The sequence below is a fragment of the Phragmites australis genome, chromosome 4 (assembly GCF_958298935.1).
Source record: "Phragmites australis chromosome 4, lpPhrAust1.1, whole genome shotgun sequence".
Lineage (NCBI taxonomy): Eukaryota > Viridiplantae > Streptophyta > Magnoliopsida > Poales > Poaceae > Phragmites > Phragmites australis.
Window position 1 is genome coordinate 4,816,158 of NC_084924.1, and position 72,089 is coordinate 4,888,246.

General features: G+C 41.3%; 3 protein-coding genes and 1 long non-coding RNA gene across 8 annotated transcripts; 2 read left to right on the plus strand and 2 right to left on the minus strand.

The window, feature by feature from the left end:
• Window positions 1–20,563: 20,563 nt before the first annotated feature.
• Window positions 20,564–22,145, minus strand: LOC133914105 (transcription factor MYB36-like). The gene is made up of 3 exons (XM_062357261.1): window positions 21,895–22,145; window positions 21,662–21,791; window positions 20,564–21,515 (listed from the first exon to the last, which is right to left on the minus strand). The coding sequence occupies exons 1-3, from the start codon at window positions 22,028–22,030 to the stop codon at window positions 20,825–20,827; spliced, it is 957 nt and encodes a 318-aa protein (XP_062213245.1). The 5' UTR covers window positions 22,031–22,145; the 3' UTR covers window positions 20,564–20,824.
• A 19,483-nt stretch (window positions 22,146–41,628) lies between these two features.
• Window positions 41,629–50,760, plus strand: LOC133915351 (homeobox protein rough sheath 1-like). 5 transcript variants are annotated; one of them, XM_062358484.1, is made up of 7 exons: window positions 41,629–41,874; window positions 41,984–42,084; window positions 42,166–42,297; window positions 42,381–42,506; window positions 42,600–42,708; window positions 49,942–50,186; window positions 50,297–50,760. In XM_062358484.1, the coding sequence occupies exons 1-7, from the start codon at window positions 41,790–41,792 to the stop codon at window positions 50,501–50,503; spliced, it is 1,005 nt and encodes a 334-aa protein (XP_062214468.1). In that variant the 5' UTR covers window positions 41,629–41,789; the 3' UTR covers window positions 50,504–50,760. The 5 variants fall into 5 exon arrangements, with proteins under 5 accessions (XP_062214468.1, XP_062214470.1, XP_062214466.1 ...); XM_062358486.1 differs by having other exon boundaries at window positions 42,171–42,297; XM_062358482.1 differs by having other exon boundaries at window positions 41,984–42,297.
• Window positions 50,761–59,311: 8,551 nt separating this feature from the next.
• On the minus strand, window positions 59,312–61,556 carry LOC133914106 (uncharacterized). Its single transcript, XR_009909167.1, has 3 exons — window positions 60,621–61,556; window positions 60,183–60,464; window positions 59,312–60,069 (listed from the first exon to the last, which is right to left on the minus strand). It is a non-coding gene; the product is annotated as an uncharacterized LOC133914106 (long non-coding RNA).
• A 4,118-nt stretch (window positions 61,557–65,674) lies between these two features.
• On the plus strand, window positions 65,675–67,950 carry LOC133915353 (L-type lectin-domain containing receptor kinase SIT2-like). Its single transcript, XM_062358487.1, has one exon. The coding sequence runs from the start codon at window positions 65,738–65,740 to the stop codon at window positions 67,763–67,765; it is 2,028 nt and encodes a 675-aa protein (XP_062214471.1). The 5' UTR covers window positions 65,675–65,737; the 3' UTR covers window positions 67,766–67,950.
• Window positions 67,951–72,089: the final 4,139 nt, after the last annotated feature.

Consider the following 72,089-nt stretch of genomic DNA (forward strand, 5'->3'; position numbering starts at 1 on the left):
ATGAAGCACCGGCAAGCAAAAACTCTCAAATGTTAAACTTTCGGTTTTCTCCCAAAGTGCAACTCATAAGAAGTCAAATTTAAGATCGAGTGCAAGAAAATCCGATTTGAGATGTAGCATGTTGTGCTAATAGCCTCAGCCCAAAACTTACTAGGAGTCCTATGCTTATCGAGCATCGTCCTAGCCATCTCCACTAAAGTCCTGTTCTTTCTTTCAACCATGTTATTTTGCTAAGGAAAGCGTGGGGCAGAAAATTGATGCTCAATGACATGTTCAAGGCAAAAAGCATCAAAGAGATAGTTTTTGAACTTGGTGCTATTATCACTACGAATTGCTTTCGATGCGCCTAGAAGTTTTTTGAACAAACTCAAAGCTAAGCTCTGAAAGTATGAGAACACTTCATCCTTGCTTACAAGAAACAAGACCTAAGAGTAGTGAGAGTAATTGTCAATAATAAAAGTGCATATCACTTCCCACCCGCCGAACGAACTAGGGAAGGACCAATAATATCCATATGAAGAAGTTTTTCTGATCGTTCAGTCATCATTATATTGGTGGGTGAGAAGCGGCAACCATCTTACCATACCGATAAGGAACACAAATAAGGTTCTTCTCAAACTTGAGCTTGGTCAATCCTTGAATCAAGCCTAGGGTAGTCAAACGAGTAAGCAAATCAAAACTCATATGCCCTAATCTCCTATTCCACATCCAAAGCTCAAAAGAAGGTTGAGCAAGTAAACATCGAGAAGAACTAGAAATCTCAGAAAAATTAGTTCCAAAACTCTCCCAATTAGAGAAATCTTGCAAATCAAAATGCTAGAAGAATCAAGAACTTAAGAAGTATAGCTCTTGAAGCGCACTTCCAAGTCCTCATCTAGCAATTGAGATACAGAAAGCATGTTATATTCCAGATGCTCAACCAAAGCCACATCTTTGAGAGTAAAACTCTTATTTACCTTTACCGTTCCTTTGGTCTTCACTCTTGAAAGTGCATCTAGGCCTCCTAAGTGGGTTTTGGCTTATTGATGACAAAACGATTAAGGAACTAACATGCTTTTCTAAGTTATGAACAGGTTTAAGCATTAGTTGTAAAGATAAATGACGTTTGACGCCCGTTGAAACAAATGGAGAATCAACGAAGAGTACTCAATATGATTTTGAATTCTAGAAGATATGGTGAGCTCCCCCTAAATGTGTGCATTGGTTTAAACCGAGTTATACACAAATGCACATATTTGAGATTTAAATTCACAGGAGCTCCCCCTATATCCTAAAATCCGTGGGATACAATTTTAATATAATACAATGCTTTATGGCAGGACATGGAACACACATAACTTAAGAAAGTACGACAATCATCACACTAACATAAAAGTCTTACAAATTTAAACGAGCACAAGGTTCAACACAAACAATAGTCCAATTGTCCAACAACGATAGGAATTAAACAAAGTCCAAAGCTAAGGGAACTAAAGGGAACTAGGGAATGGATAACTTTCTCTCCCCCTTTGGCATCAAGCACCAAAAAGAGAGAGCCTAATCGCTGCTGCCATCTTCATCATCATCATCTTCTTCTTCATCACTTCCTTCGGAGTTGTCGCCAGGAGCGGCGTCGGAGGAGTCATCTTGCGCTTGTTGTTGAGAGCTCTCTGCAACCGCTTGGGCTTCATCATACCATGCCCAAGGGTTTTCAATCTCAACCGGTGCACTCTCCGCTTCATCCGAGGCAATAGGTGAACAAGGTGGCTGAAGGTTCATGGAGGTGTACATTTCCTTCTAACGCTTCTCTATTTTCTTTAAGCGAGCACCTTGCTCCTTGATTTGAGTAGCATTGTGGGTGCAAATTCTGAAGATTGCCTTGAGAGCGCTTTTGATGAATGATGACCCTCGAGGAGGAGCACGTCTCGAGGCAAACTGTCTTGAGCTAGGAGGAGCACGAGGAGGTGATGGTGATGGAGAGGGAGCTCGGATGTTCAAAGGCCTCATCCGATAGGGTTCATGCTTGACTTCCTTCACAAAGGTCTTCTTGGATACCCTCTCAATGATAAACATTAGATAAGGGGCATATCCACAACTTTTGATTGGCGACTTGGATGTAAAAACAATTTCTTCCCAAAGAAAGTGCGCCACACTGAAGTGAGCATGGTCATTTGACATGGCGGTGAGGAGGTTTCTGGAGATACTCTGCACTGATGTTGCATCCCCACTCTTAGGCTCCAAGGTGAGTCGAAACAGGGAGTTTAAACAACGATAGAAGGGTCTCATCCCTGTAAGCTTTCCGAACTCAACCCGTCCATGATTTAGATACATGAACCCAATTTCTTCCAAACTCAGCTGATTCTCATTGTGAATTTGATCTTTGGATGTATCTCTGGCATCAAGATGGAAGTAGTGAGCGAAACCTCTGAAACTAATTCTGTATTTAACTCCCTCTATCATCCAGTGCATAACGGGATTTTCCGATCCCTCAAACCACGCTGTAGCATAGAACTGTGCGATAACTTCCTCGCACCAATCATACTTGAAAGCCATAATATTTTTTACCTTCTTGCTCTCACAAGCTGCAATCACCTCATTGAACACAGGATCATCTTTCTGAGCCATATAGTTCCAGTCAATCCGTTGCATAGGAGTGATCGGCTTCTTCTTGGCCAAAATCACCGTCTCATAGAAATCTGCCTGAAAATCATTCCAGAACCGATAATCTGCAACATTCTTCTCATAATCATATGGGTTGTTCAACCTTTCACTAACAACCCTGGAGACATGCTTCATGTGTTCACTGTCTGTTTTGGAGTGTCGATGATACTAGCAGTTCTCCGAGGTCTATGAAGTTTCAAGGGTCCAATAACTTCATCAGCCTGCTCTTCTTCTTCATCCTCGGACTCAGACGAGTGTTCTTGAGCAACACCTTTGCCTCTCTCTTCCCTAGAGGGCATTCCTCCTTGTCCTCTTCCTGCTGTCACTTTAGCTAGTCCCTTTCCTCTTCCACTTTCTCGGCCTCTCATAGCTTGAGTTTTGGTCCGGCATACAGTCACAATGTCCCTCTCATATTGTTGAGTGGCTCCTCCTTCTTCAATGTGGATGCCTCTGCCTGAGGCTACTTTGCGGACTCTTTCACCGCTTGCGTGGCCACTTCCACTATCTTCCGAGTGTGCCGGAACTCTTGTTTCTTGAGCGTGAGGGTCACTCTTTTGTTTCTTTTTCCTTTCGAAAGTATGACCCTTCTCAAACCGATCTCCGGCCATTGCAAAAATCCTAAGAGATATAGATTGAATAAAGGATGTGAGGAACAAATGATTGGAAAGAAGCTGCTGAAATACAGACTGATACCGGAGTATTCGGTGTTCACCGGATACTCCGGTTAGCCCCGGGAAATCTCCCAAAACCTAGGGTTTTGGAAGATTCGGCCGACTAGAGTTGAAACAAGTTTGTGGATGTGTTCTAGGAGGTACTAGGAGCTATTCTACCAAGGGAAAACGATCCTAGACATGGGTATTTAGAGATCGGGAAGATTTTTTGAAAAAATACCTTTTGAGCTCAAATCCTCCGGGGATCTTGATGAATAGGAATCTCCGGAGGTTCCGGCCTTGAATCCAAGTGAGAAACTATCCAAATCTTGAAGCTCCTTGGTTGTTTCTCAAAAATCGCTGAAGAGGGTGCTTTTGGGAGAGAGGAGTTGAGAGTAGATGAGAAAAGGGGAACTGTTCGGGCAGGGGAGTTATGTAGAAATCGGGAGATATCGGAGACTCCGGTGCAGACCGAAGACTCCGGTCCTGACACTTGTACCGGAGACTCCGGTGAAGACCGGACTATCCGGTAACTGGAACCAGGACTGGAATCAGCTTGAGCTGTGAACAGTGTCAGGTCCGGATACTCCGGTGAACACCAGACATTCCGGAACCTGGAACTGTGGCAAAATATATTTAGAGCAGAGATTCGGGGAGAAAAATTGTTGGACATGAGGACTAATTTGCTAAATGTGATCAGCCAACAAGCATCATTACATAACTATGATCACAAATTGCAAATCATGATCGAGAGATCCAAGAGCCAAATAATTTTGAGAAAATCACTCAAAAATGCAGTTTTCGCAAACTCTTAACTAAGAAAGCTATAAATCTAAAACAAGCAAATGTATGCAACAGTTCAAGCCACGTTTCGAGAATCTAGGATATTTAATTCACTTCTCAACTCGCAAAACATTTGCTCGTCTAGTGGCTTAGTGAGGATATCGGCTAATTGTCTTTCGGTTCTCACATGGTGAATATCAATATCCCCTTTTGTTGCATGATCTCTCAAGAAATGATGTCTAATATCTATGTGCTTGGTTCTTGAGTGTTGTACGGGATTGTTGGCTATTTTGATGGCACTCTCATTATCACACAAAAGTGGAATTTTGGATGTTTTGTGGCCATAGTCTCTTAGAGTTTGTCTCATCCATAGAAGTTGAGCACAACAAGCTCCCGCGGTAACATATTCGGCTTCGACGGTAGATAGAGCTATGGAATTTTGTTTCTTCGATGACCATGACACTAAGGACCTACCCAATAATTGGCAAGTTCCCGAAGTGCTTTTTCTATCTACTTTGCAATTGGCATAATCGGAGTCCGAATAGCCGATAAGGTCGAAGGATGACCCTTTAGGATACCATAAGCCAAGGTATGGAGTATGAACTAAATATCGAAGAATCCTCTTAACGGCCATTAAATGGCATTCTTTGGGAGCGGCTTGAAATCTTGCACACATGCACACACTAAGCATGATATCGGACCTAGATGCACATAAATAAAGCAAAGATCCTATCATGGAACGATATACCTTTTGATCCACACTTTTGCCTTCTCCATTGAGATCGAGATATCCATTAGTTTGCATGGGCGTCTTGATTGGTTTGGCATTCTCCATGTCAAACTTCTTGAATATGTCTTTGATATACTTGGTTTGGCAAATGAAGGTTCCTTCCTTGAGTTGTTTGATTTGAAATCCGAGAAAGAACTTCAATTCTCCCATCATGGACATCTCAAATCTTCTTGTCATGATCCTACTAAAGTCTTCACAAAATTGTTGATTAGTAGAACCAAATATAATGTCATCGACATATATTTAGCAAACAAATAAATCATTATCAATATTCTTAGTAAAAAGAGTAGAGTCATCTTTGCCTATTTCAAAGCCCTTTTTGACAAGAAAATTCCTAAGGCATTCATACCATGCTCTAGGAGCTTGCTTTAGCCCATAGAGCGCCTTATGGAGTTTGAAAACATGTCCGGGATGTTTGGGATCTTCAAAGCCGGGCGGTTGCTCCACATATACCAATTCGGATATTGGTCCATTGAGAAATGCGCTCTTCACATCCATTTGATATAGCTTGAAATCATGGTGAGTAGTATAGGCTAATAAAATACGAATTGACTCTAGCCTAGCTACGGGAGCATATGTCTCACCAAAATCCAAACTTTCGATTTGAGTGAACCCTTGAGCAACCAAGCGAGCTTTGTTCCTTTTTACTATTCCATTTTCATCTTGTTTATTGCGGAAGACCCATTTTGTCCCAATCACATTTTACTTTGGCCTTTCCACCAAAGACCAAACTTCATTTCTTTTGAAGTTGTTCAATTCTTCTTGCATAGCCATTACCCAATCCGGATCACCAAGCGCTTCTTCTATCTTCAAAGGTTCCAAAGAGGAAATAAAAGAGTAAAATTCACAAAAATTTGCAATTCTTGAACGAGTAATTATCCCCTTTTATATATCACCAAGTATGTTGTCCACGGGGTGATCTCTTTGGACGCTTTGATGAACGCGTGGGTGTGGCACTTGTGATTGATGTTGAACGTCTTCCACTTCATCATCCAAAAAATTATTTGGGTCTTCAAGGTCTTGATGTTGGTCTTGTGGTCTTTTGTCGTCTTGATCTTGGGTTGATGTTAATGCTTCTACTTGCATTGATGAAGATGATTGATCTTGATCATTTTGAGCCTCTTGACTCTTTTGTTGATCTAAGGGCTTGATTTCGCCAATTGCTATCTTCTTGATTGCTTCGTTTGGTATTTCTTCGTCACCTAGCGCATTAGTATCAACTTGCTCCACTTGGGAGCTATTAGATTCATCAAATGTTACGTCTCTCGCAATTTCAACGCACCCGGTGGTTTTGTTGAAAATACGGTAGGCGTAGGCATTTGATCCATAACCAAGCATAAACCCTTCATCTACTTTTGGAGCAAATTTTGAACTTCTAGCTTTCTTGTTTAAAATAAAGCATTTGCTACCAAAGACCTTAAAGTAGGAAACGTTTGGTTTGTTACCGGTTAGAAAGCTCATATGCGGTCTTGTTCAATATCTTGTGTAAATACAACCGGTTGATGGCGTGGCATGCGGTGTTGATTGCTTCCGCCCAAAATTGATCCGATACCTTGTATTCATCAAGCATTATTCTTACGGACTCAATTAGAGTCCTATTCTTTCTCTCGACTACTCCATTTTGTTGAGGAGAGTAGGGAGCTGAGAATTCATGTTTGATTCCCTCTTCATCAAGAAACTCTTCAACTTGTATGTTCTTGAACTCGCTTCCATTGTCGCTTCTTACTCTCTTGATATTCACTTCGAACTCATTTTGGGCTCTTCTTACAAACTTCTTGAAAATGGCTTGTGTTTCGCTTTTATCATGCAAGAAGAATACCCAAGTGAAACGTGAAAAGTCATCAACAATAACTAAACCATATTTGTTACCTCCAATACTTATGTAGGTGATTGGCCCAAATAAGTCTATGTGGAGGAGTTCCAATAGTCTTGTAGTGGTCATCACATTTTTCACGGGATGAGATGCTCCAACTTGTTTTCCCGCTTGACAAGCACTACAAATTCTATTTTTCTCAAAAGACACATTTGTTAGTCCTAGGATGTGTTCGCCTTTTTGAAGTTTAGACAAATTCCTCATGCCAACATGAGCAAGTCGGCGATGCCAAAGCCAACCCATGCTAGACTTAGCCATCAAGCAAGTTTTAGGCTTCACTTCATCCGTTGAAAAATCAACAAGATAGAGTTTACCCTTCAATTTACCCGTGAAGGCTATTGAGGCGTCCTCCCTTCTAGAGACAATCACACCCTCATTCGTAAAAAGATAATTATAACCTATCTCACATAATTGAGATACGGATAATAAATTGTAATTAAGATTTTTGACTAACAAGACATTTGAAATAGAATGATCATTTGAGATAGCGATTTTACCTATGCTCATTACCTCTCCTTTTCCATTATCGCCAAAAATAATGTTTTCATGAGGTCCTCTATTTTCTTCAAAGGAAGAAAACATACTCTTTTCTCCGGTCATGTGATTTGTACATCCACTATCAATGACCCAACTTGATCCTCCGGAGGAGTATAACTACAAAACAAAGTTATGCCTTTATTTTAGGTACCCAAATTTGTTTGGGTCCTTTAGCGTTAGTCACAAGCACTTTTGGTACCCACACATTCCTTTTAACAATTCTATCTCTTGTGCGGGGACCAACATAGAGAGCAACCACTTTACCACGGTGGTCTCTCTTTAGCATATATGAGGCATAGAATGAACATTGGGGAGCATGAGCTTTCGATTGCCTTGTTTGAGCCGTGTGATTAACTTGATTGCCTCCTTTGACAAACTTGAGGCATTCCACTCTATTCAATAGCACACGACTATTTGGCTTGCTCGTGTATTGGTCAAATCCAAGACCTCTCTTTCGCTTGTTGTCTTTGGCTTGGATGGTCTTGTAAAGTGCATCCTTTGATTTATAGGTTTTGATGCACCCGTATTTGACCAAAGCATTTAGCCTCTCATTTTCCTTTTGTAACTCTTGCAAGGATTCAATATTAGTTGTACAAGCATTTATATTAAAGTTAGAACAACGAGAGCATCCATTGCTAGTAGATGCACTAGATAGTAAATTTGCTTCACTAGAGTTGGATGAGCCTCTCTTAAGAATATCAATTTGTGTTTCAAGAGTTTTATAATTTTCATCTAAACAAGATAATTTCTCTTGAAGCAAGAAATTGTTACTCTTAAAGTCGGCAATTGAGGAATTGGCTAAATCATAATCTTTAGACAATTTCTCAACTTTTTCCTTCTCTTTAGCAAAGAGCTCCTCGAGTTCAAGGTTTCTCTCCTTTTCAAGGATGAGCAAGTCTTCTTGTCTCTCGAGGGTCTCTTCATGACTATCTATTGTATCCATTAGCTCCTTTATTTTAGCCATAATATTTTTATTTAAACCTTTGAACAAGTTATCACAATCACTATCATAGTCACTATCACTATCTAAAAGCTTGGATTGAGATTTTACCTTGCGGCTTTTAGCCATAAAGCATTTCAGGGAGTCGTCATCATCATCACTCATTAAGAGTGATTTTCTTAGTGTAGGCTCATGAATAGCAATGGTGGCGACTCCTTCATCATCGGAGTCGGAGTTTGAATCCCACTCTTCTCCAATGTGTGCTTGGCTCGAATACTTTTTCTTGTACATCTTGTTCTTGTCCTTCTTGTATGGCTTGACTTTGTTATCTTCTTTGTCCTGTCCTTTCTTCTTGTTTGGACAATCGGCTATAAAGTGATCAACTTCGCCACATTCATAGCATGCTCTCCTTGATGTTCTCTTCTTAGGCATGTCCCTCTTGTATTTTGAATAGCCTCCCTTTCTCATGATTTTTTTGAACCTTTTCACAAAGAAAGCCATTTCTTCATCTTCGGAGCTTTCATCTTCACTTGTACTTGATTCTTGGACTTGCTTGCTCTTGCTTGCCTTGAATGCAACCTCTTTGTTCCTTGAGGTTGAGCTTTATTTTGCATGAATCTTCACTTCATTTGCTTCTTCTTCCATGAGCTCATGAGCAAGAATCCTTCCAAGCACATCGCTTGGTGTGAGCCTCTTGTAGTCCCTTCTCTCTCAGAGGAGCGTCACCAAAGTGGGATTTCTAGGAGCAAATGCTCTAAGTAATCTCTTCACCACTTTATGATCATCAATGTCCTCGCTTCCGAGCCCTCTTAGCTTGTTCACAAGCACCATCATCCGATCATACATTGCTTGAGGAGTTTCATGATCCTCCATCACAAATCTTCCTAGCTTTCCCTCAAGCAACTCTATTTTGGATTCTCTCACACTTGTAGTCCCTTCATGAGCAACTTGAAGTGTATCCCAAATTTGCTTAGCTTCCTCAAGTCCATCCACTTTATTGAACTCTTCCGGACTCAAGGCACTAAGCAACACACTTGTGGCTTGAGCATTGCGATGCATATTTTGTTCTTCACTTGAGGTGAGCTCTTGGTCTTCCTCCGGTAACTCAAAACCTGTGCAAACAATCTTCTAAATACTTGGATGAAGAGAGATTAAATGTATTTTTATTTTGTGCCTCCAAGCGGCATAATGTGTACCATCGAAGAATGGTGCACGCCCGGAAGGCATGGAAATGTAATTGCTTGAAGAATTCAAACGATCATAATTGAAAGGAATTTCACTTCCCTTTTCTTTACCATTACCATCGTCACTCCTTGATGGATCATCTTTAAAACCCCTCGGACTTCCGGATGTCGACATAATGATTCCCTCCAAGCGGTGAAGCTTTGTAGGAGGTTAGGCTCTGATACCAATTGAAAGTGCCTAGAGGGGGGGTGAATAGGCTTTTCTGTAAATTAAAACTAAAACAGCGGATTAAATCTGCCGGATACTCCGGTATGGTCCGGAGTCTCTGGTCTATACAGGAATTTTAGAACAACTGCGAATAAAAGCTAATAGCTAGAGTCTAAGGTTTACGCTAGATCTACTGGATATCACAGAGCTAGAATAACACTTAACACTAGCAAGATGATCACTAAAGCAATTTATATGACAAATCACAAAGTCCACACAATAAAGCAAATGGCACAAATACGAACACGAGAGATTATCCCGGAGTTCGGCCACCTCACAAAGAAGTGCCTACGTCTCCGTTGAGGAGCTCACAAAGAGCCGGGTCTTTTCAAACTCTATCCTCTTCTAGCGACCACCAAGATCAAGCTAGAAATTCTTACTCAATTCGAAGATGTTTACAAACTTCCCATGGCATTCCACAAGTTTTGGGTGCTCTACGGGCGACGTCTTTCCATCTAGAAGCACAAGGCTTCAAGAAAAAGATTGAAGCGAATGCTCGATGAAGAACTCAATGCTCAATTGGCTTGAACTCTCTCCAAACACAAACTCTCTAAAAATTTGCAAACTTTGCACTAGAGGTGGTTGGAGAGTCTTTGAATGCTCTTAAAGTGCTCAAGAGGTCTAAAGTTTACCAGCAACAGCAAGCCCTAAATGCCATGGTGTGTGGGGGCATTTATAGCTCTCTCTCAAAAACTAGCCGTTACTGTTTTGTCAGAACTTACCAGAGTATCCGGTGTACACCGGAGTATCCGGCCCTAAATCCAAAAACGGCGTCAGAACGGTCACAGAACGTGTCAGAATTAGCCGTTACAGTTCTGTTAAATTATCGGAGTCTCCGGTGAACACCAGAGTCTCCGGTCCTGACAGATCTTCCAAAAACGTTAAGTCCGGAGACCAGCCGGACCCTCCGGCCTCTCCAGGTACCGGAGTATCCGGTGTACACCGGATACTCCGGTCTCTCTTTTCTTTTAATAAAAAAGATTAAACGCTAACCGAGAGTCTCTGCCGGAGTCTCCCTCGGAGACTCCGGTTAATACTAAAATATTTACCGGAGTATCCGGTGAACACAGGAGACTCCGGTGAACACAATAGGATTGTGTCTCTCAACTAGTTGGTTCTAAGGAATATCTTGAGCATTGAGATACTAACCAAGCAATCAAATGCAACCCTCTTAATAGAGCGGCTATCCTAGACTCAATTTCAAAAGTAAAAGAATTTAAATCCTATTGAGTACTCTTCGTTGATTCTTCATTTGTTTCGACGGGCGTCAAACGTCATTTATCTTTACAACTAATGCTTAAACCTGTTCATAACTTAGAAAAGTATGTTAGTTCCTTAATCATTTTGTCATCAATAAGATGATCCTCTCTGTAGGTGCAGTGATAGCGTCTCTCGGGAACTCGACTACCAGTCACTCTAGGCTCTCTCACATGTGCTCTTATTTTAGGCTATGGAGCTCTCTTAGGTGTGGGTTTCTTCTTTGTAGGTTGAGTTGTAGGCTTGTTCTTAAGGATCATGAAGGTGGGACCCTTAGGCTGCACATCCATAGAACCCTCAACACTCTCTAATCTAGACTCAAGCTCTTTTATGCGTTTGTCTTTTACTTCATAATCCTTTGAAAGCAAAGGGCAATTTTTGCAAGCGACTAAGAGAGTAGGTCTAGACTCCTCCTCAAGGAACTTCTTCTCAACAGTCTCAAGCCGATCGACAACTTAAGCATGCACAATTTGAAGCTCGACAAGTTAACTCATGACAACCAAGCAACTCTCACAATCCTCATCCTCAACCTTGGCCCTAGACCTAAGCAACTCAAGCTCAAAAGAAACAAGACTCATACTTAAACCTAAGCTCTTTCAACTCACGTACAACTTTCTTAAGTAACATATCCTGGCTAACGAGAGCATCATTTAAGGTATTGACTTGGATGGAAAGTTGGTCGTAGGAAGGTAATACCTCAGAGGGATCAAGTTTGAGGTCGTTGTCGTTGTTGTCGTCCGCCATGAAGCAAAGGCCCGTGAAGTCCTTGGTCTTTTTCTTGTTCTTCACTTGCGGTTCCTCCTCCGAGCTTGAAGAGGTGTTGATGTCGTTGAGAGCCCCCACGAATACCCTAGAAGTCACCTTGGCCACCTTCTTGGCATCTTATCGCGTTTCTTTTTGAAGAAAGGCTTCTTGTTATTCTTCTTGCGCTTGTTAGAGTCGTAGTCGCAGTCTTCCCTCTTCTTGAGCTTGGGGTAATCCGCCTTGAAGTGAGTGGTATCACCACACTCAAAACAAGTATGGAAGCTCCCTCTCCTCCAGTCTCTTCTGTTCTTGTAGAAGTAGATGAACTTCCTTACAGTGAGAGCAAGGTCCTCATCATCCAGTGCATCCACCTGCTCCTCTGTGATAGAAACTAAGAAAGATAAAGCAAAACCACTCGGTGAGGTGTTGGCACAAGAAAAGCTAGCTCCAGCCTGATTGCCACAATTTGGTCTAGAAACCAATGTCATGTTCTGAGACAGGGGGTTTCCAAGGCCAATTTGAGACGTCTTGGCTATCTCAGTGGACTTGAGTTTGCCGAAGAGTTCATCACAAGTTAACATACCGTAAATTGGTGACTCTTCAATTCTCGAGATCTTCACTTCTCATATGTTACGGTCAAGAGCATAGAGAAGCTTGATCGCCCTCTCATGGTCAGAGTAGGGCAAAACACCAGTGGATATAAGGTTGCTCATAATTCCATCAAAATAAGCAAACATAGCATCCAAAGATTCACCGGGCCCTAGCACAAACATTTGATATTCTTAGTTGTGAGTGTTTTGATGTTTGGCCTTATCTGATTAGTGCCTTCATGGGAGATACTCAGAGTAGTCCAGATCTTCTGGGCAATACGAAGGTATTGAACCCTGTCAAACTCATGTCGACTCAGGTTAGTGAACAAAATATTTCTTATTTTATTGTTGGCCTCTTACTATTCAATTTGAACATGAGTCATGCGAGCATCAGGGATCTAGTAGTTGGAATCAACTACTTCCCATATTGCACTTCCTTAGCTTAGAAGATAAAGCTCCATGCGCACCTTCTCTTCCATCGAACAATAGAATCTTTCCACTTCTCTCCATATCGCCTACGGATCACAAAGTCGATTAAGGTAAAAAATGGTCAAACCAACTCTGATACTAATTGTAGTACCAAGATAGACGACTAGAGAGAGGTGAATAGACGCCTTACAAATTTCTTTCGAAATAGATGACCTATTTATTGTTCACCCAACGCTCCTCAAAAAACACACAACCGGAAGTATACATTTTAGAGAAAACGAGAAAGAAAGTTCCAAGGCAATATGACTCTACAGATAGAATATGAATCATAGGCTCTATTCAAGACCATTCTATATATCTTTGTGTATAAAAGTTTGAAACTTGAATGAAGAAAAAATCAAAAAGATAATCACCGAAAGAAGCAACTCTTCAAGTTGATGGTCTAGAGGCAAGAGGATTGAGGACCCTCTCAAATACATAAGTATATGAACATTTATACCTCTAGCAACAAGAAGAATTACTTCACAAAGGTGGAAAAACTACGGCTAAAAAAGAGAAAAAAAATCACAGCAGAAAAAGAAAAGCTTCCAAACTTGCAAGGCAACCAATAGAGAGACTAGAAATAGGGGAATTCAAGTATATACAAAAACATAAACTTTATTACTCAAAGTGGTCAGTCCTATTTTAAGCGGATTACAATGATCTTTCTCTAAAAAACTCTCACATATTACATAGACTAAGTACTCATCTTCCTCTCCTCTAAAATCCTATCACTAGGCTCTCAAATGGATGACATAAAAGGCTCAAGTGGTTGATTCTAACTCTCCTATACGCATACCTGTCGGTGGGTGAACACCGCAAGCGAGGATCCTGAGGGATCCCCTTTGAGATTCGGCCGGGGGGCTGATTCTGGATCTATCTCGTACGTGAATTTAATATGAAGATGTGAGATGTAGGCGGGACGGATGATCTTCTGCTAGTGGGAGTAAATACTTAAGGGATTTTAGACAGGTTCGGGCCGCACGGAGCGTAATACCCTACTCATGTGTGTATGCTATTAATGCTCTTGGAATGCCTCTCTCTGGATCTCTTGTGTTATAAGATTTTTTGTCTAAGTCTAGAGCTTCGGTCTTCAAATGCCGATCTCTCCGACCTTCAGCTATGAGCTAGAACTTCTAAGACTTGTTCGTCGGGCTTCAGACTTGTCCTTCTCCGAAGTGCACCCCCCTTTTATCCTGTTGGGGGAGGCTTGGCGTGCCCAGAAAGGAGGGCACGAGTTTCCATGAGCCATAAATGGAAAATAACCATCATGGGGCTGCAGTTTGATGTTACAGGGGGTTGAAAATGCGCCTTCGACCAGTCCTGTCTTTCATTACGCCAATTTTAGCAGGTGTAGGGGGGCCCACTGGTAGCCGCCGAACAACCCCGCATGCCTGCCCCGTCAAAGCGGGTCTGACACAGTAGGGCGGCAAGCGATATGCCTCGAGCCCAACGACGATATCTCCAAGCTATTTCCCTTATGGGCCCCGCAGGGTGACGTGCGATGGGACCCATCGCATTATATGTCCCCACGTCTTCCTGCCAGGCGGTGGCAGGGACTGACGTACTCAGTACGACTGGCATGGGGGGGGAGTGGTTGGAAGTGACAGGCCACGCTCCCTCTTAAATGCAGCATCGGGCCTCTCACCAATTGACACCTCATCGTTGAGCCCTTGTGGGGTCCACCAGTAAAAGGCTTCTCAAGTCCTCGGGGAACTCTAGGTGCTCGGGGACTACTGTTCATAGCCCCGAGCGCACTCTCCTGGATATGTCTCTTCTCGGTCCTCAGGGAACTCCGAGTACTCGGGGACCACTGTTCATGGCCCCGAGCACCCCTCCTGGAACTGGCTCTTCTCGGGTTCTCGGGGACCACTGTTCATAGCCCCGAGCGCCCTCTCCCGGATATGTCTCTTCTCGGTCCTCGAGGAACTGCGGGTACTCGGGGACCACTGTTCATGGCCCCGAACACCCCTCCCGGAACTGGGTCTTCTCGGGCCTCGGGGAGATGGCCCCCGAGGGAAGGCGCCAAGTGGCATTCTGCTGTCCTGGCCTCGGGACTCGGGGACCCCTGATTCCTATGTCACCGATAATACCCTTCTATTTATAGGCATAGAAAACTTGACCCCTAAGTTTCCTAGCTTGTTACCAAAATATCTCTATTTTGTAGTATATTCCTATCTACCAACGAGGGTATTTTGGTCAATTTCTTACTCTGTCCATCGGACGACCATGATGTCTTCATGACTTAGCTTTGTCTCGACGTAAGCTTTGCGATGGTGCAACATACTCCTCCAATCCTCCCATTATTTTAAGGCCAAACCGTGAAACTCTCTGCATGCTTCTCGAAGCGTGACTCGTTACTTGGTTACACCTTAAGCAAATGCTCTGATATCGACACGTGTACTATGTTTTGCGATTCTGACCGCTGGCAAGTTTCTCCCGCTCCGACATCCCTTTCGCTTGACTTTGTTAATACGCCATCTCCATCCTTCATTTTATGTTTTGTTTGACCTCCACGTATACAACTAGAATCACTTTTGACTCCGTCCGACCTCCTTGATCATCCGGCACTAAGCATCCGCTTAGCCCCGATCACCCGTCATCGACCGTCAAGTTGTATCCATCATCTGCACACTATAAGACACGCAAATATATTTTTCTAACTCCAACTCTAGTTAGGTAATAATCAAAATACTCAAACCAAGCTCAAACAATCCAAAACTCGACAAATCAAATCGATAACTTTATCAATCACTCATCACATATAAATCAATACACATTTTAACTTAGTTTCTCTTTAACAAATGCAAGATTAAATTATTGAGGATGGAGTCATAGAGAAGAGGATAGTCGGTGAGGTCACTATGATTATTCCTTCATACTTCCTTGGACAACATAATCAGAGCCATCTCGACATCTTTCTCTTGTAATGGAACAATCAACAATTAATTAAAGTAGCTGCCCTATGACAAATCACTAATTAATTACGATCTATATAGATGCAATAGAGTATGCTTAGGGGAGGAGGCCGCTAGATTAAACGCTTTCGTGTTAGCTTCAGAATATATTATAAGCAACATCACAATCTGTCTTAGTGACTGTCCCTGTCATGCAATAGACAATGGGTCCTTCTCAGATTTATTCAGTACTTTAACATCACAGTGTTCGTTGTCTAGCTCTTGTCTCAGGTGCAGGTAATACTTGTCTATGAAATAAACTAACTCAGCTGTGTTGACGGCATGTGCCATAAGTTGTGTGAATGTTTGACGTTTTGCAAGACGCTCTATCTAGCAGAAACCTAGTTCGGCAGGGATATTCTCACCACTTTACAGCCATAGTCATGGTTGTTTTATGGAATTTGCTAGCTCGCGTGTTCTTTTTGTTATGTGTGTAGAGCTTATCTTGTTGTACATTGTTGACTGTGGGGATTCTTGTTATAAATTTCAGGGCCTGTGATTTGTTACAGGACATTTGTGTTCGCACAAAGCATGTCTGCTTGTCACGTCTTTTCCTAATTGATATTATTTTGATATATAATGTTCATAAAATTAATTATCGATTAGTGATTAGTAGATCAACCTAGGAATAACTAGGATCTAGGTAGCTTTGATATTAAAAAAAAGTCACTCAAATTCGTGTTGAAAAAAATTCGAACATGAATGATCTATATATACGTACACCTCTTCCTGATCAGTGAAGTTTGGTTGCAAGTTCATCTTCAACCATATTCCCTTCATTTTGTTTTCTTCCCGATTCCTCTCTCCATTCTCATTTTCTTTATTTTCTTTTATCTCTAACAGCTTCATTTTAAAGGGATTTGTTAAGTAAAAGGAGAGAATTCTGTCATGAAGGAAATGATCTTGAGAATCTCTTCGTGATAGTAACCGTGAAGAGAAACCGTTAAAACGCTGAAAAAAACAAAAATCCCTTCATGAATGGATTTTGGACTCTGATAGAAAACCGTTAGAGATGGTCTAACAAGTTAACAACCGCTGCCTAACAGTCTGTGTCCTACAGTTAATGATAGCCGTCCCAACAAGCAACACGCATTGGCCCCTAATTCAAGCGACCTAGTAAAGAAAAGATATATAGGCAGCAGCTGCTCTCTTTCTCCTGTAAAAAATGTTTTTTTTTGTTTGGCTGAAATGAGAAAGGAAAAGAGGTAATCATATATATAAAAGCAACATCACAATCTGTCTTAAGTAATCACACACACACGTATGTATGTATGTATGTATGTATGTATGTATGTATGTATGTATGTATGTATGTATGTATGGATGTGAGAGAGAGAGAGAAACTGCAGTGATCAATGTACAAGCAATGTTTGTTTTTCAAAGTTCAAGCTCTATATAAAAACTTATTACAAAAAAATATTTCTTATTTGAATGAAGAAGTATTTACTTTCTATTCTAAAAATGTTTTTGTTAGGGATGACCTTTCTAGTTCACTTGGTATCACTGATCACATTTGACAAGTTGTCCATGAGGTAAGTGTAGTCAGTTTAAATACCGTGTATTAAGATTGCATGATTACTGGATCCAGGGAAAATGAATGTCTACTTGCAAGATATCAGGGGTGCGTTTGGCAGCAAGAAACGCTTCAGATTATGGTCAGAATCAGTGGAATCACTGCCCAACAATGATATTTGCAAGTGATTTGAATCTGCAACGAGAGAAACATTTCTCTTTTTTACACCGCGTGGGAGAAACAAACAAAAGGTGATTTATTCTGGTTCTGAATCATTTCCTTCTCATTTACATATATCACCCTCTTTTAAGAATCAGAATCTATCAAACTAGTCAAACGATTGCACAAAGTGATTCTAATTTACCAGAGAAATATTTTCACAGAGAAACTAGAACCAAAATATTTCTAGATGAATCCGTAACCCTACCATAATATAAGTATCGGGGGATAATCCCTGACAATGAATTTGGGGTGTATCGGATGACGGGTGTATTGATCTGCATTTCTTTGTGGTGGGATTGGATTGACATAAGAACCCTGGAATTTATCCAAGTTTAGACCTCCCGTACGATAATAGCTCTATATCCTGTATATTTTCTTATAAATTGGATAAACTTGTTACATAATGTCCCTCTACAAATCGGATCCTCCTTCTTTATATAACGAGAGAAAGTAAGTATATACAAATGGATCATACCAAACTATACAACAGACCTACTCCTGATGGAGCTAACTACTCCTATGTCGTTATATCAAGGGGTATGCACATCCATCCTGCTATAGTTGTCCTGCATGCCCTGTCATATCCGTTGAACGTCGTCACATTCGCTTGCGAGATCGTCCCATAGTAATAAATACTACTGGACGGGTCACTCTAACTCTGCGTCTGCCCACTATCATGCTTGCCGAGAAGAGGTGCCTGAGGAAGAAAAAAACTTGAGTAGATGTCATTTAATATGATTTGACTGATTAGATGAGTATATGCTCTGCGACCAGCAGAGACTGGTCGCAGGGTCTTCTCCCTCGATCAGGAGGGTGGTCGACTGAGCCCCGCCCTGATTGCAAGGTAAAATCGTGGTCTCGAAAATATTAACTATCGACTGACATTTAATGATCGAACACACTCTTACCTATTACACCTACAATAAAGCATGCATGCGGGTTTGTTGAAATAGGACCATGGAAATTCCGAGAAATATCAAACTGATGGCTGTGGAATGACTCACTCACTCACCCCATGAATTCAGCTCAGAGAAATTTCTTGTCAAACTGATTGCTGTAGATTGACTCACCCAACTCTTAGTGACAGATGCGACAACCTTTGTCCCATCAACTCATCATTTTAAGCATGCCTATAACTCACCTATGCAGAGGTTAGGTAACCAAAGCAACATTGACATATACAAGTTCCTTTGTGGCTTGGACTGCGAAACTACCACCTTGACTACTCTCAGGCATGCACTATTATACCTTTTCTTTCTAACTATTAGTGGATTTGCTTGTCCTTGATGCATCTTAATCATCATACAAACTTGGACTGTTTCTTGTTTGAACTTTTAGTAAATAAGTAAAAGCTACACATAGGTCATGTGCGATTAGTTCATGTAATATATCCATGTGAGTACTTTAAAGTTCAAATTACCAGAATTATGCCCATCCGAAGATTCAAATGACAGGAGATATCATTTTTCTCATCAAGTTATCCGGCTCTACCGTAACATATCTTCAGCAATTTAAGATTCACATATATCAAGTAGAAACTACCATGGTATGAAGTTGCATCCCTTTCAGTAAATAAAAGGCATCTCCTTGGGGGCAAAAGCCTCTCTCGCTTTAGGAGCGCCTCCTATGCTTTAGATTATTAGATAAGCTTTGAATTTCTGTGTGCATGTGCTGATTCCTTGTCCAAATGCAGGCTCTCGTCTCAATGGAACATCCAACGGTGCAGACTACATGAGGAGACACTCCTGGGCTTAGAAAATTCACGTCCACCTCCACGGCAGGTTTGTAGGATTGCTAATTTTTCTTTTCTTTAGACTGAAATTTTCAGAATTTATTTTGCAAAACTAATCAGCTTTGCAATTTTAATAGTTAAAGCAATCACAGGAGTTAGATACCCCGAACATCTAAGATACTCTCTCCGATTGTAAATGTAGGTTGTTTTAGACTTGTGCACAAGGATTAAGAAAGTAGATCAAATGATTTTGTTGCCCTTCATTTATTCTGCATTGAAAAAGATAACTCATTTATTTGTGAGAGTGGTAGTATTTATTAAACAAGGGTAAGACGTGAACAAAAGAGAAAAAAATGCATAGAAGTTCGAGAATAACTTATATTTAAAAAAATAGTTGAAAAGCTAAAAAATAATCTATATTTGCAACCAAAGAGAATATTTATTACACCTTCATTTACGTTTAAGGAGCTCCTCTGACGGCACGCTTTTATCACTTAATGTTGCAGCATCCATAAGGAGAACCAATGTACACATATTAAGCTGTTATCTCTAGAACAATGTGTGGTACCAGTGATGGGAAACAATGTACACATATTAAGCTGACATTTTCTTTGGTCGTAGGAAAAGAGCATAATATCTATATTAAGGTACCTAGTACAGTTTAGATAGTACCTGAAGATAGAGGGACAGAGAAAATTGTTCCAGTGACAGCTAATCATTAATGCAGTCACCGTGACTATGATTTTCTCGGGAAGAGTTTAAGCATATACTAAATTGACTAGTGACACATGACAGTACGCCATTTCCAGTTTGAACCCTGGAAGTGCAATATGAGTATGGAATCAAACAAGTGAAATAGAAGCAACCTTTTGTATCATTTCATATATATGGCGGCCAGAGAAATGAAGTGCCCATTTCTTCATTTCACACCCAACTTCTATATAATTTGTCAACATAAAGAAATATTGACACTACATGAGAGTAGCTTTACAGTAATGAAATCTGCATCTTGCATGCCATCAAAATAATCTTATGTCATTCAGATAGAACAATTCATCATTGCCAAAATGCCTAGAAGATGTTAGTATAGAAAATAGAGAAATTCTGAACAAAAAATTCTAAGTGTTTTCTTACCCATATTTACCGTGCACCCCAGAAATGTGTAAATTTATGACGGATGCATTAAGTATTTGGAAAAAAACGTTAGGATAGAAGGATTCGATTTCACGATTTGGATACATGCCTTAATAAATTTCTTAGTATCACATGAAGTGCAAACCGTGTCTTCTATACCAAAATTAGGCAAACATTGCAGACGCTATAATTAAGTAAACCATGTCTATAGAGTTAGGGATCGGACACTATAATGTATTCTAGCCTCGAGTTTAGAGTCAACACTCAGTACAAATATGAGATACACACCAGATAAGTAACAAACAATGCGATCCGTACAAACTAAACTTGTAAATGTTTCTGTAAGGCAGTAGGCCGAGTAGAGGAAGAAACTCATAGAAAGACGCCTGAAAACCAGCAGGCATCTCTCATCTAGTAGTGGTGGGAGACCTTATTGGCTTATTGCTCTTACTTCAAAGAACTCTCATCTTTCACCATTCCAATGAATGCTAGTACAAATTTACACCACAGTAATGCATGTACATGAAAACACAAACCAGTGGTTATTTCATCCCAAGGTTCGCCGGTTCGTCAACAAGACAGTACTGCTGCATCCCTTGGGAGCTGGAAGCCACAGTATTATTAGGGCAAACCAATGGGCTCACCTCATTCCACCTCATGCTCTGATCACCCATGCCAAAGAAGCAATCTAAGCCATCCAGCTTAACCTGATTGAAATGGAAGCTCTGGTCCAGCTCCAGGGCCGGGAGCGCGGTTAAACTCTGCACCCCACCTTCGTTAAGCGAGGTGGTGTCCACCGGGCATGAGGGCGGCATAAAGCTTGGACTTCCCCCGTACATTGGAGGAGGAATGCACTGTGGAACCTGCAGGTTTGGTAAAGGGCTTCCTCCTAGCTTATACAGAAGCTTCCGGATTGACTCATCTACCTCGTCTGCTATAAGACGGCCTTCCATCATCGTACCTGGCTGTCCTGGCATTGGTTGCACTGGCACGGCCATGGCTTGCTGGTGCCAGTTATAAGTAGCTGCCGCCATGACGCTGCTTCCGTTTGCATCCACGTTCGCTTCTCGCTTCATCCCATCGCTTGCGGTCGCCTGGAGCATGAACTGCTGCTGCTGCCTCTGATCCTTGCGGGACTGTTTGCCGAAGAGCTTCTTCTTGAGCCTCGTGTTCCAGTAGTTCTTTATGTCATTATCCGTCCTTCCCGGCAGCTGCGCCGCTATTATCGACCACCTACGACCGCAGCATGCATGGTCTGTTCAGATCATAGATTCTACCACACCCATATATGAACGTGCCTGCCTACCAGTTTGCAGCTAATTCTACAATTGTTTTGATCAAAGAAGGCACTAGACTTGTAATACCTACTGAACTCGTACCTGCTGCCTATGCTGATGTAGAGGGTAAGGATTATCCTGTCCTCCTCCTCCGAGAACCCGCCGTGCTTGATGTTTGGCCGGAGATAGTTCAGCCACCGGAGGCGGCAGCTCTTGCCGCACCTCTTCAGACCTGCACAACCCGCAAGCACACGAACTTGATTAGCTTTTTCTACTACTGCAGCTGCTACTGCTATCACTGCATCGTGCATATGGCGATCGTCATGAGCACCTACCTATCTTCTGCGGCAGGGCTATCCAGTTTCCGCCGGTGCCGTTCTGCTCGATGTAGGACTTGAGCTTGGCGTCCTCCTCCGGCGACCACGGGCCCTTCTTCACGGTAGCCTTGTCGCAGCACGGAGCTCTCCCCATGGCGTTTCCCTTTCTCCCCTTCAAGCTCAGGGGCTCTCTTGTGAGGGTTGAAAGAAGTGTTGATTAGGGCCTAAACTTGGTTAGGCATGATGACGGTCAGGGCGGTATGTTTATGTGCTGAAAAAAGGGGGGAATGAGAGAGAGGAGGTGTATTATTGGCATGGAAAAAGGTAGCTGCGTGGGATAGTAATAAAATACTGTTAAATCGGTGGTGGTGTGATCTGGGTTGTTCTCTTTCTAATTGTTGTTTCTCTTGGATTAGAATCTCCATCATGCAGCCATCAGCAGATGCTGTGAGCCTTTTCCTGAACCGGGTCCTTGTGCACCGTAGACTTTGTGAAGCCTGTTTACCTGATCTGATCCTGCTTACATGGCTTCATGCTGCATTTCTCATAATCTCATTGATATATTGCACTCGCACCTTTTTATTCTATTGTTTGAACTGTGTGCCAGGGATCCAGTGTATTGAAAAATATATATACGCAGACAGTGGCCAGTGATGCAGGGAAAATGCAGCAGTGTGTAAAAAGAACTCGAACTCCTGGGAAGATAAATGTCTCATATATTATAAACTTCTTTTAGCACTACTATAGAAACTCTCATTAAGTATCGGTTCAAAATCATTATTAGTGGTAGATTTTGAATCAATACTGATGAATCGGTACTGATGATTACTGACCATCAGTACTGGGTTTAGAACCGGCATTAAAAATCACTATCAGTGTCGGTTGGTAAAAAACTAACCGACACTGATACGTATTTCCTGCCCTTTTCAAAACCTATGGGTTGCCGTCAATATATGCCCATTTTTAAGTATTAGCTAATATATTCATTGCATCATATATACACAAGCACATATAAATTTTAGTTATAAAACATCAAGTCTCGTCACAGTGTATATACACCCTATACATGTCAAGTTTCATTACAACAAGGATAAAGAGTTTAATTACATGCCAATTTGTTTTACATGCCAAGTTTCATTACAATAAGGATAAGGAGTTTAAGATTTCTTGTTAATCGAAGGGTCTGAACTCTGCCATTTCTTATTGGTTGAAGGTAACGAGAGAGACGATCCAATTTCATTGAACTCACCGGTGTCACTGATGATTTGGTCATTGATAAACACAACAAGTTGTCCTTGAAGTGTGTTGATTTCAATAGGTATGAGATGATCTCTGGATAGCTTGAGGAGCTATAATTTCAAGAATTAAACAAATCAATCCATATGAACACGTATCGGATCTGAAAACTAGTCATCAATATGTATACCACCTACCTCGGGATCGGCCGTCTGGAGCGACGCATCTCTGTTGAATCCGTGCATGAATTCCATTACATAAAAACCACATAAATTATTGCTCAGGCCCTGATTCTTACAAGGAAAGTCATATCGGACTATCCATTCTTTCATATATGCCCGATGTCTAACATTCTTCTTGATGTATCGTTGGTACACTCTGTATTTATTTGATTATTACTGTAAGTAGACTTAGATTCAATCAAATCAAATTTTACAAGAGCAATAACGAAATGGTCGGGATTTACCTTCGTAGCAAGTTAATGACGGGTTGGTAGGTTTCTTTTGGATTATTTTGTGAGTCGAAGACAAAGATCTTACTAATATCTAGCTGAATGACAAGGTGGATCAAGTGATAACTGCATATATGTCACCATAGGTTAGTTGGTCCTAATTTCTAACGATGTATTGCTCAAAAAGAGTAGAACATTCATGGAGGGAAAAACATACCCAAAGTTGTAGGGTAAAAATATGTATTTCTTCAGTTGTAACTCCAGAAGACACCTCAATGCATAGTCCTCAGTTTGTTAAGGATTGGATTCGATCATTATCAGGTTTACACGATGTGGGTCGATGAATCCCACATGTTGGATGCCCTCTGTCCTACATCCTTGTACCTCCATTCTACACAAGGAATAAGTTAAGACATTCAATCGAATGGTATAGAAATATCCACTGTGAATTATACATATACGACACTTACAAAGTCCAACAACTCAAGATAGACACGTCAAGAGCATCTTGTTGGTACACTTAATATATTTCCTCAAATAATATATAAATAGTGTCATCCTCATGGAGGAAATCTCGATCCTTAATTCTAGCCTCGAACATTTGTCTACCCTCCCTCAACTCCTTCATGTATCACGTATGGAATTTTCGAAGTTGATATGTCAGTTTGTCCCACACGTCTGACGCCACCAACGGTTCACCCAGCTTAAATTACCATCTCTCGGCTGCTTTTGATGCCAAGGACTCATCTAGAAATTGCTCTTTTGTCATTTTGGCATCTTCAAGAAATCTTTCTAATTCTGTTCCTGTAGTACCTGTTCGATGGAAGACTGCTACACGTATTTCTTGCTTTTGATGCGCATGTAGTCTGATTTAGGTTTACGCTCAACAGGTTTGTCCATCTTCAAGAAAAACTTCTACATTTCTACACTGATTGGCATTTTCTTCTCATGCTCTGGCTTCTGAAAGATTTTTTTGACACGAGCATCCATTATCGCTCTCCTTTCCTCTTCAGTCATCTCAGAAGGCAACTTCTCAGGTGCTGCCACCTTCTTAGGTGCCCTTTTGCTTCTAGGATGAAGTCGACTTCTAAGATGAACTCAAATTCTCAGACTGTGCACGTGTTGTCAACTTTGGAGAGGGAGGAGTTAGCTCTCTTGGTGGCGGTGGAGCTGACTTTGGAGGGGGAGGAGTTGACTCTCTTGGTGGTGGTGGTGGTGGTGGTGCTGACTTTAGAGGGGGAGGAATTGGCTCTCTTGGTGGTGACTTATGTGAGGGAGGAGTTAGAGATCTTCTTAGTGACGGTGACGGTTGCAGCAACTGTGGAGAAGTTGGAGATTTTCTGTGTGATGGGTCCGACTCCGTATCAAACGACTCGTTTGTCTCATCTTCAAATACTATGTAGCGCTTGTGCCACAGAATGAAGCCTCCTACGTTTGATCTGAGCCTCTTAGAACCCGTCTCTCTAGGGTAATCCATGTCAATCTTACGGTACAGTCTTTGCACGGAGTTCACATGGACCTTAGCATATCCCCATGGTATCGGGAGATCGTTGAAGAGAGCCTCTTCCATGTATTGGTCGACTTGTCCCATAGCCACCATGGTGGTAATGTTCAAGGTGGGCACGACAAGCTTGCACACTTTGCTTTCTGTGATGTTTTCCACGGGGTAACGGGTCAATTCTTCTTCTGCAAACCCCACAAACGCGCAGCTGCTCCGACGACCACCAGGGCTCACAACATTATCTTCGGCTTGTTGCTGCATGTTTCCTTGCTGAAATGCTTCTTTGATTTTGGCGTTTGTCATCTATCGCTCTTGTACTAGTTTTTGTCATACTAAAGCCAGCGGCTCTTCCAATTCTTCTCTCCTTCTCTTACGACTCTTGTAACTTTCAGTGGCTTCTAAGAATCTCTCTTTCCAAGGCACCACACCCTTGCCTCTAGTGCGACCTAGGTGCTCCTTGCTTCCCTGTGCCAAGGTTAGCTGATCTTTCTCTCTTTCTAGCCTGAAAGAGCCTTGGGAAGACTGGGTGTGGGCATCAACAATCCTTTGAGTCACTTCTTATTCTCTGTCGCTTTTGAAGATTAGGTTATCCTCTACCGACAAAGTCACCCCTCTCACGTACAAGTTGTGCTTCGCTCATTCAATCCAGTCGGCCATCTGAGGTATGAAACTATTGTGGGTTACTTGTTCTTCCATCTCTTCCCACTCGTCAATTTTCCTCACGTACCCACACGAGCCAATTATGTGGGGGTACAAATTCTTGTGGGAGTTGGCCTTGTTTGCCTCACTTAGTCGTTGTGCTTCCTCTGACTGTCTGGCTCTATGAAATCGTTCCAAAATGGTTCCACCATCGGATAATCATCCCATTTCGGTGTCCGGCCCTTCTAGTAATAATTTCTCCATAACTTTTCCTTGAAATTCCTGAATGCGATACCCATTGTTGTTATGACATGAATCTTCACTTTGGTCATATTGTATCATTCAGGGTATTCGAACTTTGCCACTAGCTTGCCTCACATAACTTTCTTGATGTTATCAGGAACCACCCACCTGTCATCTCGTATGCCTCTCCAACTTCTATATGTTACTACGACATGGTCCCTCACGAGACACCCGATTGCTGTCTTGAACGGCCCCAGAACAACTTTAGGTCTCGTGGGCTCCCCGACTAAATTAACTTCCGTGATGACAAAACGTCCCTCAGGCATCCTGTTGGGATCTCATCCACTCCTCTCTTCTCCTAACGTCTCACCCTCTAGAGCATTAGCATCAGGATCGACCTGGCCATCCGGAGCATCATCTTTGGCCATGCCCTGCGCAGCATCAGCGACTGTCTCCAACTCAATTTGATCCATGTTAAGGTACGCACTCAGGATACCGCCTCCTGTCTGATCCAGCTCCATGTTTGCAGGCTCATCTTGTACCGAGGCTGGACCCGGATTTGAGGAGGGTCCTTGTATCAGAGGGGGGACGAGGTGTGGCTGTGCACGGAGGTTGGATTTTGTATGTGCCATTTACTACATAAAAAATTTAGGCACAACAAACATTTGATTTAGAGTTATAATTATTGAGACATGAATTAAAATTCACGAGGTAACCTAGCATTTGTAATATATGCATATACATATATACACATATATGCACATACATATACATATCGTGGGCTCCTGGCATAAGGGGTATGTACATGTACTGGACTAGTTTTCTATATGTGTTTGATGTAATAACAATAATCAAACAGTGCAGTTGATATGCACTTTGTCGTGTGTTTTGAACATTTGTGGTTATAATTTTCAAAGTCGGGCTAGCGCTTAGTAGAGCACAAAGTCGACAAAAAAAAAAACTTTGATTCATTATTTCATATGAAGCCAAATGATCTATGCATGACTGATTGTTGGGAATATATAGGCCGGTAATGAATCTGTATATGTAGTAATACCGAGATCATGCAAACAACAAATAGATAACAAATGACAACAAACATTAGCAATTTTGTTCTATGTTTAGACAATTACAAATTTGACTAATCTGAGGTGCCCTCCTTGTTTTCACCTCTCTTTTCTTTAAACCAAGGCAACAACTCCAATTGACTTTGGGTATGGCTTGTTCTTGATCTAGCGGTAGCACCTAGCCGGTCCTAATAAGAAAAACAATAGAGCACCCTAGTTATAACCAAAATGCACAAGATGACATCAAATCATATTATATCATTAGAAATAACAGCACAATGCTGCATACGAGGGAAATTAAGCACCCACAGCTACCTTACCCCCCTCCCTCAATATTTCATTACTAGTATAATCTCAAACCTTCCTAGCACATCAGAACTAGAATAGCAAGCTTGAAAGAGATTCATCTCTTAAAATGACTCAGTATAATTGTCACATAATCCTTATCATTCTACCAAGAAACCATGTGGACGAAATCACATAGATACAATGCGGTTCAATCAAATGACCTAACTACTCAAGACAATTGAGCTACAAAAATTAGTCTTTTAAGAAACTGATTCCATATATATGTGATTAGCCAAATATCAAAAAGGAAAATTTATAAGACATTAACTAGTCTGGACATATGAAACTTCACACAAATGACGAATGGACCACAGTGAGTATTTTTCACTTATCTTCAAATTAATACGTTCGATGTCACAACATTCATGAAGACATTAATATATAGCTCACTGCCTACTACTTATAGCTGGTCGAGAGATACGTGTGCACAACAAGCTATTGTAATTGAACAATTACTCTTCCTAATTACAATCTCTCCGCTATCCTTCCCAAATTCTGGCTTCCAATTCCTGCTACATTATACCTAGGTTATACCAGCTGCATTCTACTTTTGTTCATTGACTCTACTAGAATCCAATAATTATATTGTGGTTCACACATTGCTTAAAGTTCTAGAAAAACTTGTGAACCTATGGTAAAATTCTTGGAGTGTGAATCACAACAGATTCAGTTCAGTTCACACAGATGACAATTTCATGAATTTGTTTGGTAATACAAATGGAATTTAACAATTATGCAAAAATTCACAAAAATGCCATTGTATCTTGTGAACCTATGGTAAAATTTTTAGTACCGAAGCACACATCCATGAGCACAAAAATACAAATAAAAAACCTAATAAAATTGCCACCATGTAACTCTGGAGCACACATCCATTTTACAGTACCTCTAATTTGACCTAAACCCACATACATGAGCATCCTCCATCCATCATCCATGAGCATCAAAATCTCTCAAATTTGCACACAATTTGACCTAAACCTAGCATACCGGCAGTCGAGGACGAGGCGGCAACCAGGGAGGAGGTGGACGCTGGGGAGGAGGCGGCGCGTCGAGGTGAGGTTAGGGAGGATGCGGAGGTCGGGGAGGAGGTGGCCTGTTAGAGAGGAGGCAGCGGTCGAGGAGGAGGCGGCCCGTCAGAGAGGAGGCGGCGCTCGAGGAGGAATTGGCGTTAGGGTGAATGGATCAAAGCTAAGTGTTGGATATAGATATGTGTGTGTGTGTGTGTGTGTATAGTGGAAGTCTCAGTGCTGGTTCTATTTGACAACCGGCGCTGATACTTGTATCAGTGTCGGTTCTATGTACCAACCGGCACTGATAAGTATTTTTCTTTGAAAATATTCATCTATTGTTAAATTCGGTTGAAAACTTAAAAATCATAGAAAAATGCAAATAAATTCTATAAAACCGTTTTAACTAGTTTTATGTTGAAAAATAATTCTACAAATTTTAAATAAATGTTTTAGGCCTTTTAAAATTCAGATTTAAATCTAGAAAAATAGTTTTCATCGTTTTTAGCCGTTTAAAATTCGTTTAGCCGTAGTTTTCACGTCGTGGCTCCAATTTGGGAGGTTCTTGCGTCCAAATCTTTCTAAAATCATGCACTAGCCAGCCTTAGCGTTTGTGTGTTCTAGGTACATGATCAGGTACAATTGCATATTCTTACTCCATACATACCCTCGATATAAACTAAAGCATATTCTTACATCATCCATACATATCCTAAATACAAATTAAAGCTTATCCTAAATTTATACAAATTTCACCAAATACATAAAAGTTTATTTCATTAAATGATTAATACTTTGTTATGGTCGTGGCGTATGTAAGTAGCTTCCTCAATGTAATCAATGAGAGGAAGTTCGACATTCTCTCAAAAAAGAGGTAGGTCATCGAATTTGTCGCAGCCTACTTCGTCGACAATATCCTCAACACCGACAATATTTCTTTTTTCTTGAAGAACCATGTGACGCTCCTCCTTGTTAGCTGGGTCTGAGTCCTTTACATAGAAAACTTGTGCAATATCCTTGGCAAGCATGAATAGTTGTTCTCTATATCTAACAAGTTTGAGATCTACGGTAGTCATACCGTACTTGTCGACCTTGATTCCCCCTCAGAGTTTGACCAATTGCAACCGAAACAGAGGGACCATCAACTCACCATATTCAAGCTCCCAAATATCCTCTATAAATCCATAGTAGGTCATCCTATTTCCAGTGCGGTCATAGGCATCAATACGGGCACTACTATTTTGGTTAGTGCTCTTGTTGTCATGTGCTCTTGTATAAAATGTATAGCCGTTAATCTCGTATGCTTGGAATGTGCGAATCATAGTTGACAGACCATTAGCCAGCAGTTCCAACAGAGCATCGTTAATATCCTTACCCATCATGTGTTGACGTAACCAATTACCGAAATTATCTCTGTACTCTCTTGCGATACAATCCTCTGACTTTGTTGGATTTGTAGAGCGTAGCATGCTCACGTGCATATTGACATACGGGCCCACTACAAGTAATTATTGCAGAAGTACAAAGTGTGCTTGAGTGAATGAAACATAATCTTTGATATGGATTGAAGTATGACATATCGTCCCTTTCTCCTTTAGCCTCCCCTCATAGCGAGATATATACATACCAATCGCGTTCAGTTTCATGTAGTCAATGCAAAACTCAATGACCTCCTCTATACTCCACCCTTGGGAAATGCAACCTTCTGGGTGACATCGGTTACGAACATATTTCTTCAGAACCCCCATGAATCTTTTGAAAGGATACATCTGATGCAGAAATACGGCGCCAAGGCTCTTAATCTCACCACAATGTGAATAATTAGATGGGGCATTATATCAAAAAATATCGCAGGGAAAATAGTCTCAAATTGACATATAGTATGGACCACATCTTTTTGCAGCTTTGTCAATTTGTTCATATCAATGACCATCTGTGAAATTACGTTGAAGAACGAACAAAACTTTATGATTGGGTCTCGGAGCTTATCTAGTAGAATACCTCTAATTGCAACTAGAAGCATCTGCATCATCATGTGATAATCATGAGATTTCATGCCAACTAACTTCTTATCTTCATGTTTATCAAGCTCCTGATGTTGGAGGAGTAACCAGCCAGAATTTTGATATCACGCAAGCAACCACACAGGCGGATCTTCTTTTCTCTGCTCATAGTGTAGCAAGTTGTGGGAAGTTTTTTTTTTTTTTGCCATTGTCTAATTGTATATAGTGTAGGTCCTTCCTGAGGTTTATTTCTTCCAGGTCCAGACGTGCATTAAGTGTATATTTTGTTTTGCCAGATATATCAATTAAGGTACCAATCAAGCTATCAAACACATTCTTCTCCACGAGCATGACGTCGATTGCGTGTCGGACCATAAGATACTTCCAATAAGGCAACAACCAAAATATTGATATTCCTTTTCTGCATATGAGCATGTTGCCCACTCGGCATTTTGTACTACATGGCCCCTTTCCATGTACAACTCTAAGTGTATTTACCATTTTAAATACATGTTCTCTAGTGTGAAACTTCAGAGCTTGACGATGCTCCATTGTGCTGTCAAAAGCTCTTTTATTCTTGCGGTATGGGTGATCCAGACGAATGAACCTATAGTGACCCATGAAGATCATTTTCTGACTGTTCGTCAACCATCGCCCCCCCCCCCTTCGTTTCCTCCAAGAACCGAACGCATCCATTATACCCATTTACAGTCTACCCTGATATGTTACTAAGAGCAGGCCAATCTGAGATCGTTACGAACAGCATCACGCACAGGGTGAAATTCTCACGTCTATACTCATCTCATACATGTACGCCATGTTTCCACAGTACAAGAAGATCCTTAACAAATAGTTTGAGGTACACATCGATATCATTGTCTAGTTGATTCGACCCACTAATTAGCAAAGGCATCATAAGGTTCTTCCGCTTCATGCACATCTAAGGTGAAAGGTTGTGGATACAGAGAGTCACAGGCCAAGTGCCATGAGTACTTCTTGTGTTGCCAAAAGGATTCATCCCATTCGTACTCAATCCGAACTTTATATTCCTAACTTTATCTTTGAATTCTTTGTATTTGGAATCGAATCTCCTCCATTGTATGCCATCAGCAGGATGTCTAAGCATTCTATCTTTCTTGCGCTGTTCGGCGTGCCATCGCATCAGCTTAGCATTCGCTCTGTTAGCAAACAATCACTTCAAACGGGGGATTATAGGGAAATACAAAACCACCTTAACAGGGGGTCTTTTCTTCTTTCTCTTCACCCTCACACCATCGCTCTCGATATCATCTACGTTCCGCTTGTACCGTGGTGCATTGCAAACACGACACGCTTCCAAATTTGCATCCTCGCCGTGAAACAACATGCAGTCATTTCCACATGCATGTATTTTCTCTACTTTCAATCCCAACGAGCAAATAACCTGCTTGGTATGGTACGTGTTTTCGGGCAACATGTTTCCCCTTAGAAGCAATTCTCTCAAGAATTCTAACAATTCATTGAAGCCCCATTGCTAGCCTTCATTTGCATCACTATCATTACCATATGCAACTTATTGTGCTCATCTTTACAGTATGGGTAAACTGGTGTTTTAGAGTCCTCTATCATGCACTGGAACTTTTGATATTGTCTTTTACTAGTGAAGTCACCCTTCCCATCACACAACATTTGCTCTAATCTATCTTCATTTTTGCCAACTAAAGTGTACACTCTATCGTTCTCGATAAAAGTATCTTCAAATACCGACATATCGAAGTCTTTGTTAGCCATCATATCGTTGCTTATATCTTCTTCGACTGTTGGTTCCTTCACGCCCAACATCTTCAAGTTGACCGTTCTTAGTCCAATAGGTATAGCTAGCTTTGAAACCCCTGCAAATCAAGTGTGCACGGATCTGCTCTATGTTTGAAAATTGTTTCTCGTTCTTGCAGTTGATACATAGACAACATATATAGTGATCGGTACGCTTCCTTTTTGGCTTCTTGTACGCTGCAGTAGTCCTCAGAAAAGCCTAAGCACCAACAATGAACTCTAGCCCTCGATCCTTGTACATTTATGACCGGTCTATCTGCAAATTATTATAATTAAACACATTCAACTTATAATCATTAAACATTTCAAAATGTAGAACAAATTCATTGAATTACTTCGCATCTTGATCGGTCCCTATTTGAGGGTTCATCTCCTTTTGGTACTTGGGCTGGGTCGAGGGACCCACCTTCCAAAGGTTGTCATGTCCGATTACGACGCGTAGATGGATGTGCCATTCCTAAAATACAATATTATATCAACTGTATTAAATTCACTACGTTGATTAATGAATAGAGGAAATCCACTGAATTATTATTTAAATTCAAGACTTTAAAAATAAACGCAATCCACATACTAGAAAATTGGAGATAGATTTTAAAGGCTTTTATAAATACCTCCTTGATTTTTTTATTCTTTGCAAGGATGTCACCCGAATGACCGTTCTAGTGGTATTTAAAAAAAATTAGTGGCAATAACGGTTCAAGTAGTAGAAAATTCATAATTATCCCTATACTTTAATGTACGCACCCACATCTATTGAGATGTGACTTTAATCTACTCTTAAATCATCTACAATGACAACATTACAATCTTTCTCTAATTTATATTGATAATGGAGGTCTTACTCATTCGAAAATTTAATACCAAGGAACAACCATCTAAATTCAAATCAAGAGCAATCTAGCAACTAAATCTAACTAAGAATCAAATGTACACCATCTCTATACATCTAACAATAACAAAGTTACAAACTTTTTCTAAATTAGATGTCAATTACATCTCTGAATCTATAACCATAGAACAAACACCAACCATCAATCCTAGAACAATCTACTAAGAAAATCTATCTAAAAATATATATAGATCGTCTTACTAACATTAGAGCACTTGACTCCTTTAAATCTTGAATCCTCCAACAATAAAGACAACAAAAATGACAGTCGACGTTGTTCTGGGTGGACTTGCTGCGGCTCTATTTTGGATGCGCTTAGGGGTGGGCTTTTATACTGTAGCAACTATCAGTGCCATTTGGTATATAAAACCGGCATTAATAGTCACTATCAGTATCTGTCGTGGTTCACACGTGAGAGTTTAAAAACCGGTACTGATACGTCAACAGCAGCGGTTACATCCGAACCGACACTGATGAGGGCGCTAGCTATGTGGTATTATGTTGTAGTGTGGGGAAATGCATTGATGTGAATTCCCATTACCGAACAGGAAAATTTGCATGGTTACAATACCGATTGTACATTGAATATCTTAAATATGTACGTGATGCATAATTTGTAATTAAAAACCTTGTACTCATTTACATTTCTTTAAAAAAATGTAGTAAGCACACTTTTATTTCATTGAACATTTGGTAGGATGCCGATGTATAAATTTGTTATCATTAGCAGAACACCTCCTATTTCTAGCTAAGATATACTATATATGATGCCGATTTAAAGATGTCCCTGTTATCATCTTGAAATGCCAGATCAATGTCACAATTACTCATATGTTGATATCACTAAATGGTTGATTCGATGATGGCCTTCAGGTTGCATCTTCTCAAACTCCTAAATCATGTTGGCATCTGTCCTGTACTCCTGTACACATTGGCTCCTTGCTTAGACCAACTTCAGCAGTGAAGTTATCCATTACTACAGTACTCCGCAAGCACTGTAATGAAAATCGGGCTCCAGATGATACTCTATCCGGTGCTACAGTGCCGCACAGTACTGCTACAGTGTTGCTGAGAGAGAGTGCGTGTCCATGTTTTTTGCGGGTTACTGTAGCAATACGCATCGTTGTAGCAGTATTGTTTACCGTGGCTGACCGTTTGGAGCGAGAAAAAGAGTAGTAAAAGGTAGAAAATAGGGTAGCTGCTGGAGATGAAAAAATAAGAGATGCTGTAATAGTATTTTTGAGAATAAAAATTTAAGTAACTACTGAAGATAGTCTTATAAAGTATTTATTGGAGCCGTTTGATGTCTAATAAGCCTTACATGGGTGATCACTATTTTTTTATTTTGACTCTTTTTATTATAATATTTTAATACTAACTCTTACCAGATTATATTTTTATAAACTAATTCTTTTAGTCACCCGTAGATAGCGTGACAAGATAATATTGTCAAACCAGAGGGTAAGGAAAAACGTGACGTGGCACATTCTAGTCACGCCACCCTAGGTGGTGTAAGACAACTTTGTCACGCCAGACGATGGGTGCGATTAATAAGGTTAGTTGTGGTAGGAGTTAATATTAAAATAATATAATAAAAAATGTTTAAAATAAGAAAATCTCTAAGCATTATGATTTAGTTTTTTTGCATTTTAATTTATGTTCTTTATGATCCATATTGTTACAAAAGGCAGATTGTATTTGGTAGATGGTAAAATGGATTAGTGACATTTAACTGCGGTACTGCATGGTGTTATCTGAAAGTAGTTTCTAACCATGCCCATCGTTGCTGACTTGCTTGCTGTGATGTGAGGTCAGATGCGGAAGAATGATGTATTATGTTGTCATATACTTAATATGTTAGCGTTTCAAGCATAGCGAAAACTTAGCCTGGTATATGGGTATATCTGAATGCAATTCGCTCTTTTTTTAACAGGAAATGCATATTAGTTCTTACTAGCTTGCCATAAAAAAAGTTCTTACTAGCTTATATACTAGTAAATGTCATGCTGGTGAATTGGTAGATTGTTTCCCCTGAAACTATAGTCAGACAAATTGAGAGTTCCCTTATGTCCAGTTTATTGTTAAATTTTTCAACCATTGTTTTTTTAATCGAAGGTTTGTAGTATTGAAACTCGCAGTGTCATCCACGTGTGTGTCGGTGAAAGGAGGTGTATATATGCCGGCAGATTTGTAATTGAAGTAACGAGGACAAGAGAATATGACATTGGATCAAAAGATCTTACAGGTCAGAAGCAATCGCCAAAAAAAAAAGTAGGTATATATTAGCCATCATTCACATTCTCAAGAATCTCTGAGAAAGTAACTTGTCATTTGGCTAAGCACTCCCCACTGTACTGGTTTGCTTGGTCTAAAAAAAATTGTATTGGTCGGTGAAATTGGCTTGTCTGCAACAGGGAAAAAGCCATGATGATAGCACTCTTGAACGGCAGCGTAAAGGCGCACAGTGCTTCAGGCCCCAAGAAAGATGAAAAATTTACTTTTAAACGGGCCGGTTCATCTTTATCGTGCTAGAAGGCCTTTCCAGGTTATGAACACCTCAAGGCCCAACTGCTACTTCATTCCAGGTTAATTTTCTCTCACCGCACCAATGGAGTTCTTCGTGTTTCTAGGGTAGGAATCGCTAGTTACCACTTGCATAGCCTTTTCTCGAGAGCAGGCAGAGTTTGGACATGCATGATGCATACAGCTATCAAGAGAGCAGCCATTAAATCAGGATAACAGCGACAATCAGACAATCAATCAGGTGCTGGTGGTAGGACTTGCACACTGTTTTGCAAAGGTCGTTGCACGGCAAGCAAGTTGGTTCACCAACTGATTGATATCTTTATGTGTTCTTGCCTTCTTAGGACTTGGAAGTACTGCTTGCGTTGGCAAGAAAACCAGGACCTAGCTAGCGGAATTACTGTAGCGGTTGTTGCCAATAATTGAGTTCTTGCCATGCACAGGCGCGTGAATCCTGTCAGGCGGAGCGAGCAAGCAAGCGAACGGATGGAACCATGGAGTTATTCCATCAGAGATTTGACCACACCTACTGCAGTCGAAGGGGAAGTCGGCGGGCCAGCATATGTGGGAGACGAGCAATGACTTTTTTTTTGAGCCGACGAGCCATGACTTGGACGGGTGTAGTGCTGGGATTTGAATTGGGTAGTGCTGGCACGGTCCAGTCTTTTCGTGCTTCGTGTCGCGTCGTATCGGTCTCGTCGTGCTATATTTATTAGGTATGATTGTCCTATCGTAATACGTTATTAAGCATAATCTTACACCATATCATCTAACAATATTTATATATATATTTTTATCATCTCGTACTTGTGTTTCTTATACTTACATAAGCTCAGTATTGTCTGATAATACTTATATATTTATCTCTTATTATTTTACACTTGTATTTCTCATATTTACATATATATATATATATATATATATATATATATATATATATCTTAATATCTCATGTTTTGTACAAGAGAGAGATTAGAGAATAAATACGAGAAAATAGTTATGCAGATTATGTCGTGTCTTTTTTTATCATACTGGTACATGCACGATCCAAACCATCATATCGTGCCAGCACACTCATCGTGCCAAAATCCTAAACGCGATACAACCCTTATGTCCATACCGTTTCGATCCGATCTAAAATATTTCATACCATATCGTGTTTTAAACTATAACAAAAACTCGTGAATAATCCAGGAATAATATGGCTCAAGTCCCGTCTCTTCGGAGACATCCGATAAAAAAAATATATGGCCGTGCTGCTGCACCAGGCTGAGGCTGGCCGACGCGGCTCGATCGCCCCCCGCGATTCGCGGCGCGCTCCGACCAGATGCAGGGGCTCAGTATTGGTCAGTACTCCTACCCTTCCCCTACTACTGCGGTCCTGCCTCGTCCCAGCAGGCATGTTTCTTTACCGTTATGTTGCTTGCGTTCGTCTCCGGCACAGCTTAGTCCTTATGTTGTTTTTACCGTCTCTCTTTTTTTTTTTAAATCTTGGCGCCTGAGTTTTCTCTCTTCAGTCTTCTCCAAAAGCTGCAACTGATGACAACAATCTGGCATTAACCTCCTCACAAGCAATCCGTGAAATGGACTTGTTTTAACATGGCTAAAACTTACTGCAGGCCACAAATGTAATAACTTCACTGTAGATCACAGTGTGGATCGGGTTGATATAAGATTGCTCAGATCTGATTGGCCAGCTAACTAATGCCGATGCGATAAATTTATAGTTCATACGCAAATATATCAACCATAGTGTCAAACCGCATCAAATACCGCAGAAAAAAAGACAGAATACCTACAACCAGACCGATGAGCCCACGTGTCTCGGGTACACGAAAGGACAAAATATATTTGGAAATTAGCTGGTGATTTCGGTATGTGTGCATCTAGAGAGGTCGGCAAACTCTATATTCAATTTAAATGTTAGCTTAGACTCCGTTAGAATAATCACATATGTGGGATCTGTTTCTATCTCTTTCAACTTCACTTTATTTTGTTTTTCGTGTAGCGTTTTGCCGTGTTTTGGATTATGGCGATGTGTGCATTTGTGATATACAGAGATCAAGAATAAATTATTATGCAGTTAAATTATCTTAATGTAATCTTTAAAAAACCGAAAGGACATGATAAGATGATAATGTTTTAAGTCCCCTCCGTACTTAAAACGATCGTGACTTAAACCGATCGACACCACAAGCCTGCACAAGCAAAGACGATCCACAGGCGTTTGTGACAGGGTTGAAAATGAGACCAACTGAACGAGCCGACACGAGGTCAGCTGTGCACGAGCCAAGCCTGGCTCCCCTCGATCAACTTACCGAGTTGAAAATTAGGTTTGGCTCGGGCTCCACGGAGCCTCGAGTAAACTTGTTGGTTCACGAGTCAGGATCTATTTGACATCTTTCTAATCGAAGGTATGTATGTAGGGCTGGATAACGAGTCAGCTTGGCTTGTTATGGTTCGATTCGTTATGGCTCGTTTAGATAACGAGTTGGTTTAGCTCGGCTCGTTAACGAAACGAGAAAAAAAGTCAGCTCGGCTTGACTCGTTATGTTCGCGAGTTAACTCGTTTGGTTGTTGGAGGACTATCTATGACATGAATAGAGGCCCGCGATGACATCGAGTAGCCGAGGTGGATGGAGATCTAGGTGGCCGATAGCATAGACGTCGTGGACGGCTGATGGGGGACTAAGGATTGCTGTGGACGGAGGATGGCGTTACCGATTCACAGCTCACTGAGTCACCGGTTGCGGAAAAATAGAAATGAGATGTTGCATTATGATTCCTAACAGTGGGGGTATATATTTGGTTATGCAAATGGGCTACTAGGTTTGGGTTGCACAATATTATATAGGCTGCCTCCTAACTTGTTTGGTTTGCAAACCAGCTCGCGAGCTGGCGAGCTAAAACTCTAGCTCGGTTCGGCTCATTATCTAAACGAGCCGAACCGAGCCAGACACGAGCTGAATTAGCTCACGAGCTTCGAGCTTTTCGTCCAACGTTAATTTAACGGTGCATAATAAATTGACTACTTATGTAGTCTATCTGATAAAAAAAAAACAGAATGTTCAGATCTATGGCAGATAAAGAAATATGGCACATACTTCACATAAACAGGTTAAACAGGCTCAAACCCGAGACACAAGTAGTACAATGCTATGGTAGTTCAGGTTCAGCCTAAATTTTTTTTATGTGCGTAGCTTGCTACCTAGAAGTGCTGCAATACATCCAACGAAATACAAGGGAACATAATGATGCATATTAGTGCTAACGTATCCACATCATGATGCATATTAGTGCTAACGTATGTGAAGGCCAACACGGAGTGGGGCCGCCCAGCCACCGACATCACCCACCTCATCTCTAGCACCTTCTCCGGTGCTTGCGCCCCGAGCGGTCGCTCCTAGGCCTCCGCCCCATCGTCTCTCGCACCATAGTCAACCTCCAGCGGTAGAGGTGCGGAACTACGGATCTTGGAGAGGCGGCGGGCGACATGCGTCTAGGCGGGGGGATTTGGAGAGGTCTTTGGATGGCGTGTCCAAGGCCTCTGGGCGGGGAGCGGCTGTGCGATCGAGTACTCGTACCCTAAATCTAAAAGGTAGAATTGGACAAGACTGGGCCGGCCACCCAGCTGTTTACGAACTAGTTCGGACTCGGCTTATTTATCTCCAAGCTAGGAAGATGGCTCAGGCTCATTTGGTTGCCGAGCTACAAAGACTCGGATTCGGTTCGTTTGATGATCGAGTCAGAGCTGATTCAGGACCTCGAGCTTCATAGTACTTTCGTAGGTCTTTAATTTCAGTTTCTATGTCAATCTTTTTCGCTGTTTAATTGTTCCTCTTCCTCTCGAGCCCAAGTAGTAGATCAAGAGAGGTGGGGGAGCCTGGCTGCACGACACGAACTGAGCGTTACTTGCAGTAGGCCATCTTTCGACATAGATTTGACAGGACGAGCAGAAAACACGGGCTCCTCTCTGATCGAGGGTTCGAGGCCTGTAGGCAGTGGGGGAGCTAGCTGCTAGCTTGTTGTCTCCCTCACTGTTTTGTAGGTTGTAGTTAGCATATCGTCAGATATTCTTAATCTATATATACATGGTTATGGAGCTTCATCAACCTGGTAAATCATGCAAATTAATATTGCCCGTTATGAACTCAAACAACCTGAAGCCTTGTTTATTCTAATTTAGATTTGCTTATTCGGTTATAGTTGGATAAATTCATGCTTTGTGCAAGTTTTGTGTTTGTTAATTAGTCACCCGATCCCTGCCCTACATTCCACTTTTACCATCCAGTTAATTAAAACATGGATCCCGTGAGACCTCAATTTTATACCCTTTCTTGCACATCCATCAATTCAAATCATGATGCGTCACAAATAGATAATGTGATCGATTTATTCTGCCAATTGTCATGAAATTAAAAGGATCTGAGCAAGCTCTAATGATAAGACGGTCTCATAGGATTTCCTTCTAAAAAACAATCCTAACTTCCAAGTTCCTCATTTATGTATGTTTTAGATAGAAAGCTCATGAAAGAAGTGGAAACTTAGACTTCTAGAGGTGTTTCAAATTTCAAAAAACGAAGCCTCCAGTTTTAAGAAACTATTTGAAAGGTGGCTTTCTTATTTTAAAACAAGGAGATTCGGTCTCAAGCAATTTTATACAACATGTGTTTCAAAATTGAAATCAACATTTGACCTAGTTTTCAAAATGATAGTTCCAAAATCAAGTGTCTGACGAGTTTCAAATGTTAAAAAGCAATTTATGAACAAAGTCTCTCATCTTCTTGTCATTGGCTAACTTTCAAACACACTTACCACGTGTAGTCTATGGTTGAAGAAGGGGGAGAACTTGGCTACTAGTACCATTAATTATTGAATGCCTTCTTTTTGTGTATGACAAATCATATAATGCTCGACTTCCTTATGAGAATTCAGATGAGATTTATGTTTTTGCAAATTTGGCTCCTGGGCATCCAATTTGTGACATTTGTTGGAGGACATCCTAAAAAGTTGGTTTTACTCATGGACACTATGGATGGGGACATTGCACGCATTAGAGAAAACACTTCTTTTCGTCGGGAGCGAGCGAGAATACTTTGAAAATAACTTCTGGTGTCCCTAGGCCTAACCTAACCCTTACCGTATTGACTAGACTCAGTAGCCTAATATGGTCCGACTAGATCACTTTGCGAGCGGTTCATTCCTAATGGGCATTGTTTTCAATTCATAACCACTCACCTCTCTACACTATAAATAATACTTCAATATATGCAGCGTACCCAACAAATTACCACAATGGCAAAGTGCCTATGCTTAAAACCAGTTTTTTTTATGTTCTTGGGCAAATATCACAAAGATCAGATGTCCAAGAGCCACATTTTTCAATAGTACCTTAAGGTTACAGGTTTCATGCTTTTTTCTATTAAGTATTTTAAGTAATGGATAGGAGCACGTAAAAATTAGCAGTCTAAGTGATAGAACCATAACTTAGACTATCAGTCTCCTACCGTTATTACTATTACTAATACTTATTTTCCTTTTTATCCTTTTTTTTGTTAGAACTTGATGGGTTTTATCTTTAGCTTCTTCCAATTTGTTTGGGACTAAAATACTTTTTTTTGGGTTGTTTTTGAGTATTTTAAGCAATACATGAATTCTTCAATGTATCGCCTCCACGGGTACATAACATGTGTACTGTCACTACCATTTATATAACTAGACGTGTAGAGCGAGTCAGGAGCTAGATGTAGAAGCAGCTGCCATCTGCCAAGGGGCATGGACTTGCTTGCAGTAGTAGCATGTTACTTTTCCAAGAATCTTTCCATCTCGGTGAAAAGGAGTAAAGCTAAAACATGGAAAGATTGACGGAGAGAGAAGACATGCCGGGAACACCGCAGCTGTAGCCTGTAACTTCCTTCTACAGTCCCGCTATGTGACGCCTGGCACTGCTTGTGGATGAAACAACTCACCGCTGTGGCTGCTCCTTCAGGCCGACGGCACCCGAAACCTCAAAAAATCCGTCCCACGCAAGAACTGAAGAACATGAAAAAGATACACGCATCTGCATGTGATACGTATGATGCATCTCCGCCTTAGTATGGATCTTTCCCTGGCAGGTAGCTGTGGTGTGTTGTAACAGCAGCAGCTACCAACAGCAACACACAGCTTCATCTTTACTCTGACTTGACATGAGAACAAAGCCCAGCCACCAACCACACGCGCATCATTCACCCCGAGCCTTTCCTCCTCTCTTCTCCCATCTTCCCATCCCCGGTATCTCCATCAAATGAGTTCATCTCCTTCCTCCCGTCCTTGCTAGCTAGGGTTTCTCGAGTCTTGGCCTCATCTCTTGATCCTCTTGTCTTCTCATCGGAACACACAGAAACCGTCATGGAGAGCTTCGTGAATCTTGGCGGAGGAGGCAGCAGTACCTCCAAGGCTTCCTTCTTGCAGCTTCCGTTGCCGGCTGTGGCGTCGGCACAGGTGATTCCTCCGCCGGATGGGCAGCAGCACAGCTCGCGGCTTGCTTTGCAACAGTTACTTGCTGACCCATCGTCGGCGCAGCATAGCCACCGAAAAGACGGAGCAGTGGTACAGGGAGAGTTCTCGCCGGCGGATGCCGAGACCATCAAGGCCAAGATCATGTCGCACCCCCAGTACTCGGCTCTCCTCGCCGCCTACTTGGACTGCCAAAAGGTTAGTACATGCACAGGACTAGTTTAATTAGGTCAGGAATATATATAATTATATATCATATATTCCATTATCTGTTGTCGCAGGTCGGGGCGCCGCCGGATGTGGCGGATAGGCTCTCGGATGTGGCGGCAAATCTGGAGGCGCAGCCCGGGCAAGGCCGGCGTCAGCACGAGCCGCCGCGTGCTGACCCGGAGCTCGACCTGTTCATGGTCCGCCGTATTTTGATCTATCGATTCGCTGCATGCGATACTTTTTTGTCCATGTTGCTCTCAAATATTAGATGCTCCTGCTTGTCATTGCAGGAGGCTTATTGCAACATGCTGGTGAAGTACCAGGAAGAGCTGGCGCGGCCGATCCAGGAAGCGGCGGAGTTCTTCAACAGCGTGGAGAGGCAGCTCGATTCGATCACTGGTATGTATGGTTCTTTTGAGAATGGTTGCTTACCACATCGGGAAATAGTGTCCGGTTTATGCGATGGAACTGAGCTTGCTTTCTTCCCATCTTCGGATTCACGCTGTTGCTACGGCCGTTAATTTTGTAGCTTTGTGTATTCGGGGAGGGGATAAGGTTTGCATGCATTAGCTCACTTGTTTGATAATCGAAGTATAATGATATATATGATAGCCAACTGGGTATAGAGTGTCACATAGACGGCTATATATAATGGATTAGTAGAAAACAAAAATTTAGTCAGGGTCCTGTATATCATGTGATACAAAGTTTAGCATCACGATGCCACAGTTAGCTCGAGGTTTCATGGCTCTCCACCTCTTGTTTATTAGCTTGAGCTCGTATTGTATAAGCAATATTTGAGACCTTTGTTACCATGGAATAATGTTGGAGCACAAGGCTTTGAACTTTTAAGGAGTTCTTCAGTTACATGATTACTAACATGCATAAGGACATATCACAGTTGCAAGGAAAAATTGTGTGCAAGTTACGTTATCTCTATCTCCAGTCTCTGTTTCTTGTTTAACATCCATATCTGATCTTTTCTTTCCTTGTGCTGTGTAGCTCTGTGTGTAGGGCTAATCAGAAAGAGATATTGGGGTAAATATCGTTATTCTTGTTTCAAATAATATTGTTCTTCTTGGTAGATATTAATTAATGTTAACAACAAGCCGAAACATATAGCTCGTTTACTGAGGATATATAGACTATAGTGGTTAAATTTAGATGCAACAGGTAGCTGTTGGAACGCAGGTGTGGCAGTGGATGAGCGGTGGAACTGTTGTCATCGTGTCTCCGCGAGTGTTTAACGGTCGCCAAATAAATAGCTTCACTGTTGAAGATGGATATGCACTGTTACTACACTGTGCGCTTTGTCCCTTGATCTAGTTGAGTGGGGTATCCGGGTAAGGCTCCAGCTATAACACACTTGTCATGGTTGCATGCGTCCTTTACCAGTTCACTTTGCCTATTCCTCTTCTGCCACCCACCATTATGCTGCCGGTCTCACCCCCTCTGCTCTGGATATGGCCAATGTAGTGCTGCTGTTCTTGATATGTCAGTAACGATCTCTCCTACTGAATGATAAATCAGAAAAGATCTAGTGCTGTCAGCAGACACTACTGTAGAGAGGTTCATTTGTGTCTCTTCTTTACTGTCAGTTCTTAAATTCTAGGCACGCAAAAAAAAACTACGTTAATAAGAACCAGCAGTGATCCGTCTCTACTCTTCATGCCCGATTTCGACACCACTCACAGAGCTCCTTGTTGTAGCCACCGTTCACCAGGCTCTACGTCAGTCGTGCTCGCCATCTCCAGAGCCAATACGCGCCTTTACTGTCTTCTCATTCCTCTCTCCACAATCTCCTCTCACCGTCTCCTCATCTCCTCTCACCGTCCTCAGGTAGCCACCTTGTATACATTCTCTGAGCCCACCGTCTCCCGAGCCAACGCGATGTCGCGTGCCTTCCCCATCTCCTCATCTCCTCTCTCTCTCCACGTCTCCACTGCACCCTCGAATGTTGTGTGAAGATGGTTATGACAATAGATAGATTTAAGGGAATGTCAAAAGGCACATTCGCTTCAAGCTAAGTTTGAGTATAAAAGATTATGGTTTTGTCATTCGTTTAGACTTATTATTGTCACTCTATTTTCTTGTATAATTGTTGGTCCACAATGCTAGCTAATAAGATGGAAAATACCTGGAACCAATTGATCTTCTTTTTATCAAGAATAGAACCTAATGACCCTGCCAAAGGATTTATTCTACATAAACTATGTGCAACACTACTGGCAGTGTAGAACATAAATTTAAAACAATAGACCAGATCACCTAGGGAGTGAGAAGCTTAAACCGAAGCTAGCTATTATGCATGTCCCTGGAACGTGAGTCTCATTATCTTTTATTAATTAAAACGTTGAGTATTTGTGATGAAACGTTCAAATAGTATTTTAATTAATCATCAAGATGATCATTTGCTTAATCACGATCATGATGTTTAATGGAATGCCATCCTGATAGTCTCAACACGTGTTTTATGTTCAAGATCAGAACACATGTCTTTCCAATATATATAGCATCACAATAAAACTTAATAAAGAGCAAGTAATTAAATTATATTACAAGTTCTCAAGCATTCAACCATTTACAATAATTTATATCAAAAGAAAGCTAGAAGTATAAAGAATATATCACCTCCTTATTAAAACTAGAACCTATACAGTGGAAGATTAACATGTATGAACCAACAAAAATTAGGTAAAGTCATATGTCCTTAGTCTCCACCTAAAAACCTCACCACACAAGTAGCTTGCACTACTCATTCCTACCACCTACTTCGGTGGACGTGAGGTATCCAAACACAAACTCCTCTCCTACCGGTAGAACTTGAAAGAGCAACGTGAGTACAAAGGTACTCGTAAGATTTAATCCATAATAAGTACATATAAATAACCCGACTACAAGGAGAATGCATTGAGGTATTAGTAAGGAATCGGCCACATGGTTAAGTAAATTTCATAAGTGAAATACAGCTTGATATACATAACCACAGATATCATTCTATCCCATAATCACCACAAGAACATATGTAACTGGAATCATAACAAGTGTATCTATAAATAGAACCATCTCAACCATAACCCAACATACCATACCACTCCATCCCATATTGCGTCATAGGGCCACAAGGAAAGCGTCCGCACATCGTATGATATTTAGCTCATTTGTCCATTATCCGAATATGTGGTTGTAAGAAAAGTGCTAAAGCCAACGACACCGACAGACTGTGTTTAAACGATGCAAGCAGTCTATGACATATGGGCTCCTCTCTCGACCTAGCCGTAGCATCACCCACATATCGCCTCATCCTCACATCTCATATAACCCACATAATTATCATTGTGTTGTAAATAATAAATAAGCTCTAAGCTTGTAAACAACGGTTGGACCATTGCTTAACTTCTACCGAGGATCTATGCATTGCTAAATATTTCGAATAACTCTTAAGTTATACATCAACGATGTTATCAAGGCTACAATGATATAGATCATCAACAACTCAAGGTAGAGATAATGCAATTCATCAACATAGGTTCTACCTATCAAAACTCGACAATGGACCCACTACTCATGCAAACATACATAAAGCGTAATATATCAAGTTATACAATATGAGATCTAAAGTAGTAGTTGAGTATACTTAGATGCTTACCTTGCTGCTCTTGTAGTAGCTTGATACTGCCCATATAGCACTCACAGAACTCAGGCAGCTCAACGGTGCCTTCACTCGTTTGGACCGTCGGTGTAACACTCTCTAAACGAATCAAGAATGCATTGCAAAAATAATCAAATGATAGAAAAATGTGCATATGATGCATGCTTGAAAATTAATAGAGCATTGTGTTTCGAAAATATTTGCAAAAGACCACCAAATGATTAGGGTTCCGAAGTTTGAAACTCCAGACAAGGTAACCTAAGTACATACAACATTGCATGGCTGGCGGTCAGACCGACATAGAGGTGGTGGTCAGACCGTCGGCATGCAGAAGGTTTTAGAGCCTAGTGGTTGATCAGCCCTAGTAGCGGTCTGACCGTGAGACCCTGTCGGCACCACTTTGTGAGGCTACCGGCGAAGGCTCCGGTGAAACCTTCGACCATGAAGGGTACCAAAATGCTCTATAAGACCAGTGAAGTGTTTCTAAAGTAATTTGGATAACATTCACTGAGCTAAACTCAAAATACCCTATGGATAAGCCCTAGGTTAGGGTTAAGCTTGGGTCTAAACGACATGGGAATCGATTAGAGTTCGGAAACAATGGGAAAATGGTAGAGGACGTCTCACCTTACCGTAGGGACACTACAACAGAAACATACTTCACTACCGGCTCCAAAACTACCTTCGCTGCCGGCTTTGGAGCCGGTAGTGGACAACAGGCAGTGATAGTCAGAGGACTATCACTGTCGGTTGCCAAGCTGGCAGTGTTGCCCATTCTAGAAAACAAAAAAAATAAATAAAATGAGCCTGCTTAGGAGCCAGATCAGCTGCTGCTATCGTTGTCGCTCGATACGGTGCTCCTTCCGCCACGGTCACAATCAATCTCACAAACAATCTCATAAACAATCACAAACAATCGTCTCAGCAACCGTCCAAGTGGTCGTGAGGTGCACGTGGAGTAGCACGACGGCGTCGCTTGGGTGGAGGTAGTTCTACACGGCCCACTTGACGGCGAAGGCGGACTCATCAGAGAGGTCAGCGGCGATGGAAATGCAATGGTGCGAGGAGGCTGGGTTGGTCCCCGTGAGCGAGGAGAGGAAGAACGCAGGGAGGAGGGATGGATCGTGTCCACCTGTGCCGCCGTTGAGAGCCGCACCGGTGCCAGGGCCTAGGGAAGAAGGAGGCCATGTGGAACAAGTGGAGAGTAGGAGAGCCACGCAGGGGCCAGGGCTGGTGGAGCAGCGCCATCCTTGCCCGCCACCACCAGCGCTGCGCCCACCACGCCCCCAACCCCAGCCGACGCCTCCTCATGTCCAGATCTAGAGCGAGTCCATGAGGAGGAAGCCGATGCAGAGGAGTGAGATGGTGGGGAGGATAAGGGGGGGAGAGAGAGCTGAATGTGGGTGGATAAGGAGCCAGCCGAACGTGAAAGATAAGAGAGAGAGCCGAACGTGAGTTTCTACGATCAAAAGTCCATTGGAATGAAATTTTGGGTCCGATCGCACCTTCACTACCAATTGGTACTATAAACCGGCAGTGAAGGGCATCACTAACAGCTCAAGTTATTAGCCGGCAATGTTTCCCTTTGTCATTGTTAGTTCGTAAGGCGTATTGGTTGATTTTTCTCGCGAGGCATATGGAGTGATAGTAAAGCACCATCACTGTTGGCTCATTAGAAACCATCAGTGATGAGCCGACATATATGATCGTTTCTGTAGTAGTGGGAAGCTTTCTATTCGAGGGGTTCACTCTGGGGAAGATCCGATTTGGAGATCGGGCTCTGAGGTGGTGTAGGGGCTTGAGGTTGATGAACTCGTGTGGAAACTTCACCGACGACAAGGGTGAAGGGGATGAGCTTGAGGAAGCCTTCGGGGAGCTCGAGAAAGTTCCCTCCGTCAATCTCCGGTCCTCGTGGAGGTCGAGGTGATCTCTCCCTCTCTCTTGGTGTGGGTGAAGGAGTGAGTGAGAGTGAGAGTGTGAAGTGAGTGTGAGAGAGTTGGCCGATTTCTTTAAGTGGAGCCTCTGCGCTATGACGGTCAGAGCATGGGAGGGGTCGGTCAGATCGCGGGAAGCCCATGTGACAAATCTATGTGGCTGCCCTCTAGTGGTCAGACCACTGAAAATCCTAGTTAGACCGCTAGAAGGGTCTTTTGTTTAAATTTCCTAATTTCCCCCTGTTTCTATTCTTCTTCATGTCCAAGGCATTTAGAGTTTTCCTAAAAGGCTCTAAACTGACTTCAAGTACTTTTGAAACATGTTTAAACTTAAATGATTAAACAAATTTGCACAAACATAATGCTATGATGATTATGAATGCTTAATCACGTGATTAGCGTTTTGGGATGTGATAGCGTTTCACTGGCTACTTATGGAATTGTTCACTACGGAACATTGATACGTGAATTGGTGATTAGTAGCCTGTAAATTTGTATCTTGTAATTTCTTCTCTTCTTTAGCAAGTGTATAATATGAACAATATATCCATATTTTTCACATTATTTAAGATTTTGATACCATTTTCTTGTGAAATATTTTTGGTTGGGCATGAGTTTAATTATTTATGTAGATTCTCAAATTTGAAGCAAGCTCATGCGCTTCTAGTACTCCCTCTGTTTTGACATACAGTTATTAGAATTCGAGAAAGTTAAACTTTATAAATTCTAATCAATAATTAGTCAAATTATATACATATTTAGTGTACAAAAGATGTATCAATAAATTCATATTTCACATATCTTTTAATAAGATATTAGTTTTGTAGCAATTGATAATATATTGTAAGAAAAATTAATGATTAAAATATATTTTGGAAAACTTTATCAAATCTTAATACACCCTATAAAAAGAAATGGCGGGAGTATAAGACTAGATTGCCGTATAGAGAAATGTAGAAAGACAAATCATTGAAGAATAATTATTTTTATGTTTTTACTATTTTCTCTATTTTTGTTTTCCATTTCTATTGTAAATGTTACTAGCTTTTCTCTTAAGTTGCTCTAAGATGGCAGTTGCGCTTTAAATGATTTTAACAGTTTTCGCTTTGCGCGCATTCTAAATTACAATTATCATGCACCTAGATTTTTTCTTGTGGAATCATGCACCTAGATGTCACAGCTGTTGAAGATGTTTCAACAGAATGCGTGTATGGATTTATTTTTGTACTGTAGTATAATGTTCTTCTCCATTTGAAATCCTCATTTCCATCCAACTTTGTAACTCCAGAGAGTTAATACCGTATTACTACATGAGGTCGATGTTGGCTGTCTCTATGTGGTAAAAGAGAATGATCCCTCTGTTTGCGGCTTGCAAGGCTACTAAATATGCTATTTGATTTGAAATATTATAAAAGAGATAAACTCCGTGTACATAGCCTTACATTTGGACGTTTCTTTAATGTTATTTTCCCTTTAAATTAAAGGAGTTCCCAGTTCAAAGTTAAAGTAATGATGTTAGAGCGTCTCGAATAATACATATCAGGTAGCTATAAGATTGTCTATATTAGATTTTTATCTATATGGAAGGGAGAGTAATAAAGAGAGATAAAATTTAGATTACTCATCAGTATATAATCTACTCATTTAATCTATTGATCTTGCATTCTATTGCAGTAGATCTATATTGATTTATAGACAGTGTTATATTTAAATAATTAGAGAGGTTATTTATAACATTATCTATTAGTGCTATATACGACTTTTATAGATAGCAGCTATCTAAGTAATATTAGAGATGCTCTTCGACCGATATAACCGCAACAAACCTAGTATTTTTTTCGTGCAGTGGCCCTAGGCTCTAATCTACTGTTACGTGGTATCGTCTCACCTATCTAAGCAGACAGAATTAATTGAGAAACAAGTTTTACATCTCTGCGTAATTCCGTAGTACAATCTTACCAAAACTTTGTCATAACTGGTCTAATCTGTAAGACAAAAGTGTGACCATTTTTAACTAACCTTTCCTTTGCTAATAATCTTTACCAGCAGACAGTAACCGTGAAGGCGCCGGATCGTCTGAGGATGACCAAGACACGAGCTGCCCCGAGGAGGTCGATCCCTGCGACGAGGACAAGGAGCTCAAGCACCAGCTTCTGAGGAAGTACGGCAGTTACTTGGGCGGCCTCCGGCAGGAGTTCTCCAAGAGGAAGAAGAAAGGGAAGCTCCCCAAGGAGGCCAGGCAGAAGCTACTGCACTGGTGGGAGCTGCACTACAAGTGGCCCTACCCTTCTGTATGACCCTATGCATTCCAATCTCATAGTTACATATTTGTATGACTGTCGGTACGCGATGGAAGCTGTGTTGCGAGTTGATTAATATTCGGGACGCTGCGCGTGTACAGGAGACGGAGAAGATCGCGTTGGCAGAGACGACAGGACTGGACCTGAAGCAGATCAACAACTGGTTCATCAACCAGCGGAAGCGGCATTGGAAGCCAACATCGGAGGGCATGCAGCCGTTCGCGATGATCGACGGCGGGTTCCACGTCCCGCCGGGCGCCGCGGCGCTGTCCTTCACGGCGGACGGCATGTACCGCCTGGGGTCGTGAGGGGGAATGTCTAGCTTGCATGCATGTGTCCGGATCGGACGTCCAGCAAATTTGCCGGTGGTGTGTGGTTTCTGTGGACGGAGTGGCAGCGGCACGGTAAAAGCCGTTGCACTGTTGATGGACACCATTGTTCTTCGGTAAATATACAGTTTCGGTTTGGTACATATTGCTCGATCTGGAGTAAATCTGACAAGCAGGCACCATGTTTTATCCTTTATTTTTTGAAGACTAAAGTTGGTACAGTACGTATGTTCTCAGCTCGTATGTTGGTAATTGATTGTAGTACGTTTCAGAAGTGCTGAGACGCGGTCAGAAACTGTTGCCCGGATCAGATCCAGATCGATTTCTTTTCAACAGGTACGCAATTCGAGGTTTACAAACACACCTGTCGTTACCCATCAGTGTGGCTGCCCTGCACGACCCACGCACTGTCCGTGTGCAACCAATGCACAGCAAGCACAGAGTTAAACCGCCCGTATGACGGCCGTACACCTGGTGAGGAAATGCCGCACAGTGCGGCGGAACAGACCGGGTCGCACTCGCACACTCGCATCATCATGACTTCATGAGATCAACAACCCCGTCCGCCGTCCCCAGTCCCCAGGGCTGTTGTGCCGCCACGATTAACGAACTCGATCGGCAGCAAAGTAATGAGCAGCCTGGTCGCCACAGCTGGCAACAATGTAGGAGCTGCAGCATTAACTCCCCCGGCGATGGGTTCACGAGTGAAGGAACGTAGGTGCTGCTGCTCGTCCATTTTTTAGCTCCAGCTCCGCGGTAATGCGGATGACCTGTAGCTATTGTCCTCTCTCACAGTGATGGATGCAGAATTTAACGATTACGTACTCAGTAGATATGGCACGAAGATTATGTACTCGTGATGCTTACTGTTGTGATATAAAAATGTGATTTTTTTTTTCAGTTAATAGATCGAGTGGAGGATGAATATTAGCTTTGACTCATATTTTACTAGGTGGTCTGATGTATTAAAACAGCAAGCTATATATATATATAGTATAGCTGCTATATACTTATTTTTTTTAAAAAAAGTTAGGTATTCAGTTGAATACCTTGCACCAACGTGGATCCGTTCACGCCCTCTCATGATATCTATTCATCCACTTAGTATCTTATATATTTATAGTTTTTTATCTATCAATTTAACATGAATTTTAATATAAATAAAGATCTCCATACTTGAGGACTAGCGAAAATTTTCCCTTCCGTGAAATGTCAGCCATGTCGAGGTTAAAACTGGCCCTCGATTGTCCGGCCCGGCGTTGGTTTGTAACGAGCTTTTTTTATTTTTATATTTTTTTAATTAAAAATTTAAATAAATAGATTTTTCGTAGAAAAAATTACTAAACTAAACGCCTACCACCCTCTTATAAGGCGGTTAGGCACTTACCACCTCGTGAGAGGGCGGTAAGCAGTCCCACGTACTCTTACCGCCCTTTCATTACTCCAAAATTCAATTTACTTCATATCTTCTCTATTCAAAACAATGATATTTTGTTGCTCCAAACCTCCTAAAACTTTTTGTACGTGTTACATAATCCATGTGCAACCCATTTTAATTAAATTCACCCAAAAATTATGTGTAGAATTTAAACTAAAATTATCCAAAAAAGGCTACTTTTATAACTTCTAGCAATTGTTAGGGCCTCAAATAAATTTCTAAAAATCTGGTAAAATTCACTAATATTTTTCTTATGTGATGTGATAATTTATAAAATTATTTTCAGCCCTATATTATATGGTAAAAAAGTGGATTCCTTTGTAATGCACCATTTATTTGTATTTTTATAATTTCATGTGATATTCTTCTTTTAACTTAATTTGAATTCAAACATATATAAACCTAGTGCTAAAAATAATTTTAGAAATTATCACATCACATAAGAAGAATATTAGTGAATTTTACCAGTTTTTTAGAAATTTATTTGAGGCTCTAACAATTGCTAGAAGTTATAAAAATAGCCTTTTTTGGAGAATTTTAGTTTAAATTTTACATAGGATTTTTGGGTGAATTCAACTAAAATGGGTTGCACATGAATTATGAAACACGTACAAAAAGTTTTGGATTTTTGAAGCAACAGAACATCACTGTTTTGAATAGAGAAGGTACAATGCGAAATTGAACTTCGAAGTAGTGATCACCGAGATTTACTGTTCATATATACCGCCCGCGGTAAGAGTCTGGGACTGCTCAGCGCGCGGTAGGTATAATCGCTCTTAAGAGGATGATAGGCGTTTAGTTTTATAATTTTTTTTATGAGAAATCTATTTATTTAAATTTTTAATAAAAAAATATAAAAAAAAACTCGGTTTGTGACCAGGTGTAGTGGAGTACGGTGGTAAGAGAAAGGCCCATATGCTGCTGTCTCGCGGCAGCGGCCCCCCAGAAGTGTATCTGGTTTGGTGGGGAACAGAAGCCCGTAGCACGAAGGGCATCAACGCGCGGCCCGGGTGGCGTCAGGCGGGTAACCCAACCCAGCCTCGTGGCGTGGGTTGCCAGACTCGCGAACGAGCGGCCCCGGATGATTGCGTTGGAGGATGGGATTTGAGTGGGGAACAGCCCACCTGCTGTGCACAACGCAGGTGCCATCCGCACGCGGCCCACGCGAAGGGGTGGTATGGACTATGAAGCCGGCCTGCTAGGAGATCGTTAGCACAACACGGATAGGGAATTTTTTTCAATATTTATAAAAGTACCTGCTCATTTTAAAATGTTGTATATATAAACTATTATCCCCCGTTGGAAGATGATAACATCGCTATGGATTGGAAAATAATAATGAGTTATAATTTTAACGGGCGACACATTTTAAAAAATAAAGATATCACCCTTCTAACAGACGATAACTAAATAATAATAATATTGTATTTTATTACTTTCAAAATTTAAAACACTATTAAAATAGTCATGATTGTTTTGAAAAAAATATGTTACAGAGGATGCTATAATCTATCTCTCAAAAAGAATTTCAACTCAAATCAATAACTTTACGATGAGAAAAAAACAAATTTTATTGTACACAGACAGTAGATCCTTAGTATCCTCTTTAACATACATTTTTTTAAATGTTTTATGACTATTGCGATAGTATTTTGAATTGAGAGTAATAGAACATAATTTTTATTTTATTTTTCAAAGGTGCCACTCGTTATATATATGACACCGTGTTGTCGCCGAACCAACGGACAATGGTAATCTAAATATGTAATAGTTTAAAGTGGGTATATACTTTTGTAAATATTGAAATATAAAAATATAAAAATAAAAAAGATTCCACGGAATGGTGCTGAACTGACGCAATGATCCACGCACGAGGGCCCAGCGAAGAGGATGCTAAGGAATTTTTTATTTTAGTTTTTTTTAAACTAATATTTTAAAAACAGCACATGTAAACCTAAATTTTTAGGAACTAGTCTATTTTATCACGCTAAAGTATATGATGTGACTCATTAACGTGTCACGTCAATGCATATGAAGTGACTAGGATGGTCACGCTAGCGTCTACCCGACACCTTGACATGTGGCTCGATATGGTAGCGCTGAGTCGCTCCAAAGAGGTTAGCGTGACTGCATGTCACACTAACATCTTTGACATGACTCAAGGGCATATAGGGAGTCACGTCGGCCATTCTCTCCCGCACCTTTCTTCCTCCTCCTATTATAGCCCAACCAGAGGTGACACAGGCGGCGAAGCTCAAGACTAACCGACGACCCCCCTCCCCCTCGTCCAGTAATCGGACCCTATTCGAAGGGGATTTTGCGGGAACATGTCTTAGGAAGGTAACCTTCCATTCTCTCTAAGTTTTTTTTTAGTTTTTTTTGGCTTGCATTCTTAGTTCAAGGCAGTTAGCGTTTAGGATTTTGTTGATGATGTGTTCATGAATTTGTATTGTTTGGGTTAGATCGGAGGTCAAATATCATGATATGGATGTATAGTTAAACATGTGTAACGTATAGAATTTGTTGCATGTAATTATTTGAGCGTAGGAAATAGAATCATATATGATTAGGCTTAATGTGTATGAGTAAAGCATGTTCTTCTATATATATATATATATATATATATATATATATATATATATATATATATATATATGAGTAATTTTGAATTGTTGTGATGAAATGATGAGGGGTATGGATTGGAATGGATTATGTGTAGGTTTTGTATGTGTTAGAGCGATGTATATTTTTTATACGTGAAATGTTTGGATGGTTTGTATAGATAGATCGGATTATTCATGTCTTCTGTGGTGGCACGAGTAATGTAAATGAGGAGTTTGATAAGATGAGAGAGTAAGTGTTGAAATTTAAAAACTCGTCTTGCTTCGATGAAATTGTTGCTCATGTTAAGTCAATTATGAATATTGATGCGGATGCATGTGATGTAACTGTACGTGGAAAGTTTGATACCGACTGTGGTGGTAGGGCTCACTATATTATCGTAGAGTTGGCGTCGGAGAATGATTGGAAGCTATACAAGGATTGTGTGAATGATTCTCAAATTTGTTGCGTAGAGGTTGTAGTTGATGTGGGTACGGGGGAAGCTTGATGCCATCGATTCAAGATATGCTGGGTAGTATTAGACACGAAGTAGAGCCTATTTAGCATTTGACTCGAAAAATTGCCGCCAATGTCCGAGAGGTGGCCGGTGTCTCCGAACTCGCCGATGTTATGGTTCTGGAGGTATCCCATGCCTCTGTTTAGGAGATAGCTACCAGTGATTCCAATAACTTTGATTTGGCTGTGGTAAGTAATGATTTAGACGATGGTTTTTTTAGGATGAGGAGGCACATGCAAATGTTGAGAAAATACAAATCTTTTTGTCGGACAGTGAGGCCAAAGGTGAAGGTGATGATGTAGAAGAAGTAGAACATGTGTCTGGTGTTGAGCAACGACACGTGGGTGCTGAGGTGGAAGGCGAATAGGGCGAGGATGAGGAGGAGGCTTAGTGGAATGTAATATACATAGAGTAGGAGATGAGGATACTGAAGGTTATACATGAGGATGTGACTGAGGTGTCGAACTACGTGGATATTTCATTGACCAAGAAAGCTCTATGTGATAATGCTTAATAACTATGGATGAGGAACGGGACAGTGAGAAGTTGATCAAGAATGGGATGATATTTGATAGTCTTGACGAAGTGAAGTTCTAGTTCAAGGAATACGTAGTGCGGTACCACAGGCCGTATGACGTGGTTTATTCTTATGCGAAGGAGAGGTACATTATCAAATTTCTTAGAGATTGTAGATAAGGTGTATCTGTCCATTTTATTTCAAGTGATGGCCGATGATGGAAGATCACTGAGAAACTAAGTTGAGATGTACCTTGATTTATCTTATGTGATAAGTGATTGATGTTTGTATAGCTTTTATTGATTAGCATATGCATGGTTATATACTGCAATATTGATTTTGTCTAACCAAAGTAACAAAGAGTTGGAGATTTTATCGGTGTCTCGGTGCAAGAAATTTGCACTCACCGGATAGTCCAGTGTGAGGGTTTTTGACATCACCGAATAGTCTGGTGTGTGGTAGATGTGGGCACTAGAGCTTTTCATCATAGAGGCAGAAATAAATTCATTCACCGAAAGGTCCAGTGTATGTGAGAGTGAGCACCGGATTAATTTTTTCAGAGAAAGGTGCAAATGTGAAAGTCTGGTGCGGTAGCCTCACCGGATGGTCTGGTGTGTAAATGGGTGATCACCGGAGGCTTCATCGGACAAAGATTTCTAGAGAGGTTGAAAAATTAAGTTCCAGTGAAGATATACTCACCGGATTGTCCGGTGATGGGCGTGTGAACATCGGAGAGTATCACCAGATCTTTTCAGTTCTGAGGCAAATGTTGAGGCAAATTTTTTCAGAGAGAAATGCAAACTTGGTTCCAATGGAGTTGTACTCACCGGATGGTCCGATGTTGCACTAGTGTGAGCGTCGGACCATCCGATGTTCACATTTTTGTTACGTCTAACTTTTTTCAACTTGATTTCGATTTGGACTAATATGTGATGATACTATATGGTTCTAGAGATGCATGTTTGCTGGTCGCATAGTGTGCAGGTGATGGATGCAACTTGGGTGCTGGACGATCAATAGGCTGAGCGGAGTCAAGGATGATCCTAGCGGTACACTTAGAGGTCAAGCAAGGCAAGAGATGAAGGTTGATGAAGGCGACGTGTTGACAAAGTCAAGCGAAGGGGATGCCGGTGCAAGTGATAAGGCGGTCCGAGAGGTCGGAAGCGGGAGAGATTTGCCGGTGGTCAAGATCGTAAGACGGAGGACACACATCAACATCGGAAGACTTGCTTGAGATCAAAGCAAGCAGTTGTAAGTCAAGCCTTAAGAAGCAAGCGTGTCAGTTTCCTAATTTGGCCACAAAACCGCGGGTGGATAGAGTGCATGTGGCATCATCGCGAAGCTTGCGTCGAGACAAAACTAAGTCATGAAGATGCCACGATCGTTCGATGAATGAAGGAGAAAATAGACCAAAATACCCCCGGTGGTATGTAGGAATGTACTACAAGAGAGGGGTATTTTAGGAATAGTTAAGGAAACTTGGGGGTCAAATTTCCTAGGCTATAAATAGAGGGGTTTGGCTGATTGGGAAAGCCACCCCTTTGAGTCATCCATATAAGAGCTTTGTGTTAGACTTTTAGAGGAGGGGAAGAGTGCTTAGCCTTTGCAATAGGTAAGCTTTGAGAGATAAATCTTTGCAGTTCATTTAAAATAGGGCTGACCATTTTGAGTAATGAAGTTTAGGTTTTTGCTTATGATTAAATTTTCTTCCTTCTAGTTTCCTTCTATTGGTTCCCTTGCAAGTTTGCAATTTTTGGTGTTTTGTTGTTGATTTTTATTTTTCTTTTGGAGCTATAATTTCAACACCTTGGGAAGTTGATTTTCTTAATGCTAGAGGTATATAATTCACATACACATGCATATGTGATGGGGTCTTAAATTCCCTTGCCTCTAGATCATCATCTTAGAAAGTTTACTTGCCCGGTGATCTCGTCTCCATTTCATTCATCTTCAAAGTCACGAGATTTTGGGCACAAATATACATGGAATGGTTTTGAATAGAACCTATGGTTCATATTTCATCTATGGAGTCATATTACCTTGAAACTTTCCATCTCGCTTTATCTCTCTGAGTATTTTGCTTCCGATCAAGCTTTGAGATGCGCTGAGTGATTAAAAATTGGAGAAGGCTGTCTATTTTATAAGAAATTGTTGAGGCGCATATTTACCCCACCTCTAGTCGTGGATGTGGCACTAGAACTAGGTGCTTTTTCTTCCCAGCCAACTACTGGCCACGTGATAGCTTCGACCTAGCAGACACTGGTGCACTATGGTACTAGGGCTCCTAGTTGCAGTGCTAGTGTTGCTCACACAGCATCGCGCGCTAGTTCAAGGACTGTCCCTACCTCCTTGGGAGTGGCTACACGTGGGAAAGGTAAGGACTGATGCGAGGAACCCTCCGAGAGTTAGGAAGACAACTCGGAGGGTGACGATCCATCCTACGAGCCCGATGAGATCGGGAGCTCACAGCTCGCAAGCGCTCCTCCATCGACACAGCCTTCATAGAAGCCGTTGCATGCACGTGACTAGAGTGAAATTGCGAGTGCAAATATCCTTTCTACCAAACCAGACCGTGATTGGAGAAAGAAGAAGCCATACACACCACATGGCTGAGTAGTGAACAATGTCATGTGTGCGGTGCTTGAACAATATCATGTGTTAACTATCTTGTGTTGACACTTTAGTTTCATCGTGTTGCTTGTGCTACTAAACAATACCATGTGTGCGATGCTTTTGTGTGGACTATATGTATGCAACATCCCCTCAGTTTCCCTCTTTAGGATCTTGAGTAGCAATGATGAAATTTAAGTGGTTTGCATTCTTTATTCTTTGGGTTCGAGTGAGCGGTGGCTGCTATGCTACTCACACAACCACTTAAATAACCACTTCCTTGTCATATATGTTTTCACCTAGCTCCCACTTAGCTGAAGCTGCCTGGTTGTGAGAAGAAGCAAGGATGCTACTCATATATCGCCAAACCTGAAGAGCAAACTAACATGAGTGGGACTGTCATCATGCTTAGAGTTGTAAATCAGCAGCTTGCGAGATTGTTAGCAAGATGAGAAACAGCTCAGGTTTGTGTGAGTATATAGGCTTGTCATGCCAAAGAAAATGGCGCGGCCAAAAAAATAATCATGCCAAGCACCTTTGGCGTGACAGGCCTATATAACCTTCGATTTGCATTATAGGCCTGTCACGCCGAAGTGCCTGGTGTGACTACCCTATCACACCAAGGACATTGGCGTGACACAGCACATCGCTCCGAGTGAACCCCTGGACATGGCTAGGTGCTGGCGTGGCTGCAAGGTTTGTCACTCTAGGGTGCTTGGTGTGACAAAATGTGTCATCACGCCAGGCCTTCCTCCGCTTCCTCTCTCCTAGTGTGCCCTTGGAAATGGGTTCTCTGGCTTGGCAGCAGATTAGCATGACATAATATTCCAATGTTCTTAAAATATTTGTTATAAGTCATGTACATTTGTTAAATAATATATGAAATTGTTCCCAACCCATATTTAATTTAAATTGGTTCAATCATATTATGCAGTACAAAAAATTGGTGTGGGCCCACTTGAATACAAAGTAGTTCACTATTTTCAAAGTAGTAAATAATGCTCCGATTGATGAATTCGTAGAAGTAGCTTTCTGCCACCACTTTATATTTCAAAGTAGACACCTCAAAAAATGAAAATAGACAACTTTATAATTGTTGCTCTCGTCATTTAACACGTCCAAATTTCTCAAATAAATATACCAAACACACAAATAAAACAATCCATATGGTTCACATATTACAATCGACGATGTTTACAGATGAAGTTCACAAATAGTTCATCACATAGTATGTTAATATAAGACACTAACCATATACCTATCGAACGGACCCCTCACGCTAATCGTCTGACCCATCATAGAGCAACTCATCATTGTCGTCGTCGTCCGAGACTAGCACATGCAAATTAGCAATAAAAGCCTTCATTTTATCTATTTGCACCACCTTAGCCATTGCCTCTTGACCCTTCATGGCTCTCCTCTTATTCTGATGATACATACTATGGTAAAAATCACGAGTTGCCTTCTTACGGTGCTCTAGATAGCTTGGCAGCACCATCGGATGACACTTACTCTGCCATGCAATTTCATGATCCACCTCATCTTTATCAATGTACCCCTCCCATGAACATGTATGCGTACTCTATTCATGAAAACAAAATCATATGAACTCCCATTAACAAGGTACAACCAACATAGGATATCGAAATAGAAAATATAGATAATATGCATAAAACTAACCATGTCCTTGCTAACCACATGCCCATAGTAGTATCCTACACCAAGTTCGGAGGGCACTATCCCGTATCGAGCTTTCACGCCACAAGTGCAACTCCTTGGATGACGTGGTTCTATCACCCTATTCCCCTTCACTTAATCCTCTTCCTCCTCTATTCATTCACCATAGAGACCGTACAATAAATCTAAAAGTTACAGGTAACATCATAACGCTGCATTCAAATTCATGATACAAGGTACATGATATCTAACTCTACCTCATTCAAATTGTAAACAAGCAACAATGATCTGTTTTTACCTTTATCATCCCTTCACAACGGAAATAAGGAGATCTCCCACAAGGTTCATAAATCATGATTCGCTTCCCACACTTACACAACGGAGGATCCACTACACGTCTTCTGCTCACTTCCCGCTTCTCTTTATTCGTTAGTTTTGGTGGATTTGGTAGAGGAGGAACCCAATGAACAAACTTGCCATATGAATTCAGATATTGACTAAATCGTTTCACCTTCAGAATTCTAAGGTCATACATCTCAGGCACATCAATCCATTGAAAGAAGTAGTACATCTCCCACTCCTGCAAATTATTAAAGCATCATATCAGAAAAAGTAATGATATATGCTTCTACCTTAACCCATAACAAATATACACTCATATGATAATTCTTTTTTAGGTAGTAAGTACGATCAACAGTATCTTCATGTAGCGACTGAAGGATCGCAACAAGCTTACCATAATCACAAGTTAGAACAGAGAGAGCGGATACTTCTTGTCGATGTGTGCCCACTTTTACTTACACCACAAATTGGTCATCATACTATACAACTGCATAAATACCAATTCATTACAAATTTGACATGCACAAACACTTTTACATTCAACACTATCAAATCCTATGCACTAAACTTGGTTACCATCTTGAACAATCAATTTCACAACACAAACTACAATAGTAAAATGGTCTACGTACAAGCAAAATAAATGTGTTATATTAAGTATTTAACAACAACAAACAACCACAAGCTAATCTAACCAAATTTCAATATTTTCATCACCTAATCTTCAAACCCTAGCTAACCGAAAACCATATAAAACTAGGGAGAAAATCTAAATTGAATGGACGCAATGAAGTATTTACCTTCAATGAGTAATTTCTGATGAAATCCCCTTTGATTTGGGTCCAAAATCGATGAATTTGATGCAGAATTTAGAGGAGAGGGAAGAGGGGTGAAAGCAAGGTCCTCGGGCTCGATCTGGAGGAAGGAGGTGGAGGAGTGAGAGGGAGAGGAGGGCGGCCGGCGTGACGCGGCACTCTGTATTGGCCTAAGTCACGTCAATACCATTGGTGTTACAGTGGTCGCGACAACACCTTTGGCATGACTCAGGGGTACCACATTAGCCCCCGAGTGTAAAGGCGTCGAGGCTAACGCAAGTGTAGTTATCTTGATCGTCACAATTTATGTGGTGTAACTATGTTGATGAGTAATGTTATGTATTTGGACATAATAAAAAGATTAGTTACTAGGTATTTAATTTTTCACATGTTATTTTTAAAATGTTAGTTTAAAAGGATTAAAATAAAAAATATTCCGGATGCCAAGAGACTCGTTGACTCGGGACACGGTAGTAGTTGCAGGCAGCTTACAGCACAAGCTACGTTCCTGGCAGTCCAATCCGCGACTACACTGGTCTACAGCAGAAAAAAGTGCCAGGAGTTGCGCGAGTCTCAGCCAACGAATCTCATAAATGGTTATATGGTTTTTCAGATATTTGATTGGGGAGCTTGTTAGATAAGATGTTTATTTAGAAAGAATATTTTTAAAAAATATTAGATGTGTTTATCTTAAAAAAAACTGCTGTACGAAATAATCTATACTATAGATGAACTTTATTCATTTTAATATGGCATATTCTGATCGGTTAGGATAAGCATATTTTTTATTAACATATTTTAAATAATATTATCTTATAAACTGTTTATCTAACTTGCGATCTGATTATAACGTTATATACATTATAATTAAATCAAACAATATCTTATGTGAGTATATTTTAACATATAATAAATAGGTTTATAAAATTTTAGCTAATTCATTCAAATTCTATCCGTTCAATCAAACAACAACCCTTAATCATCATTTACTCTATCTATATTACCAAACACAAAATTAAATCTCCCCATCAAACCTCCGGCTCGGCAGGCGGTGGCAGCCTATCAGATCCATTCAACCGCCGGTGGGCAAACATCACTAGCACATGATTGGAACGGCCACTCGAAATACCGCATGCCAACATCTCCAGCGTCAATCCGCGTTCCCGTCGTTGCAGAAACCTCCACGATCCACACCCCACGGCCACGGGTCAGTCCGATTGCTTCTTCCGCCATCGCTCTCGTCCCAATTGCACTTCGCATCCGTCTACCTGGAGCGAATGTGTCTTCCGCGGGTCACCGCTTGCGGCGAGACGGCGACACAGACGTCCCGTTCCAGCAGCGGCGGTAGCAGCAGCAGAGAGAGAGGACGCTGCGTTAGAGATATTATTTTTAGTTGTACAAGAAAGATATAAGTATTTTTTATGAGTTTTACTGTCACGTGAATTCTCTTTTTTTATGTTACTAACTTCTTCTTTTTTTTCTCTTTTATCTATGCTACTTTTTTTATTTTTTTAGAAAATCCAAAAGTTGAAGAGGAAGTCGGATGTTTCTGTTCTTGCTGATCTGAGAAATGTCAAGATATGTTTTTTTTATTTGTTATCATGGTCTAATATATTTTTTTATACGTGGTTCAAGTGTTTTTTAAGCATTTACATGAGCATCGTGCAAGTGTTTTTTAATTATTGTGATCACTTACACTTTATTGTTTTTTCTTTTTTTTAAGTAAAAAGATTATGTATGATAAGAAATCAAAACCAACCTCCACACACTTCTCCACTGAGTGTGATCAGAAAAGTTTTGACATAACTTTAATATCTTTTGATTTTATGTCTAGACTTGAGAGTTCCTCTTGTTCTGTTTTGCCATCTCAAGTCTTTTTTTATTCTTGTTGTGCTTGTTTCATTCATCATTACAATTTTCTTTATTTTTATTGTGTCATCACTCTTACACTGTTTTAACAGTGCTTTTTTACCTACATTCACGGGCTAAAGATGGTCTACGCCGGATTTTTTAAGATTATTTTGTTGAACAATCTAAGAAAACTCAACTAACCTCTGAAGATTTAATTTTTAAAATGTTAGCATTGTTCAATGAAACGAGATCAAAGATGCTTGATGACGAACGAGAACGAGAACATGATCCTTCTTTAGGTTGGTTCTTTTTCTGAAGATGTTGGGTTCATTTTTAGGTGGATTTCATTTAGGACAAGATGCTTTTCTGGTTTTTTTCAGCATGTTATGTACACTCAATCCAATACAAATTGGTTATCATGACTGCAAGATTTATTCTATCTCTATGTCGATTTTGTTTAACCCGAAGATGTAGTGAATATATTTTTATCCTAAATCGGATATTGCGTATGTATAATTACATTCAGTTAAAAAATAGGTAGGTTGCCATGTCTTTATCTGTATCTCTCTGTCTTAAACTCTCTAGCTTTTTTTAAGCTGTCGTTAATTAGGCTAAATTGTCTAGTCTAATTTTTGTTATGTCAATGTCTAGTGCTAATTATATGCTGCTTTTTTTTCTCTCTTTTCCTGTCCCTGGAGTATGTTATTTTTATGCTGCACATCAACATTTTCAGCAGACATTGATGTGTTTTGACGTGATATGAGTCAATGTAATCATTTTTTTCCAATTGGCAATGTCAATGGTGTGAATCTGAATCCAAGTAATAGTTTGAAGCTTTCTCCAATAGTTTCAAATAGAAAAGCTTGTAAAGATAAATCCCCTTATATCAATCTTAATTTGTCCCTCAAGGCTGGTTGGGAGCTGGATGTAGATAATGTTCAGTATATTTGTTTTGTACTTTCATTTATAAATGTGCTGGTATATTTTTTTAGAATTTTATAATGATTCTTTTTAAAAAAAAATTGGTCCATTTCATTGCAGGCCGGTGCTGTCCACAACTTTTATCTCAATTAGAGCAAACTATTGGTGATAAATGTTTTATGACCATGAGTGGCGAGTGTAATTTTGAGAAAACTGAATTGAAAGTATGTATCTTAAAATTCTGAAAATGTGTTACGACCAGAAATTATTTTAGTGTTGCACCTTGTAATCTCTTGTTTTTTTTTTGTTAAGTATCCTAAGTACTAAGAGGCTATTTCAAAGATTATGCAAGCTAGGTTATTTTTTTTATAGTGTATCATGTCCACTGTTGTTCAAAATTAATAAACATGGACTTCTGATTTCTTTTATCTTTTTTATATTTTTAGTTGTTGATCTGAGCACACCGGAATTTGTAAAAAAATAGAAACATCGATTCTTATGGTAATTATTTTATAATATGTATTCTTTTATCCAGAACAAATTATTATCACACGTAACTATGTTCTAACTATTTTTTTAAAAATAATGCTTCAATTAAGAAACCCAAAATTATACCAAAACCTTGAAATATCTCCCATCAAACAAAACATAAATATCAATATCTCATCTGACTACTCCGGCTCGGCAGTCGGTGGCAGGCTGTCAGGTCCAGTCAACCGCCGGTGGGTAAACATCACTAGCACTGTAGCACATGATTGGAACGGCCACTCGAAATCCCGCATTCCAACGTCTCCAGCGTCAATCCGCGTTCCCGTCGTTGCAGTAACCTCCACAATCCATACCCCACGGCCACGCGTCATGGTCCGATTGCTTCTTCCGCCATCGCTCTCGTCGCAATTGCACTTCACATCCGTCTACCTGGACCGAATCTGTCTTCCGCGGGTCACCGCTTGCGGCGAGACGGCGACACCGACGTCCCGTTCCAGCAGCGGCAGCAGAGAGAGAGAGAGAGAGAGGAGCTCTGATTGTACTGCGCAGTGTGCCTATATACCAGTAACTACCGTAGCTGCTCTGTTCGGATAACGAAATCCAGAAATTTACAGTCCTTTCGCGATCGATCACGCCGGTCAAGCCTCGGTTCTTCACAGACGTCCACATCGCTGCGTCGCAAGCGTCAAAACTGATTCTGCAAAACAACAGACGTGGAAGCTCCCATGCTGGACCCGGGCGCGCACCAAAGTCTAAGGACTAGAAGATGGCCTGTTCTAATCGCTCGAGAGTGGAGAGACAACACGAGCGTGATTTGACGCAGGAAGACCCCAACAACCAAGTCGTGCCTATCTTGTTTCCAGAAGAGGATTTTTACAGTATATCTAAATAAATGCATACCATTCATTTTCTTCATCTAGTGGTTTAGATTGGTCTAATGATACTATATTGCCCATCAGTATCATGGGTATCATTAAAGAGTATTATGGGTATCATAAGAGTAGGATTGGAAAAAAAAAACTATGATAAACTTGTAAATTATATATTTAATTAGGGAAGATCAAAATATTAGTTTATTCTTCGGATAAGCTTTCACTTATTCTGTTCATTTTATTTATTAGGGTTTTCACCCTCCGTCGGTCAGTCGATGATAGGTGGTGAAAGTCCGAAGTCCGGTCAGTCAATGACGTAATTACCCCTAAAGGTATCAAGATAATTACAATAATACCTACTAAAATGGACGGTTGGATCACAACAATGATACTCTCTATCATCTTAGTATCATGATGTACGGTAAAGATTCTCTTCCCGAATACTCGTTTGGACTGATCGGCGGCTGCTCAATGCTGGTTTCTGGTTATAAAACTGCAAGCAGCAGAGCGCGACTGCCCTACAACGCACCAAATTTGTAGAGCTCTTTTTGCTAGTGGTTGCCATGGTTGACATGAGGTGCACGCGCTCCCTTCTCGCCGGCGTCCTCCTCGCTGGCTTGATCGGCGTCGCCGTACTCGGCGCCGGTGACGACCAGTTCGTCTACACGGGCTTCACCGGCGCGCCGCTCTCCCTGGACGGCACGGCCATCATCACGCGGACCGGGCTCCTCGAGCTGACCAACGGCACGGCCCAGCTCCAGGGCCACGCGGTGCACCCGACGCCGCTCCGGTTCCAGAGGACGCCCGGCGGCCCCGTTCGCTCCTTCTCGGCGTCGTTCGTGTTCGGCATCATCCCGCCCTACTCTGACCTGAGCGGCCACGGCATCGTATTCTTCGTCGGGAAGGACAACTTCTCGTCCGCGCTGCCCAGCCAGTACCTGGGCCTCCTCAACTCCCAGAACAACGGCAACGCCACCAACCACATCTTCGGCGTCGAGCTCGATACCATTCAGAGCACCGAGTTCAAGGACCCCAACGACAACCATGTTGGCATCGACATCAACAGCCTCAAGTCCGCCAGTGTGAATACCGCCGGCTACTACGACGACAATACCGGTGCGTTCCACAACTTGTCCCTGATCAGCGGCAAGCCCATGCAAGTCTGGGTGGATTACGACGGCGAGTCCACGCAGATCAACGTGTTCTTGGCTCCCCTGAAGATGGCCAAGCCTTCGAAGTCTTTGGTGTCGGCCACGCACAACCTCTCGGAAGTGCTCGTGGACCCGGCGTACGTTGGCTTCTCGTCCTCGACGGGCACAGTAAGGTCGTTCCACTACGTTCTCGGCTGGAGCTTTGCCATGGACGGCCCTGCTCCGGCCATAGACATCGCCAGCCTGCCCAAGCTGCCAAGGTTTGGCCCGAAGGCACGGTCCAAGGTCTTGGATATTGTGTTGCCAATAGCCACCGCGGCGTTCGTCCTCAGCGTGGTCGTCGTTGTGGTTCTGCTCGTCCGGAGGCGGCTGAAGTACGCCGAGGTGCGAGAGGATTGGGAGGTTGAGTTCGGTCCACACCGATTCTCATACAAGGACTTGTTTCGCGCAACAGAGGGATTCAAGAGCAAGATGCTGCTTGGAATCGGAGGATTTGGGAGAGTGTACAAGGGAGTGCTTCCAAAATCCAAATTGGAGGTTGCGGTCAAGAGGGTGTCACACGAATCAAGACAGGGTATAAAGGAGTTCGTCGCGGAGGTTGTTAGCATTGGCCGTCTCAGACACCGCAACCTTGTGCAGTTGCTCGGTTACTGCCGAAGGAAAGGTGAACTTCTTTTGGTTTACGACTACATGCCGAATGGGAGTCTTGATAAATACTTATACGGACACGAGGATAAGGCCACTCTGGATTGGGCACAGAGGTTCCGAATCATCAAAGGTGTCGCATCAGGCTTGCTATACATCCATGAAGATTGGGAGCAAGTTGTCATCCACCGCGACATCAAGGCGAGCAATGTCCTACTCGATAGTGAGATGAACGGGCGGCTAGGAGACTTTGGTCTCGCAAGGTTGTATGACCATGGAGCTGACCCGCAGACAACCCATGTCGTGGGCACCATGGGTTACCTTGCCCCAGAGCTGGCACGAACAGGAAAAGCTTCCCCTCTCACCGATGTGTTTGCCTTTGGTGCCTTCATCCTTGAAGTCACCTGTGGGCGGAGACCTGTGGAGCAGAGCATGTCAGACAGCCGACTCATGCTGGTTGATTGGGTGCTCGAGCACTGGCAGAAGGAATCACTATCTGAGGTGGTTGATGCAAAGCTTCAGGGTAAATACGACGCCGATGAGGCGATCCTGGCGTTGAAGCTAGGGTTGCTGTGTTCGCATCCGTTACCCAGTGTGAGGCCTAGCATGCGGCAGGTCATGCAGTACCTCGAAGGCGACATGCCCTTCCCTGAGCTGACGCCGTCGCACCTAAGCTTCAGCATGCTAACTCTGATGCAGAACGAAGGATTTGATTCGTTTGTCATGTCGGCGTCGCATCCGTCGTCGACGGCGATGAGTATCGGGACGATGACTGGCCTCTCCGGAGGGAGATAACATGTGTGTTGTGTTAGGCGTCAGTACGAGTATGAATGCACAAGGGGGTGCCATGAGTATAGCAAGCATTAGTCAGTTCTCTACTTCTCTTGGTTGTAAATCTGTGCAACATTAGTCAGTTCTCTTGGTTGTAAATCTGTGCAATATATGAGTTGGCTGCACTAGTGACATACATGCTGGAAGTACGGTGAATAGTGTATATGTGGCATATCATCTGTACATAGCTTTTTTTTTCTAAAGTGCAGCCGAAATATATTAAGAGAAAAAAGGATAAAAACAAAAATACTAAGAATTCAAACGACTCTTTTAAGAGTTTAACCAACAAAAGAAGACTAAAACTTCAGAACGACTAGACAAGTCCGAGTCTCTGAACAATCAAAATGAAGAAACAAACCTACTATAAAGAAAAATAGCTGGTCCTCTAAACCATTTCTCATGCTCGGTTTTTGTGGTCGATGTACTCTTTTGTTTTCTACGTTTTTGTACATTGCTTTTGTAATTAAAAGGTCCATCGTAATGCATTACATAGTGAATATCGAGTATAATAGACCAGATAATGTAACTGGAAAATTTAGCTCCACGAAAATTGTAATTCATTTGACAAATCAAATGCCGATTACATCTGCTCAGTAAGAATCGGAACGCATGACCGTGTGTAAGAATCTGGATACTTGAAAAATCTGTACATGGAGTGAAAGAGACATCTCCATACGGCCATACCTAGTCCAAAATTGCAGCGGAACAAAAATGCCATCGACCTGACTTCAGCCTCACCAAAACTTTCTGGTGCGTATGGAATATTGGTTGCAGCTTTATTTGCGACTGTCTGGATGCTTGCTTTCAAAGAATGCTCGCAAAATACTGATGGTGCGGCAAATACTGATAGTGCGGCGAGGAGTATTTAGGCCTGAAAATACAAATACTCCATTCGTATAAAGTATAGGGCGCGGTTTGATTGTTGGTCAAAGATCAAAAAGTTTGAATCTTGTAATGCGTGCACGAATTATAAAAAGAAATTGAGGGTGTGTCGATCTAATTAATCTCAAGAATAATATAATCTCAAGAGAATATAATTAATCTCACGTCTCATCCTACCTTAATTAATCTTAAGAAAATATAATTACAATTAGGGTGTGTCTAGATCTAATTATAAGAATCTCGATAAGTTCTCTGGTGTTTTAAATATTGAAGCTCTTATCAGATGAATCTAAACGTGACACAAATCTATTGTAGATCTTAATGGGTTGTTTTTGTTTCTATTCGACTAGATTTGCTTTATATTGCTTATTCAAATTCTAGCTTGTCTTGGTCCCTTTTCTCCCCTCTCCCTCTACCTTCGGCGTACTATCCCCTCTCCTTATATAGTCAGATTGTGAAGGCATACCATACTTAGAGTTTCTAGGTATAATCTTCTCAGATGGTATTACTTTCTAATATCTAAAGGATCCCTTTCTAATCTGGGTATAGTTTTCATATAGAACATGATAGACTGTGTGGAATATCGACACATACCTTATTTACCCCATGACGATTACAAAACATACCGTATCGAATGAAGAACACGTGTATGATTGTGATCTATCTTCAAGATATACCGTATTTCTAGTAAATCCTTAATTATTAAATCTTCATCAGTCTTACGCATGTGGAACCTCTCCACCACCATGCAATTCCAGTACATGCGCCCCCTCAACACCACCGATGGCAAGGGTCGAGATTGACACGGTGTTCAACTAGGAATTCAACAACATCGACAACAACCATGTCAACATCGACGTCGACAACCTTAGGTATTGTAGGATCGAGAGTGGCAACTAGAGAGAGGTGAATAAGCGTCTCAACAAATTGCTTACGAAATTGATAATCTTCTCCTATTTGATCACCTAACGTACCTTCACACGAGAATTACAAAAGTACACAACACAAATATGCAGCAAAAAAAAACTACACCTACCCAGAAAGTCCGAAGACTCGATAGATGGGACCCGAGAGTCCAAAGTTTCCAGAGATTACAAGAAAGATCAAAAACCAAACTTGAAGATTTAATAAAAGATAGGTCTCATGGTTAGAATCGAACACTAAGTTCTACAGCAAATCAATATATGACCTATCCCCATACAAAGGTTGAATCTTGAGAAAACATCACTCAAGGATCAAGAGATGAACACTGGGTGAAAAAGATCTCTATGATAATGGTCTAAAGGCAAGAGAACTCAAGACTCTATCATATATATATATGTATGTGAATTTTATGTCTTTAGCATTAAGAATAACAACCTCCCAATGTGTTAAAATTTTAGCTCAAAAAGAAAAACGAAAATCAACATCGAAAAAGAAAAACTTGCACACAAGACAAGGGACCAAGAGAGGGAAACTGAAAGGAGCGGAATTCAAGTATATGTAACAAAATAAATTTCAATACTCAAAAAGATCAGTCCTATTTTAAATGGGTTACAAAGATTTTTCTCTCAAAACTATCATCTATTACATAGGATAAGCATGCATCCTCGTCTTCTCTAAAACCCAAGCACAATGTTCTCATATGGGTGATACAAGGGACTTAAATGGTTGGTTCCTCTCTCACATAGTCCTACCCTTCTATTTATAGGCCTAGGAAATTTGACCCCTTAAGTTACCTATTTTTAAAAAAAATACTCATCTCTTGTAGTACACTTATACCTATCACCGAGAGTATTTTGTTTTATTTTCTTCTCCATTCATCGAACGGTTTTAGCGCCTTCACGGCCTGGTTTTGCCTCGACGCAAGCTTTAGGATGGTGCAACATACTCCTCAAGTCCTCCCACAGTTTTGAGGCCAAATCGTGAAACTCTAGCATGCTTCTCAAAGCTTGACTAGCCGTCACTTGCTTTCACCAGAAGCAAGCACTCTGATGATGACGTGTATCCTCTGTCTTATGATCTAAACCACCTGCAAGTCTCTCTCGCTCCCGATCCCTCGGGCTACCTTGTCACTTGCACCGGTATCCCCTTCGCTTGATTTTGTCAACACATCTTCTTCATCCTCCATTTCATATTTTGCTTGATCTTCATGTGTACAACTAGAATCACCTTTGACTCTGTCTGACCCTCATTGATGATCCGGCACCAAGCAACTGCTTAATCTCGATCACCCGTCATCGACCGTCAAGTTACATCTGTCACCTACACACCATAAAATAAACAAACACATTTCTTCACACTTCAAAACATCTTCAAGTTAGCACAAATCAAAAACTTCAACTCAGAGCACATTTTGCAGAAAATGTGAACACCGGATGTTCCAGTGTATTCTGCTCCTGAAAACTGAACTATCTGGTAAGTGTAGCACTATTCATTCCAGGAAAATTTTGCTCTCTGCAAGAAAATGTCAGGTGAAAACTTCCGGTGATCTTATGTCCATCACCAGATAATCAAGCGTGTGCCAATCTATCGAACCACTCTTCTACAACCTCTTTGCAACAAAAGGTCTAGTGCATTCTCCAGTATTCACAAACTCAGCATCGGACCATCCGGCGTATATACTCAAACTTGGTGTCAAAAATCTCCTATCTACAGAAAATACTCTAGTGCTCTCTAAGTCCATCGTCAAACCATCCGATGTTTGCTTCTATTTCTACTTTAGCACCGAAAATGCTTCGGTACTCACTTCACCGTAACACCGGACTATCCGGTGTGGTCAAAAACCCACACACTGAATGTTCCGATGATGTATAATTTCCTAAAATTTGAAACAACCTACTCCAATTCAAAATTTGTTTAGTCATAAATAAGACTACACACAGATAAGTTCATATCAATTAAAATCATTTCAAATATAATGTTAACAATAACTCATCACATACAAAATAAAAGACATCTCAACTTTATTTCTGGCATACGTTGCCATCGGGAGCGGGGTCCTATGACAAAGACGGTGTCTCCGTGTTCCGTCATTGAGCCTCTTCAGTCGTGAGGCCATGCAGGTGTGGGTGGACTACGACAGCCAGGCCATGGTGCTTGACGAGACATTGGAGCCCTTGGGTGTGCCCAAGCCCGAGAAGCCTCTTTTCTCGCGCGTCTTTGACCTCTCTGTGGTGGTGCCCGCGGAAGCGTACGTCGTGTTATGCATCCACTGCGTGCTCGGCTGGATCTTCACATTGGATGACGCCGCATCGCCCATTCGCCCCTGGACACCTCTCAGCTACCTGACTTCCCTCACCCGCTCGAAGCCCAAACAATGGAAGGTGTTGGCCATCGCGCCACCTGTAGCTGCTGTTGTGGCCGCCGTTGTCAACACAATCACTGTCTTCCTGGAGTTTGTGCATCACTGGATGGAGTCCGGGTT

What these genes read in the sequence shown, in the direction of transcription:
- LOC133915351 (XM_062358482.1), top strand. Translation starts at nt 41,790, where the DNA reads ATGAGAACAAAGCCCAGCCACCAACCACACGCGCATCATTCACCCCGA. An exon ending in CGGAGCTCGACCTGTTCATG is followed by an intron (nt 42,507 to 42,599) that starts GTCCGCCGTATT and finishes TTGTCATTGCAG; the next exon opens with GAGGCTTATTGCAACATGCT. An exon ending in GCAGCTCGATTCGATCACTG is followed by an intron (nt 42,709 to 49,941) that starts GTATGTATGGTT and finishes AATCTTTACCAG; the next exon opens with CAGACAGTAACCGTGAAGGC.
- LOC133915353 (XM_062358487.1), top strand. Translation starts at nt 65,738, where the DNA reads ATGGTTGACATGAGGTGCACGCGCTCCCTTCTCGCCGGCGTCCTCCTC.
- LOC133914105 (XM_062357261.1), bottom strand. Translation starts at nt 22,030, where the DNA reads ATGGGGAGAGCTCCGTGCTGCGACAAGGCTACCGTGAAGAAGGGCCCG. An exon ending in AGCCCTGCCGCAGAAGATAG is followed by an intron (nt 21,792 to 21,894) that starts GTAGGTGCTCAT and finishes CGGGTTGTGCAG; the next exon opens with GTCTGAAGAGGTGCGGCAAG. An exon ending in TACATCAGCATAGGCAGCAG is followed by an intron (nt 21,516 to 21,661) that starts GTACGAGTTCAG and finishes CTGCGGTCGTAG; the next exon opens with GTGGTCGATAATAGCGGCGC.